Below are 71,464 nucleotides of genomic sequence, written 5' to 3'. Positions count from 1 at the left end.
TACCCTGGTTACCATTGTAAAACATCGCTGGCATCGTTGCTTTTGCTGTCAAACACGACGATACACGCCGATCTGACGACCAAATAAAGTTCTGAACTTTCAGCAACGACCAGCGATATCACAGCAGGATCCAGATCGCTGCTGCGTGTCAAACACAACGATATCGCTAGCCAGGACACTGCAACGTCACGGATCGTTATCGTTGTAAAGTCGCTTAGGCTAGTTTCACACTAGCGTTAACTGCAATACGTCGCAAATGCGTCGTTTTGCCGAAAATACGCATCCAGCAAAAGTTCTTGCTGGATACGTTTTTTCGTCATAGACTAACATTAGCGACGCATTGCAAAACGTCGCGTCCGTTTTGCGACGCTTGGGCGTGTGTTAGCGGACCGTCGGGAGAAAAAAACGTTACATGTAAAGTTTTTTGCTCCCGATGGTCCGCTTTTTCCGACCGCGCATGCGCGGCCGGAACTCCGCCCCCACCTCCCCGCACCTCACAATGGGGCAGCGGATGCGTGGGAAAAATGCATCCGCTGCCCCCGTTGTGCGGCGGAGACCACGCTAGCGTCGGGAACCTCGTCCCGACGCACAGCGACGGGTTGTTCCCGATGCTAGTGTGAAAGTAGCCTTAGTGTGAAGGTACCTTTACACTAAAGATGTATCAACTGCAGAGCGGGACAGTGGTGGGATATACATGTGGTATGGGGGGGGTGTAGTGAGGGGGCCGAGAATGTAGGGGCTGAAGCTGATGAAGCCCCCAATATCTGCCAGTCACCCAGCATCTGTCTTACCCGGTGCGGGCGAAGTTGGCCCAGTATCTCATAACCACTTTGCTCAGAACCTTTTCTTCTTCTGTGGCAGCTCCTGGAAGAAAAATAAAAGTAGAATTAGATCACAACACGGAGTAAATGTTTCTGCACAGGCCAGAAAAAAATAATTTATTACCAGAACATCTTACATGTAGGAAAAAGAAACCAAGTTTGATAATAAAAAAAAACAAATTCTGTGCCACAAAGTACAAAGATGGAGGCAGGATGTGGTCCTGCATTATGTTACTAAAATATACAAAGTCTTCCCTGACACAGGACAAACATCTGCTCCATGCAGCCGTCTAACACCTCTATATAATACTGGGTCCTGCACGTGTGCACTGCTCCAGCCACAGACACTAATGCCCCCCATACATCAGAGAGGTGACCAGGGCGCTGATAACAAAGCTGCACCATCTTTCTCCTCCATAACAAGCTGGACAGTCCCTCTCCCTGATGACAAGGTGGATGGTTCCTCTCCTCCATAACAAGCTGGAAGGTCCATCTCCTCTATAACAAGCTGGATGGTCCCCTATCCTCAATGACAAGCTGGATGGTCCCCTATTATCAATAATAAGCTGGATGGTTCCTGTCCCCTTGAATGTGCAGGACACGATGTCCAGATCTCTGAAGAAAATTTCACATTCTGATTCCACTGATCACAGAACAGTTTTCCTTCTTGCCTCCATCCATTATAAATGATCTGAGGCCCCAAGAAGATGGCAGCGCTTCTAAATTGTGCAACTTCTCTCCATAATGGAGCTGACACTTGCATTTGTGGATGGCACGGCGACCTAAGATCATAGCCGATGATTTCTGGATGTTTTCCTGAGCCCATGCAGTGATTTGCATGATCGGATCCTGTCTGTATTTAATGCAGTGCGGCCTGAGGGCCTGGAGACAGGAGCCCCCAATACTGATCGTCCACTTTCTCCCTTGTGCAGATGAATTTCTCCACAATCTCTGAATCTTGATATGTATTGTAGGTGGTGGATAGTCAAGTCTGTAACTTCACATACGATAACATTTTTCTGAACTTGTTCCACCATCTTAAGACGCAGTTCACACATCAGTTACCTCCGATCGTCTTTACTTCTGAGAGACTCTGTCTCTCTGACATGTTCTTTTTATATAGTCATGGGACAGTTTTCCAGCCTTTTGTTTCCCTTGTCCCAACTTTGAGATTTGTCGCTGTTCATTTTGAAATTAAAAAAAAAAAAAAAAAAACCTAATTAAATGGAAAAGTAATGAAAATTCCACTTCTGATCTGTTCTGTGTGAGACAATATGGCAAGAAGAGAATTCCAGATCAGCACATTCTTGTTTTCTATACTTTTAACAACTTCTTGGCTACGTTGTGTGACTGACCTATAAATGCCTTGATCATCCACCCACTAACAACCATCCATCAACCAACCAACCATCCATAATCCACCCACATGTATTACTGAAGACTAAGGTGGTCACCTGTAAACAGAACATCGCCCTTCAAGAATGGACCTCCTATCACAAAGAACAGCTCGTCCCCGTGATCGGCTTTCACAAAGTCCGGCTTGAAGTCCTCAAAGAACGATGGACGGTGCTGGAACTCGTAGAAGTAGGTGGGATGGCCAGAATCTGGAATAAGATTGTGTGGGGTTCAGAACAAGAATCTACGTTCTGCAGAGACCCCCAACACCATAAAGAGGAGGTGACAGTGGTCCCCGTCCTTTCACCCTATGTGTGGAGGTTATTCTCCATCTCGTGCATCGTACCTCGGTGGTACTTTGCCGCTCGTAGTGCTGGGATGACAAAGACAAGGTCTCCAACGAGATCTATGAGGCGGTTCCGGACTTCGGCAGGATCAGTCTCATCTCCAATGTATTCGTCTAGCAGGAAGCTGATGGCGCTGCTGAATGGACCCTGAAATATATCAATATCACCAGAATGACACCACAAGCGGAGATTTCACAGAAGATCTAAAGCAGGTGGTAGAAGATGATGGCTGCCGATCTCTGCTCCTTGTGGGGGGTCACAGACAAATGAGCAGAATCTCGTATACTCTACTCTGCAGGATGTAGACGTTAGGACATGTTGAGCAAGTAAGGACCTGCAGAATCAGGTGGGCACAGAAAAACTGGTGGATGGTTCGTCATCTCGGGTGGGCACCATTGTCATGGCTTTCTGTGGCTACCACCCTGTTTACGAGGCCTGTGGCTTATAATCATGCATGTTGCCATCTAAGTGCCCCATAATCCACCCTCAGCCATTGGCATCTCCTGGCAGCAGTGCTCATACCAGAATGGGGAAGTTCTTCAGCATTTCTTCTGCCTGCTCTCTCTCCATTCCTTCTCGAAACCCTGAGATATTCATCGCCTGAGGATAGAATGAGAAAGATCAGTGATGTAAAGATCATAAGATGATGATCTCAGCATTTCCTCCTCTATTAATCTTACCGAAGGGAGGATCCATCCAAATTCCTGGTTGTTGACTCCGGTAATAAAAGGAACGCTGTTCACCTCTTTATCGGCCATAATCTGCTCGGCGGCTTTAGGGAAGAATGCCCCATCGACGCTTGCAGGCAGAGCTATCATTTTCTGTGGGCAAAGGAGAAAAATAAAGGGTGAAACCCAACCGTGCCCCCTCAAGACCCCCAAACTATTACAGAAAAATTATTAAATGCTACTGCATTCAAAATCAAAAGCAGTTGTTAAGAGAGCGGTGATTTAAAGGTTCAAGGACAGGAGGTGGAGAGTGGTGATCACTGGAACAAAAAGGACAGAATGTGTGGTGGTGGGGACCACTGAGCCAGAGGACATGAGGGTGTGGTGATAGAGGCCATGGGAATGAAGATGCTGCAGAATTTGTAATATGCTTTCCTTCTCTATAACATCATACATTTCATTCACATCCAGAGCTGCATTCACAATTCTGCACAGCTTTCTGCCAGTAGGAAATCAGTGTGATGTAGACAGTACTGGTGAATATTCCCTGGATTACTGGGGGGGGGGTCAGGGGTTGGGAGGAATCAGGGTGATTAACCCTATCACTGCACTGACCGTACCATAGAGACAACTAGAGACAGGATCTCTTCTTCAGATTTCGCCGTCAGACAGTCCACCAGCGCGTCCAAACCACAGCCCGAAATATTGGCCACAATCTGCAGAAAAGAGAAAATTCGACACAAGCAAAGCGTCAGTGTTTGCCCCATTCCTGCACCTTCGCTCATCTCTCACGTCACACACCCGACAGGCTCTTACATGGCCTCCGCTGCCACAGCAATGTAGGTTCCCCAGACACCTGATGTGGCCTCAGCCACATGGCCCACAATTCCCCGCTACTCCCTTATTAGTATGGACTCACGGCCCCATCAAGTGGCCAGCAGCAATATTAAAGCACTCGGCTGCATAAGATCACACTGGGCCAGTGAAGAACAGTGGAGGGAGGATTTGTGAGGAGAAGATGAAAAGATTATCAAGAATATAGCAAAGTTCTGGTAACACTGATGGACCCCGATAACAACTGCACCTGATGGGCAATCACTCAATGGTTAGCTCAGCAGCAAAAACAAATTTTGCAATCATCGCTATCCACAGCAAATCGCCTGACTACACTGGATGATGTACGAGCGATCCAGTCACCCATCAGACTAGCGCTGGGGTCATTGGTCGGATGATTGACGGCACTTTTACTCGCGGCGCTAGGTCCTTAAACACAGTGCAGCATTTTATGGCCTTAGTCATACTTACATTACTGTAAAACACACTTTCCTCTTTAGTCTTGACCACTAAACCCGGCATTATGGCTACACCACTCTCAGCAATAGCTCTGTGGAATAAGCCTTTGGCCAGTGGAGACACCACCTGAATATAAGAAATACACAGAAGGCGGCAGGATCATTAAGGGTTAAACGACAGGCCTTTACCTTCACCTATAGAACAACCGCCCAGTCAGAGCCTCAATAATGAGCAACATATCAGCATCACAACTGCTCACCAGTGCAGAGACACTGATTCCCCCCGCAGACTCCCCAAATATAGTCACAGAGTCGGGGTCCCCTCCAAAATCTGCAATGTTCTTCTGAACCCACTGGAGAGCTTCAACCTGATCCAAGAAGCCGTAGTTCCCAGGAGCGCGGTCATCTCCAGTGCTGTGACAAGAAAAGATAGCTGAGAATAAAATGAAGTGACCTCAACCCAGTGGCTCCCTGCAGAGTAATGTGCACAAAGACTGACAATAGTCCCGTCCACATAACACAGGTATAGCCGGCTGACAGCACACAGCATTGTCATTTCATGTCTTACCTCTATGCAGTAAAGTCACTGACAGCATAGACATTACCTAAGGAAGCCGAGGAGCCCCAGCCGGTACTGGATGGAAACAACAACAACGTTTTCATGGGCACCCAGTGCAGAACCTTCAAACATCATGGCTCCCCCCATCGTCAGGCCTCCACCATGTATGAATACCATGACCTAGGCAATGAGTAAAAGCTGTTCATTAATAGGGAATGCAGGTAAATGTGAATGAGATTTTCTCTCCGTGTCTCCAATTAGAAACATAAGGGACTGCCATGGGCACTGCCTCAGTGCACACAAAAGTGGAAGCAGTAAAATCTGCACCTGCACAGCAGCAATTATATAGAAATGTTAGTCACACAATACACGCTTGACTCCTACCGGCAGCTTCTCATCCTTCTCTCGATCAGCAGGTGTGAATACGTTTAGGTACAAACAGTCCTCTGACACTGGAGGTAAAGTAAATTTCGCTTTCACTGCCTCCATTATTTGCTCCATCACGCGGGGATTCTGCAGACATCTAATGAAAAAAATAAATAAATAAATAATACACATACACACATACACACATACACACATACACACATACACACATACACACATACACACATACACACATACACACATACACACATACACACATACACACATACACACATACTATATTTTTTTCTAATTATTATTATTTTTTTAAAAAAAACAATAAAGGGAACACTAAAATCTGACATCCCAGATGTCACAGAATGAAATATTCCAGTTGCAAGTTATTCGTTTCATGGTGGAGTATGTTTAGAACAATAAAGCAAAAATAATCAATGTAAGTCACAATTAAAATCCCATGTAGGTTTGGATTTCGAATGATACTCAAAATCAAAGTGGGAAATCAAATTACAGGCTGATCCAACTTCAGTGAAATTGCCTCAAAACAAGGAAATGATGCGCAGTAGTGTGTGTGGCCGCCACGTGCCTGTATGACCTTCCTACAACGGTTGGGCATGCTCCTGATGAGGTGGGAGATGTTCTCCTGAGGGATCTCCTCTAGGCCTGGATTAAAGCATCAGTCAACTCCTAGACAGTCTGTGGTACAATGTAGCGTTGGTAGATGGAAGGAGACAGGATGTCCCAGATGTGCTTGTTTTGATTCTGTTCTGGGGAACGGGCGGGCCAGCCCATAGCAGCAATGCCTTCATCATGCAGGAACTGCTGACACTCCAGCCACATGAGGTCTGGCATTGTCATGCATCAGAAGGAACCCAGGCCATATGGTCTCACAAGGGGTCTGAGGATCTCATCACAGTACCTAATGGCAGTCAGGGTACCTCTGGCTATCACATGATGGGCTGTGCAGCCCTCTAAAAAAAATGCCACGTTTGTCACATATGCGCAGTGTGAACCTGCTCTCATCCGTGAAGAGCACAGGGTGCCAATGTCGAATCTGCCAGTTTTGGTGTTCTCTGGCACATGCTAGTTGCCCTGCATGGTGTTGGACTGTAAGCACAACACCCACTTGGACATCGCGCCCTCATACCACCCTCATGGGGTCTGATTATGACAGTTTGAGCAGACACATGGATGTTAGTGCCCTGCTGGAGATCATTTTGCAGGGCTCTGGCACTGCTCCTACTTGCTGGGGAGGTAGCAGTTCTGCTGGGTTTCTGCCCTCCTACGGCCCTCTCCACGTCTGCTGGAGTACTGGCCTGTCTCCGGTCCCTGCTCTGGACACTGTGCTAACAGACACAGCTACCCTTATTGCCACAGCTCGCATTGATGTGCCATCCTGGATGAACTGCACTACCTGAGCAACTTCTGTGGGTTGTAGACACCGCCTCATGCCAATGTACCTCTAGGGGTGAAAGCAATGACAAAACTCAAAAATGACCAAAACAACAGCCAAAAAGGGTGAGAACAGAGAAATGGTCTGTGGTCACCCCTTTGCAGAACCACTCCTTTATAGGGGTTGTCTTGCTAGTTGCCGATCATTTCTACCTGTTTTCTGTTCCACTTGTACAACAGCAGGAGACATTGATTTACAATCAGTGTTGCTTCATAACTGGACAGGTTGATGTCACAGAAGTGATGGATTTGGAGTTACATTGTGGTGGCTAAGTGTTCCCTTTATTTTCTTGCGCAGTATATATATTTATATTTATTACAGTATGAATTTGTTCTCCGTTCTTTCACACCAACCTCTGAGAGCACTTACATTGGGGCATAGTCTGAGGCCTCCTTCACGGAGCTCCAGGACTCGGGGGGTTCTGGGGATGCAAATCTCAATGGACCAACTGGAGGTTTAGCGAAGGGGACTCCATAGAAGGCGTGAACGGTTCTGTCTGTTCCCTTCGCAGACAGCGTCTTCCCCTGCAGTTTACCATATTGCGTCTCCACCTGAGGGGGATCGTCCTCTCCTAAAGAAACAAAAAAAAATCAGATTATTGAATGCAGAAAACTGCAGAGACATCATGCCTGTACTCGTGTCACAGCCAGAGCTGCACTCACATCATCCCTGTACTCACATCATCCCTGTACTCCGATCACAGCCAGAGCTGCACTCACAGGTGTGCAGGACCCTCAGACCTTCATAAGACAGGCTCGGATTTCTGTGGACTGTTATTGTGGCCTGTACATGAAGATGATGGGATGGGTCATATTCACACCTGGATCTGTGCAATCATGTGATGAAGGAATAACCAACTGTCCCTGAGCTTTATAAGGGTATGTGCACACGTTGCGGATTTTGCTGTGGATCCGTAGCTGCGGGTTCCACAGGAGATTTCCATGAGGTTACAGTACCATGTAAACCTATGGAAAACAGAAACCGCTGTGCCCATGCTGCAGAAAAAAACGCGCGGAAATGCAGCGGTTTACATTCCGCAGCATGTCAATTCTTTGTGCGGATTCCACAGCAGTTTATACCTGCTCCATAATAGGAATCCGCGGGTGAAAAACCGGAGGTGGAATCCGCATAAAATAGCTACGGATTTCTCAAATCCGCAAACCTCAAAAATACGTGTGCACATAGCCTAAGGGCTCAGACTAGCAGTAAGGTGCGGTCCAGGCTGCAAGGTCTGAACACTTCCCAGCGCTCCTCACTTATCACTTCCAGCAGGTGCAGGGTTATTATGTGCGGGGACAGATGACTCACAGGTCGCCGCTCCTTCACCCAGTGCCCGCAGTCACATGATCGTCAGCAGCACAATACAGGCGATCATGTTACCGCCGCACCTGTAACACTACAGATCTCAGGGCAGAGAATCTCACCTGGACATTAAGGGGAAGGGGCCATAACTGCTCCTTCTCCACCCTGGACACAATGTATCCGAGCTGTTAATAAGCCGAACACCTGTGTAATCTGCAGCATATGTATATGAAGACCCCCAGGTATCACATAGGAGGGGATCATCACTGCTCTGAAGGGAGCAAAAAAGGGCGAATGTAGCAAGAGCTATCATCAGACGAGACCACCAACATCACAAGGGACCGGCAGACAAGAGCAGACAATCTGCTGATTACTGAGAAAATCAACAACCTGTGTAACAATCCCATGAGATACCACAATGTCAGCAGCCTGTTATCTGTGGCCCCAGGGACACTGCCACACCTTAAGGTACCTTCACACGAAGCGACGCTGCAGCGATAGCGACAACGATGTCGATCGCTGCAGCGTCGCTGTTTGGTCGCTGGAGAGCTGTCACACAGACCGCTCTCCAGCGATCAACTATGCCGAGGTCCCCTGGTAACCAGGGTAAACATCGGGTAACTAAGCGCAGGGCCGCGCTTAGTAACCCGATGTTTACCCTGGTTACCAGCGTAAAATCTAAAAAAAACAAACAGCACATACTTACATTCACGTCCCCCTGCGTCCACTTCCTGACTGACTGAGCGCCGTACAGTGAGAGCAGAGCGGTGACGTCACCGCTGTGCTGCTTTCACTTTCACTTTGCGGCGCTGAGTCAGAGGAGGAAGCAGACTGCAGGGGACGCAATGTGAGTATGTGCTGTTTGTTTTTTTTACATTTTACGCTAGTAACCAGGGTAAACATCGGGTAACTAAGCGCGGCCCTGCGCTTAGTAACCCGATGTTTACCCTGGTTACCAGTGTAAAATATCGCTGGTATCGTTGCTTTTGCTTTCAAACACAACGATACACAGCGATCGGACGACCAAATAAAGTTCTGGACTTTATTCAGCGACCAGCGACATCACAGCAGGATCCTGATCGCTGCTGCGTGTCAAACGAAACGATATCGCTAGCGAGGACGCTGCAACGTCACGGATCGCTAGCGATATCGTTATAATGTCGTTTCGTGTGAAGGTACCTTTACTCTATAGCACCAACATAGACCTGAGAGCTGTACAACCAAGAAGCCAATAATCCATGACAATACTGAACACCCCACTGATCATAAGAGCTTCCACTCTACAGGAGAGAGAAGACCCCACTGACCATAAGAGCTTACACTCTACAGGAGAGAGAAGACCCCACTGACCATAAGAGCTTACACTCTACAGGAGAGAGAGGACCCCACTGACCATAAGAGCTTACACTCTACAGGAGAGAGAGGACCCCACTGACCATAAGAGCTTACACTCTACAGGAGAGAGAGGACCCCACTGACCATAACAGCTTACACTCTACAGGAGAGAGAGGACCCCACTGACCATAAGAGCTTACACTCTACAGGAGAGAGGACCCCGCTGACCATAAGAGCTTACACTCTACAGGAGAGAGAGGACCCCGCTGACCATAAGAGCTTACGCTCTACAGGAGAGAGAGGACCCCACTGACCATAAGAGCTTACACTCTACAGGAGAGAGAGGACCCCACTGACCATAAGAGCTTACACTCTACAGGAGAGAGAGAGGACCCCACTGACCATAAGAGCTTACACTCTACAGGAGAGAGAGGACCCCACTGACCATAAGAGCTTACACTCTACAGGAGAGAGAGGACCCCACTGACCATAAGAGCTTACAATCTACAGGAGGGAGAGGACCCCACTGACCATAAGAGCTTACACTCTACAGGAGAGAGAGGACCCCACTGACCATAAGAGCTTACACTCTACAGGAGAGAGGACCCCGCTGACCATAAGAGCTTACACTCTACAGGAGAGAGAGGACCCCGCTGACCATAAGAGCTTACGCTCTACAGGAGAGACTGGATCCAACTGAGCAGCGGCTTCCATGGTTTCTCAGCTCTCTTCTGCTCTCCGTGTGACTCTGTCACTGTCAGTCTGCACTGGACCCCCTCATAACAATGTTTCCTCACCTGATGTCAGGACCCCCAGAGCCACGGTACACAGCACAACTACCCTCATCAGAGCTCCCATCATTGTGGAGTGTCACAAACAATCCACAGGACTTCTAATGAAGCAGCAGTTGTTGGCTGAGGCTTTATGTGGAGGCGGAGCTAGAGCTGGACTTGTGATTGGCTGATGGGAGTGTCAATCATGCACGGTCACCAGTCTTCTATCAGGAGAACATGACACCGGCTTCACGTGAGCTGGTGAACATGAGACGCACCTGCTGCTGTGTAAGGCTATGTGCACACGTAAGAAAAGAGGTGCAGAATTTTCTGCACAAAATCTGCATCTCCTGGCAGAATCCGCAGATGCATTTTTAATGCGTTTTTAGTGCGTTTTTTGTTTAGATTTTATTTCTATAATGGAGGGGTGCAGAAACGCTGCAGAACTGCACAAAAGAAGTGACATGCACTTCTTTGAAATCTGCAGCGTTTCTGCGCAGATTTTTCTGCACCATGTGCGCAGCTTTTTTTTTTCACATTGATTTACATTGTACTGTAAATCACAGTGCAGATCTGCAGCGTTTCTGCTGCTGAAAAATCTGCAGATCTGCACCAATTCTGCACTAAATCTGCATCGTGTGCACATACCCTTAGGACCCTGAGCCCCAATGACCGTCCTTACTGGGCCTTCCTGTGGAGTTCAGCTACAACCTGCACTAACTGCTAATGGTGAAAGAGAAATTGGGAATATATAATCCGTGGTCAAAAGTTCTAAGACTTATGGTTTTCACGTTTTTGCTCTTCATTGTTTTTGCTCTTTTGTCACTGTTTCTATGGTTACTGACAAGCAATAATAAACCTTCTGCATGTTGTTACATTTTATTGACAAACACATGATGTTTCTGTGATGCCTCAATATTCCCAGCACTGCCCCTTAGTCTCCACACTCCCGCCCCTTATTCTCCACACTCCCGCCCCTTATTCTCCTCACTCCCGCCCATTATTCTGCACACTCCCGCCCCTTATTCTCCACACTCCTGCCCCTTATTCTCCGCACTCCCGTCCCTTATTCTCCACACTCCCGCCCCTTATTCTCCACACTCCCGCCCCTTATTCTCCACACTCCTGCCCCTTATTCTCTGCACTCCTGCCCCTTATTCTCCACACTCCTGCCCCTTATTCTCCACACTCCTGCCCCTTATTCTCCACACTCCTGCCCCTTATTCTCCGCACTCCTGCCCCTTATTCTCCCCACTCCTGCCCCTTATTCTCCACACTCCTGCCCCTTAGTCTCCGCACTCCCGCCTCTTATTCTCCAGACTCCTGCCCCTTATTCTCCACACTCCTGCCCCTTATTCTCCGCACTCCTGCCCCTTATTCTCCCCACTCCTGCCCCTTATTCTCCACACTCCTGCCCCTTAGTCTCCGCACTCCCGCCTCTTATTCTCCACACTCCTGCCCCTTATTCTCCACACTCCCGCCCCTTATTCTCCGCACTCCTGCCCCTTAGTCTCCGCACTCCCGCCTCTTATTCTCCAGACTCCTGCCCCTTATTCTCCACACTCCTGCCCCTTATTCTCCACACTCCCGCCCCTTATTCTCAGCACTCCTTAGGCTTCTTTCACACTTCAGTTGTTTGGCGTCAGTCTAAATCCGCCATTTTCCTAAAAAAACGGATCCGTTTTTTTTTTCGACGGATCCGTTTTTTTCCCCATAGACTTGCATTAGCGACGGATTGTGACGGATGGTTATCCGTTCCATCCGTCATGCGACGGATCCGTCAAAATTTGGCGGACGTCATCTAGACATTGACGGTCATTGCAACGTTTTTTGTCTGCGTTGAAATGGCGGATCGCGACGGATCCGTCGCGTCCGTCATTTCATAGAATGGCCACCTATGGGCGACGGATCTGTCGCGACCGTCATTTCGGCGGATCCGTCGCCCCAATCCGTTTTTTCAATTTTTTTCAATTGCGCATGCTCCAAAAAGTATATACAACCCCCCGAGTAATGGATCCGTCAAAAAAACGGATCCGTTACATCCGTTTTTTCAACTATTGTGACGGATCCGTCGATCCGTCATTATGTCGGAAGTGACTGACGCCAAAAAACTGAAGTGTGAAAGAAGCCTTACCCTTATTCTCCAGACTCCTGCCCCTTATTCTCCACACTCCTGCCCCTTATTCTCAGCACTCCTGCCCCTTATTCTCCACACTCCTGCCCCTTAGTCTCTGCACTCCCGCCCCTTATTCTCAGCACTCCTGCCCCTTCTTCCCCACACCCCTGCCCCTTATTCTCCACACCTCTGCCCCTTATTCTCCACACTCCAGCCCCTTATTCTCCACACTCCTGCCCCTTATTCTCCACACTCCTGCCCCTTAGTCTCCACACTCCTGCCCCTTATTCTCCACACTCCTGTGTAGCACTTTCCCAGTGACTTTGTCACATATTCCCCCCCCCCTCTGCCCAAAGCCAGGGGTTTTGGCACCTTCACTGGCTAAGCAGGGGACTCTGGACAAGGCATCTGCGTTCCCATGCAATGTCCCTAGCCTGTGCTCCACATTAAAAGTAAAGTCCTGGAGTGACAGAAACCTCCTACCGGGCATTCTTCCCTTTCTTTTCCCTCATTCATCTCAGGGGCATATGATCCGACTCTAGCCTCAATTTTCTGCCTAAGGGTACTGTCACACAGTGCAATTTTGATCGCTACGACGGTACGATTCGTGACGTTCTAGCGATATCGTTACGATATCGCAGTGTATGACACGCAGCAGCGATCAGGGACCCTGCTGAGAATCGTACGTCGTAGCAGATCGTTTGGAACTTTCTTTCGTCGCTTGATCACCCGCTGACATCGCTGGATCGTTGTGTGTGACACCGATCCAGCGATGTGTTCGCTTGTAACCAGGGTAAACATCGGGTAACTAAGCGCAGGGCCGCGCTTAGTAACCCGATGTTTACCCTGGTTACCAGCGTAAACGTAAAAAAAACAAACCGTACATACTCACATTCCGGTGTCTGTCCTCCGGCGTCTCAGCTTCTCTGCACTGTGAGCGCCTGCCGGCCGGAAAGCGAGCACAGCGGTGACGCGGTGACGTCACCGCTCTGCTTTCCGGCTATGGTGCTTACACAGTGGAGAGAAGCAGAACGCCGGGGGACAGACACCGGAATGTAAGTATGTACTGTTTGGTTTTTTTACGTTTACGCTGGTAACCAGGGTAAACATCGGGTTACTAAGCGCGGCCCTGCGCTTAGTAACCCGATGTTTACCCTGGTTACCCGGGGACTTCGGCATCGCTCCAGCGCCGTGATTGCAACGTGTGACCGCAGTCTACGACGCTGGAGTGATAATCATACGACGCTGCGACGTCACGGATCGTGCCGTCGTAGCGATCAAAATTGCACTGTGTGACAGTACCCTAACAGGTAGCATCTCAGGGTGTTGATTACACACTTGAAGTCCAAACACTTTTTCTCCACGATAGCATAGTTCTTCTCACAGGAGGAAGAATTTCCCACTCAGGTATAGGACTGGGTGTTCATCGCCATCTATTACCTGGGACAGTACAGCTCCCAAACCGACCTCGGAGGTGTCTGTCTGGAGCACAAGCTCCTTAGTGAAGTCTGGTATGACCAAGACCGGCTGTCTGCACAGGCGAGCTTCACCTCCTGTAATGCCATCTCAGCTTCAGAGGACCATTTGACCATCGATGATTTTGTGCCCTTGAGAAGATCCGTCAGGGAGTGGCTATCATGGCGAAATTCGGGATAAATAATATCCCATAATTCCCAGAAACGCCATAACCTGCTTTTTGGAGACTGGCTGTGGCCACTTTTAGATTGCCTCCACTTTGTCTATTTGCAGCTTTATCTCGCCTCTTCCAACGACATAACCCAAGTGCTTTGCCACTTCTTTCCCGAGAGCGCATGTCACAGGTTCCTTCTCCGGTATCACACAATCAACAGAGCAAGAGAATAGTGAACAATTCCAAGACCTTTATTTAGGCAAAACACGAAAGGTCCATATATACGATCCATCACACAAAGGATTAAATATTCCAGAACACGAATGCAGTTCAGTTACAGAATAAAAGTCCAACAATCCAGCACAGATGATAACAGTCCATATTCCCTTCTTTCTCTCTGATATGCTCTTCACATCAAGGTTCCACACCAGACTGATCTCTGTGTCTCACCTCCCTGATATTTACAAGTCTCCCCCCTCATTCACAGGCCAGGAGGGAGAAGGTCTCAGTGGCTCATTGTTTCAACAAGCTAGGTCAACATGTCATTAGCATATCAGCAAACAACATTATTCACTGACCCTGTGAAGAGATAACAATACAGAACTGTGGGGAGAATATCAGATGGCAAATAACTCATCCTACAAGATACAGTAACACCATGATAATCAGTAAAATAGAAATATACACAAAAATGATACCCACATAGCATATCACACCATCACAACCTCTCCCCCCTCATAATAAGTGAGCATGCCATTAGGTCTACACAGACCTCTGGCCTGCTCACTTTAGTCCACTTTGCTCCACTGTTTATAGTCCCTTGTACAGTGGCAGGGGTTGCAATAATCATGAGCACTTGTCCATAAATTCCCGGGTCCTGGCTTTATGGTCATACCAGGCTTTTTGACTGGACTGGGCCGTTCGCTGATGTTCATTAGCCAAGGTAGCTAGCTGGGCGAGACAGTCTCTGAACTCTAGAACGTAGGGAATGATGGGCGTTACGGTATCTGCGATATCTCCCTCCAATTGTTCTTTCAGAAAAAGGAGAGGCACACGTACCTTCTGCTCCCACAAAATGACTTTGCAACTCCCCAATGTAATTTCCAAGGAGGATATCTGCAGGAAGTCCTCCCATAATGCCAATCCAACACAGTTTTTCTCCAAAACCGAAATCCAAATGTACCAAAGCTCTCTGTATATATTTGCAGACACTCCCCGCCAGGACAATAGGAATTCCCGGGCCCTGGTGAATTGCCTTGGGTCGAACCACACGGGGGTCAGCGATAGTCAGGAATGCCCCCATGTCTCTAAATCCCGACACTTTGTATCCATCAATTAAGACATCCTGCAGGTGGCAAAGCCGTTGCTGTGTATTTCTGATGGACAAAGGCCGGAGTCCGTATACTCCAGGAGGGGTATCTGTGGTCAGTGGTCCACTCTGGTGGGGGTGGTGGTAGCTCTTCCTCAGGTGGGATGGAGTGCACAAGATGCACTGGACGAGGTGGGGCTCCCTCCGAATCCTTGAGGGACAGCCAGACTGCAAATGTCCAGGTTGCCCACACCCGTAACATCTCCTCTCTGTGATACCCCCAGGTCGTGGTCGGAACTGTTGGGGCCCAGGATTGTGAGCTGTGATTGTCATCGGCCTGCGGCTGGGTGGAGGGGCAGGTATAATCGGAGGGGGATGGGGCGCGGTCGAAGACCGTGGTTCATTGTCCAGAAGCCTCCTCCATTGCGGTCAGATGGTAAGGGCTTCATCGGCCAGGGCTGCAGCTCTATCCACAGTGCACGGCGTGCGCTCCAGGACCCATTCCCGTACCTCTGCGGGGCACTTGGCAAGAAATTGTTCTATAAGGAACGCCTGTATAACATCTTCCACAGTAAAGGCATTTTCTGCTTCTAGCCATCTCCGACATGCCTGGGACATCTTATGTGCATACATCCTAAACAATCCCCCCGTAGTGCATGGGAGGTCTCGGAACTTGGCCCTTTATGAGTCTGGGGTGATAGCATGGTAATCCAGGATAGTCTGCTTTACAATGTTATAATCCCGATTCCGCTGTGAGTCAATGGCTCGGTAAGCCTCCGCCAGGCTAACGTTCAGCAGTCCCACTAAGAAACGCATCCAGCCAGAGTGGGGCACCTCCATCACAGCACACTGCTGCTCAAAGTCCTTGAAGAACCCCTCCACATCTCCGGAAGCCTCATCAAATGGCTTAAACTCTGTCTGGGTGATCCGTACAGGCTCCCGGATCGTTGGGTTTACATTCCACATTGCGTTACTCCCTCTTTCAAGCTCCATTGCTTCTTGTCTCCACTGTGCCCGGCGGGAAGCCTCCTCCTTGTACTCCTGAGAGACGCCTGGGCCCAGAACCGCCATCTCTTCTTCGTACCACACCACCCACTGGCTTTTTGGGGTGGGGGTCCTCGTCTCCAGTGCTCGTCCTTCAGACATATGGGAGTAGGTTGTCTGGCTAGCACCCACCAGTAGATCGATTAAGGCCACTAGTCAGTCCCTGGTAGTTCAGGCCCAGGTCTCTGGCTCTCTCCTGTAAACTGGATACAGTTGTCACTGGGAGACTAGGTGAGCGACAGCTAATAACCCAGGCCCCTGCAATTTCCCTCAGACTAGGGAAATCCTGACTGACCCTCTACCTGGAGTTTACACTGATGGTGTGCATGTCCAGGCCTCGAATCTCACCCTGACTCCTGTTTCAACCCTAGGCTGAAACCTCTGCCCACCACCCAGTGTTGGTAAATACCCACAGTTAGCACAGACAAGGATAAAGGAAAATATACACCACGCCGCAGTCACTCAGGAATACACTATAAATGTGCAGGGCAAAATAAATACAAATATAGGAAGGAGTAAATAAGACAAAGGAAAATACACCACCAGCAACTAATCTCCAACAACCAGCTCTCCACTCCAGACCGAGATAACAACGCACAAGACAGAAGCTATAATCGGCGACGCCCAATGATCAGGAGAACTATTTAAAGTCAATGGGCATGGCCCAGCTTCCAATCCGAGGATCAGGTAAATTAACCCCGGAACAGCTAGATAGAATCTAGCCGACGCCAATGAGCAAATAGTGGTCAAAAGCGAAATTACCGCTGTCTGTCGAACGACCTGGTCTGAACAGCGTCCGACATGACAGTACCCCGCCTTCTACGAGGGACCCCAGGGCCCTCACGGCTTATAGGACCCGGCTTGTCTGGATGGCGACGATGAAAAAACCTGACCAGCCGATCCGCATGAATATCCGAGGCTGGTACCCAGGACCTCTCCTCAGGCCCATAACCACGCCAGTGTACCAAGTACTGTAAAGTGCGACGCACTACACGAGAGTCAACCACCTTGGAGACTTCAAACTCCAAATTACCATCCACCAAGACTGGAGGTGGCATAGGCGCCGCGTCCACAGAACCCACCACCTTCTTTAGAAGAGACCTGTGTATCTTATACACCGTAGGGAGCTCCAATCGGTACGCTACTGGGTTAATGACGGCGGTGACCCTAAATGGACCAATAAACCGCGGACCCAATTTAAGGGACGGTATTTTGAGTCTTATGTTTTTTGTGGATAACCACACCCAGTCATCCACACTCAGGTCCGGACCTGGCACACACCTACTGTCAGCCACACGTTTGTACCTAGCACCCACACTCAACAGGCGCTGTTTAACTCTCCTCCAGACTGATGACAATTGTGCTCCTAACTGATCCTCCTCCGGAACGCCGGAAGAGCCCCTCTGACTCAGGGTACAAAATTGAGGATGTAGCCCGTAAATACAAAAAAATGGAGACTCCCCAGACGACTCCTGGCGGTGATTATTGATGGCAAACTCAGCCAAAGGAAGAAAGGTAGACCACTCCTCCTGGTTATCAGAGACAAAGCAGCGTAAGTACTGTTCCAAATTTTGGTTCATTCGCTCAGTCTGACCATTTGACTGAGGATGGCACGCCGAAGAATGAGACAACTTGATCCCCAGCCGTGAGCAAAATGCTTTCCAAAATTTTGCCACAAACTGAGATCCCCTATCAGACACGATGTCAGACGGAACCTCATGAAGTCTGACCACCTCCTGCACAAATACCTGAGCCAGAGTCTTAGCGTTAGGCAATGAAGGCAAAGACACAAAGTGTGACATTTTAGAAAACCGATCAACAATCACCAACATGACCGTGTTCCCAGCTGATGAGGGCAAATCAGTGATGAAATCCATGGAGATTTTCATCCATGGCTTACTAGGTACTTCAAGAGGTAGTAATGTGCCAACAGGACGGGAGCGGGGCGTCTTAGCCCTAGCGCACGTGGTACAAGCTGACACGTATGAGACCACGTCCTGTCAGATCTTGGGCCACCAAAACCAACGTGACACCAACTCCAAGGTACCTCTAACCCCTGGGTGGCCAGCCAGGACAGCATCATGATGCTCCGCCAAAACCTTTAAGCGGAGATGAAGCGGTACAAACGTTTTGTTGATGGGAAGTTCAGATGGTACCTCCTCCTGGGCCTCGGCAATCTCAGCCTCAACCTCGGTAGTGAGAGCCGAAACCACAACACCCTTTTGGAGGATGGGTACTGGATCTTCCCGAGGTTCACTCCCAGGAAAACACCTGGACAGAGCATCCGCCTTAGTGTTTTTAGACCCCGGTCTGTAAGTGACAACAAAATTGAACCGCGTGAAAAACAATGCCCAGCGAGCCTGCCTGGGGGACAGACGCTTGGCTGACTCCAAATACAGCAGATTCTTATGATCGGTAATAACAGTAACCTGATGTACCGACCCCTCCAAGAAGTGTCGCCATTCCTCAAAGGCCAACTTGATTGCCAACAACTCCCTGTTGCCGATATCGTAGTTACGTTCGGCGGACAACAGTTTCTTGGAGAAATAGGCGCACGGACGCAAACCACTCAGATGAGCCTTGAGATAGTACCGCCCCCACACCAACCTCAGACGCATCGACTTCCACAACAAAGGGTTTTGATACGTCTGGCTGCACAAGAATGGGGGCTGAAACAAAACTGTTCTTAAGAAATTCGAATGCGCGCACAGCAGCCTCAGGCCAAACGGAGAAATTGGTACCCTTTTTAGTCATGTCAGTTATCGGTTTAGCGATGATGGAAAAATCCTTGATAAATTTCCTATAGTAGTTAGAAAACCCAAGGAACCGCTGAAGTGCTTTCAGGTTATCAGGACGTTCCCAATGCAGCACCGCTTGCACCTTAGCGGCGTCCATTTTAAAACCAGAAGCAGACACAATATAACCCAAGAAAGGCAACTCTTGAACAGAAAATACACATTTCTCAAGTTTAGCATACAGCTTATTCTCTCTGAGAACCTGTAACACCTGCCTGACATGATTTAAATGAGCATCACGGTCGCAAGAATATATGAGAATGTCATCTAGGTACACGATAACGAATTTCCCCAAAACATGCGAGAACACATCATTGATGAAATGTTGGAACACTGCAGGTGCGTTAGTCAACCCAAAAGGCATCACCAAATTTTCCAAATGACCCTCAAGGGTATTAAAAGCCGTCTTCCACTCATCACCTTGACGGACTCTAATGAGGTTGTACGCCCCCCTGAGGTCAAGCTTGGTAAACCACTTAGCACCTGCCACCTGGTTGAACAAATCTGGTATCAGTGGCATAGGGTATGGATCACGAACCGTAATCTGGTTCAACTCCCTGAAATCCAAACATGGGCGTAATCCGCCATCTTTCTTCTTCACGAAGAAGAACCCTGCTGCCACCGGCGAGGATGACGGCCTGATGTGCCCTTTGCTCAAGCTTTCAGCAATGTAATCTTTTAACGCTTGTCTCTCCGGACCAGAGATGTTAAACATCCTTGCTTTAGGCAATTTGGCCCCTGGTTTAAACCTGATAGAACAGTCATAGGGACGATGTGGCGGCAACTCTTAGCAACCCTTCTCAGAGAACACATCCACAAAATCCAGAAGTGACTCCGGAACGCTTGAAGTCACCGCAGCCACACATGTGGCCAGGCAATTCTCCTGGCAGAACTTGCTCCACTGAATTATGTCCTGAGTTTTCCAGTCAATTACCGGGTTTTGCATAGACAACCAAGGAAAACCCAAAACCACCTGAGCAGGAAGATTCCTGAGCACCTTACATGTAACCCGCTCGGAATGAAGAACTCCAATGTGGAGTTTCACCTCAGCCACAAATTCAGTAATCTCCCCCTGAGAGAGAGGAGCAGCATTGATGGTGACCACGCGGATAGGATGCAACAGTTTTTCAATCCTAAAACCTGCTGTGCGCGCAAACTTTTCATCAATGAGATTTGTGGCTGAACCACTATCCACAAAAACAGTAATTGGCCGCTCACTGCCAGCGATAATAACCTTAGCAGGGAGCATGCATTGAGAAACCACCATGGAGGATATACATAAGCTCAGATTGGTCTCCTCCACACCCTCTGAGCTTAGAAGTTTTCCGCCGTTGCGTTTTTCTTAGACAGCTGAGGACAGATGTTAATAAAATGACCAGTTTTACCACAGTAAAAACAGGCTCCCTCCCTTCCTGAGCTCAGGGGCTCGACGCTTCACATGTGACACCCCTGCGATTTGTATAGACTCCGTGGGCTCACCTGCAGCAACCACACGTGAACCTACACCTCCCATAGGCGGTGTCTCATGCTCCCCCTGACGCAAACGGCGATCAATGCGGACAACCAGACTCATAGCGGAATCTAGAGAAGTAGGAGTCTCGTACATCAGAAGGGCTTTTTTAACCCTTCCAGAAATCCCATGTATAAACTGACTCCGCAATGCTAGATCATTCCATTGTGTATCGATCGCCCAGCGACGAAATTCAGAACAGTAATCCTCTGCAACTCGCTCCCCCTGGCGAATAGTGCGTATCTTAGATTCTGCTAGAGCCATTCTGTCAGGTTCATCGTAGATTTTTCCAAGAGAGGAAAAAAAACTCTCCACAGAGTCAAATGCAGCAGAATCAGATGGCAAAGAAAACGCCCATGCTTGGGGATCCCCGCTTAACAGTGACAACACCAGGCCCACACGCTGAGCCTCATTACCCGAGGAGATCGGGCGCATGCAGAAATATAGTTTGCAAGCTTCTCGAAAAGAAACAAATTTACTGCGTTCCCTGTCATGATCCCAATGGCAGGGAATTTGTCAACATAACACGGGCAAAAACAGGACGAGCTCTAGGGTGATGGAACCTGAGCTGACCGCGATCCTGAACCTCAACACTCAACTAACAGTAGCCGGGGAAAGTTCCTGGGGGGCCCCTAGACGTCTCGCGCCAGCCGGAGATCTAGCTTCCCCTATCAGAAGAATCACAGACCTATCTTGCCTCCAGAGAAATATTCCCACAGAAATAGCAGCCCCCCACATATAATGACGGTGAAATGAGAGGAAGGCACAAACGTAGTTATGAAAACAGATTCAGCAAAATGAGGCCCGCTTAAGCTAGATAGCAGAGGATACAAAAGGTGAACTGCGCGGTCAGCTTAAAAACCCTTCAAAATACCATCCTGAAATTACTTGAACTCATGTGCCAACTCATGGTACATGAGTGGTAATTTCAGACCACTAGAGCAACCAGCAGCAGAGAAATACATATCTGCAAGCTGGACTAAAAACATGAAAGCAAACATGAAACAGGGAAATCCAGACTTAGCTTGTCTTGAAAGCTTTAGGAGCAGGTAGCAAAGGTAACAGAGACACACTGATACATTGATAGCCGGCAAGGGAATGACAGGAAAGCCAGGTTAAATAGGAAACACCCAGCCTCTGATGGACAGGTGGAAACCAGAGACCGCAACCCACCAAAGTCACCCAGTACCAGTTGTAACCACCAGAGGGAGCCCAAAAACAGAATCCACAACAGTACCCCCCCCCTTGAGGAGGGGTCACCGAACCCTCACGAGAACCCCCAGGGCGATCAGGATGAGCTCTATGGAAGGCGCGGACCAAATCAGTCGCATGAACATCAGAGGCGACCACCCAGGAATTATCCTCCTGACCATAACCCTTCCACTTAACCAAATACTGGAGTTTACGTCTGGAAACACGAGAATCCAAGATCTTCTCAACAACATACTCCAATTCTCCCTCCACCAGCACCGGAGCAGGAGGCTCAACCGAAGGAACAACGGGCACCTCATACCTCCGCAATAACGACCGAAGGAACACATTATGAATAGCAAACGATGCTGGGAGATCCAAACGAAAAGATACAGGGTTAAGAATCTCCAAGATCTTATAAGGACCGATGAACCGAGGCTTGAACTTGGGAGAGGAGACCTTCATAGGGACAAAACGAGAAGACAACCACACCAAGTCCCCAACACGAAGTCGGGGACCCACGCGGCGACGGCGATTAGCAAACTGCTGAGCCTTCTCCTGAGACAACTTCAAATTGTCCACCACCTGATTCCAAATCTGATGTAGCCTGTCCACCACCACGTCCACTCCAGGACAATCCGAAGGCTCCACCTGACCAGAGGAAAAACGAGGATGAAACCCCGAAATTACAAAGGAAAGGAGAAACCAAAGTAGCAGAACTAGCCCGATTATTAAGGGCAAACTCGGCCAGTGGCAAAAAGGCAACCCAGTCATCTTGATCAGCAGAAACAAAACACCTTACATAAGTTTCCAAGGTCTGATTAGTTCGCTCCGTCTGGCCATTCGTCTGAGGATGGAATGCAGACGAGAAAGACAAATTAATGCCCATCTTAGCACAAAACGTCCGCCAAAATCTAGACACAAACTGGGATCCCCTGTCAGAAACGATATTCTCCGGAATCCCATGCAAACGAACCACGTTCTGAAAAAACAAAGGGACCAACTCAGAGGAGGAAGGCAACTTAGGCATGGGTACCAAATGAACCATCTTAGAAAAGCGGTCACACACAACCCAGATAACGGACATTTTCTGTGAGACAGGGAGATCTGAAATAAAATCCATGGAAATGTGCGTCCAAGGCCTCTACGGGATAGGCAAGGATAACAACAACCCACTGGCCCGAGAACAGCAAGGCTTAGCCCGAGCACACACTTCACAAGACTGCACAAAGGTGCGCACATCCCTTGACAAGGAAGGCCACCAAAAAGACCTGGCCACCAAGTCTCTAGTACCAAATATTCCAGGATGACCAGCCAACACAGAAGAATGGACCTCGGAGATGACTCTACTGGTCCAATCATCCGGAACAAACAGTCTTTCTGGTGGACAACGATCAGGTTTATCCGCCTGAAACTCCTGCAATGCACGTCGCAAGTCTGGGGAGACGGCGGACAATATTACCCCATCCCTAAGGATACCAGTAGGCCCAGAATCTCCAGGAGAGTCAGGCACAAAACTCCTGGAAAGAGCATCTGCCTTCACATTCTTTGAACCTGGCAGGTATGAAACCACAAAATTGAAACGAGAAAAAAACAACGACCAACGGGCCTGTCTAGGATTCAGACGCCTGGCAGACTCAAGGTAAATCAGATTTTTGTGATCAGTCAAGACCACCACACGATGTCTAGCACCCTCAAGCCAATGACGCCACTCCTCAAATGCCCACTTCATGGCCAAAAGCTCCCGATTACCCACATCATAATTGCGCTCGGCGGGCGAGAATTTTCTAGAAAAGAACGCACATGGCTTCATCACCGAGCCATCGGAACTTCTCTGTGACAAAACCGCCCCCGCTCCAATCTCGGAAGCATCAACCTCAACCTGAAAAGGAAGTGAAACATCTGGTTGACATAACACAGGAGCAGAAGAAAACCGGCGCTTAAGTTCCTGAAAGGCCTCCACAGCCGCAGGAGACCAATCAGCAACATCAGCACCCTTTTTAGTCAAATCAGTCAAAGGTTTAACAACACTGGAAAAATTAGTAATGAACCGACGATAAAAATTAGCAAAACCCAAGAACTTCTGAAGACTCTTAACAGATGTAGGTTGTGTCCAGTCACAAATCGCCTGAACCTTGACGGGATCCATCTCAATAGTAGAAGGAGAAAAAATGTACCCCAAAAAAGAAATCTTCTGGACTCCGAAGAGACATTTTGAGCCCTTCACAAACAGAGAATTGGCCCGCAGGACTTGAAACACCTTCCTGACCTGTAGAACATGAGACTCCCAGTCATCAGAAAATACCAAAATATCATCCAAATACACAATCATAAACTTATCCAGATATTCACGGAAAATATTGTGCATAAAGGACTGAAAGACTGAAGGAGCATTAGAAAGTCCAAAAGGCATTACCAAATACTCAAAATGGCCCTCAGGCGTATTAAATGCGGTTTTCCACTCATCACCCTGCTTTATCCGCACAAGATTATACGCACCGCGAAGATCTATCTTAGTGAACCACCTAGCCCCCTTAATGCGAGCAAACAAATCAGTCAATAATGGCAATGGATACTGATATTTGACTGTAATCTTATTCAGAAGGCGATAATCTATACAAGGCCTCAGGGAACCATCTTTTTTAGCCACGAAAAAAAAACCTGCTCCCAGAGGGGACGAAGATGGACGAATATGTCCCTTTTCCAAGGACTCCCTAACATAATTCCGCATAGCAGTATGCTCTGGCACTGACAGATTAAATAAACGACCCTTAGGGAATTTACTGCCAGGAATTAATTCTATAGCACAGTCACAATCCCTATGAGGAGGGAGCGAATTGAGCTTGGGCTCCTCAAAAACATCCCGATAGTCAGACAAAAACGCAGGGACCTCAGAAGGAGTAGATGAAGCGATTGAAATCAGAGGTGCATCATCATGAACCCCCTGACATCCCCAGCTTAACACAGACATTGTTTTCCAATCCAGGACTGGATTATGAGTTTGTAACCATGGCAGACCAAGCACTAGTACATCATGTAAATTATACAGTACAAGGAAGCGAATCACCTCCTGATGAACGGGAGTCATGCGCATGGTCACTTGTGTCCAGTACTGCGGTTTATTCATAGCCAATGGTGTAGAGTCAATTCCCTTCAAAGGAATAGGAACTTCCAGAGGCTCCAGACTAAAACCGCAGCGTTTGGCAAATGACCAATCCATAAGACTCAGGGCAGCGCCCGAATCCACATAGGCATCAATGGAAATGGATGACAGTGAACAAATCAGAGTTACAGACAAAATGAACTTAGACTGCAGAGTACTAATGGCAAAAGATTTATCAACCTTTTTTGTGCGTTTAGAGCATGCTGATATAACATGAGCTGAATCACCACAATACAAACACAATCCATTTTTCCGCCTATAATTTTGCCGTTCACTTCTGGACTGAATTCTATCACATTGCATAGTCTCAGGTGCCTGTTCAGAAGACACCGCCAACTGGTGCACAGGTTTGCGCTCCCGTAAACGCCGATCAATCTGAATGGCCATAGTCATAGACTCATTCAGACCTGTAGGCGCAGGGAACCCCACCATAATATCCTTAATGGCCTCAGAAAGACCATCTCTGAAGTTTGCAGCCAGGGCGCACTCATTCCACTGAGTAAGCACCGACCATTTCCGAAATTTTTGACAATATACTTCCGCTTCATCATGCCCCTGAGAGAGGGCTAATAAAGCCTTTTCAGCCTGAATCTCCAGGTTAGGTTCCTCATAGAGCAATCCCAGTGCCAGAAAAAACGCATCCACACTGAGCAATGCAGGATCCCCTGGTGCCAATGCAAATGCCCAATTCTGAGGGTCGCCCCGCAGGAAAGATATTACAATCTTGACCTGCTGAGCAGGGTCTCCAGAGGAGCGAGATTTCAAAGAAAGAAACAATTTGCAATTGTTCCTGAAATTCAGGAAGGTAGATCTATCTCCAGAAAAAAACTCTGGAATAGGAATTCTAGGTTCAGACATAGGAGTGTGAACAACAAAATCCTGTATGTTTTGAACTCTTGCAGCAAGATTATTCAGGCTGGAAGCCAAACTCTGGACATCCATGTTAAACAGCTAAGGTCAGAGCCATTCAAGGGTTAAGAGGAGGTAAGAAGCAGCTAGACAGCAATTAAGGGCTAGGCAGCAAAACTCTGAGGGAAGAAAAAAAAAAAAATTTCCCTTCAACACTTCTTTTTCTCCTGCTTCAGCCCAAACAATTAACACTTTGTGGGCCGGCTATACGGTCATGATCCCAATGGCAGGGAATTTGTCAACATAACACGGGCAAAAACAGGACGAGCTCTAGGGTGATGGAACCTGAGCTGACCGCGATCCTTAACCTCAACACTCAACTAACAGTAGCCAGGGAACGTTCCTGGGGGGCCCCTAGACGTCTCGCGCCAGCCGGAGATCTAGCTTCCCCTATCAGAAGAATCACAGACCTATCTTGCCTCCTGAGAAATATTCCCACAGAAATAGCAGCCCCCCACATATAATGACGGTGAAATGAGAGGAAGGCACAAACGTAGTTATGAAAACAGATTCAGCAAAATGAGGCCCGCTTAAGCTAGATAGCAGAGGATACAAAAGGTGAACTGCGCGGTCAGCTTAAAAACCCTTCAAAATACCATCCTGAAATTACTTGAACTCATGTGCCAACTCATGGTACATGAGTGGTAATTTCAGACCACTAGAGCAACCAGCAGCAGAGAAATACATATCTGCAAGCTGGACTAAAAACATGAAAGCAAACATGAAACAGGGAAATCCAGACTTAGCTTGTCTTGAAAGCTTTAGGAGCAGGTAGCAAAGGTAACAGAGACACACTGATACATTGATAGCCGGCAAGGGAATGACAGGAAAGCCAGGTTAAATAGGAAACACCCAGCCTCTGATGGACAGGTGGAAACCAGAGACCGCAACCCACCAAAGTCACCCAGTACCAGTTGTAACCACCAGAGGGAGCCCAAAAACAGAATCCACAACAGTTCCCCAGCAAATTTTTCAGGCAAAGGAAATTTAGGCTCAGCAACTCTTCCTGTCACTCCAGCTTGCACATTAGATACTTCTAGTCCCTGTTGCTGCACTGCCCCCCTCAACTCAGTGACCTGTAGGAACAGCGCCCTCAACTGGCGGGTTATGGAAGTCATGGGATCCATGACAAAACAAAAAAAAAAGAAACCCCTTTTATTTTTTTTGTTGGGCCGATTATAATGTCACGGGGAGACTAGGTGAGCGAGAGCTAATAACCAGGGCCCCTGCAATTTCCCACAGACTAGGGAAATCCTGACTGACCCTCTACCTGGAGTTTACACTGATGGTGTGCATGTCCAGGCCTCGAACCTCACCCTGTCTCCTGTTTCAACCCTAGGCTGAAACCTCTGCCCACCACCCAGTGTTGGTAAATACCCACAGTTAGCACAGACAAGGATAAAGGAAAATATACACCACGCCGCAGTCACTCAGGAATACACTATAAATGTGCAGGGCAAAATAAATACAAATATAGGAAGGAGTAAATAAGACAAAGGAAAATACACCACCAGCAACTAATCTCCAACAACCAGCTCTCCACTCCAGACCGAGATAACAACGCACAAGACAGAAGCTATAATCGGCGACGCCCAATGATCAGGAGAACTATTTAAAGTCAATGGGCATGGCCCAGCTTCCAATCTGAGGATCAGGTAAATTAACCCCGGAACAACTAGATAGAATCTAGCCGACGCCAATGAGCAAATAGTGGTCAAAAGCGGAATTACCGCTGTCTGTCGAACGACCTGGTCTGAACAGCGTCCGACATGACAACAGTCCAATTTCTGTACTCACTCTGTGTGTGGTTCTCCATTAGGTTACGCTCTGTTGATCCCGCTGCTTGCCACCAGTTGTCACAGGTTCCTTCTCCGGTATCACACAATCAACAGAGAAAGAGAATAGTGAACAATTCCAAGACCTTTATTTAGGCAAAACACGAAAGGTCCATATATACGATCCATCACACAAAGGATTAAATATTCCAGAACACGAATGCAGTTCAGTTACAGAATAAAAGTCCAACAATCCAGCACAGAGGATAACAGTCCATACTCCCTTCTTTTTCTCTGATATGCTCTTCACATCAAGGTTCCACACCAGACTGATCTCTGTGTCTCACCTCTGTTATGATGACCTGGTGGTTAGGAGCACTAGGAATGACCTGATGAGCAAACTAGTAATACAGGACAAGCTCTGGGAAGTGGGAGCTTTGCTGACCGCAACCCCTAAACCTATCACAACAACTAGAAATAGCCGTGGAGCGTACCTAACTCTGCCTAGACGCCTCTTCACAGCCTAAGAGCTAACTACCCCTAAAGATAGAAAATAAGGCCTAACTTGCCTCAGAGAAATTTCCCAAAGAAATAGGCAGCCCCCCACACGTATTGACTGTGAGTTAAGATGGAAGTCACAAACACAGGAATGAAATAGGTTTCAGCAAAGGAGGCCAGACTTAACTAAACAGACTTGAGGATAGAAAAGGTATCTTTGCGGTCAGCATAAAAAACTACGAAAAAAACACGCAGAGTGTGCAAAAAAGACCCCACACCGACTCACGGCGTGGAGGTGCCACTCTGCATCCCAGAGCTTCCAGCTAGCCAGGCAGAATCATGATCGCAAGCTGGACAGAAAACAGTGGTAAACAAAATAAGCTAGCAGGGACTTAGCTTTTGCTGGAGTAGACAGGTCATCTGAAAGATCCAAGAGCAAACTGAACCAGTACTAGGACATTGACAGCTGGCATCAAGTAACGATCTAAGTGGAGTTAAATAGAGCAGCCAGCCTAGGACTAAACGAGGTCAGCTGAGGAAAGAACCTCAGAACCAGCAGCTCCACTCACAGCCACCAGAGGGAGTCCATGGACAGAACTCGCCGAAGTACCATTCATAACCACCGGAGGGAGTTCGAGAACAGAATTCACAACAGTACCCCCCCCCCCTTGAGGAGGGGTCACCGAACCCTCACCAGAGCCCCCAGGCCGATCAGGACGAGCCAAATGAAAGGCACGAACAAGATCGGCAGCATGAACATCAGAGGCCACCACCCAGGAATTATCCTCCTGACCATAACCTTTCCACTTGACTAGGTACTGAAGTTTCCATCTCGAAATACGAGAATCTAAAATCTTCTCCACCACATACTCCAACTCCCCCTCAACCAACACCGGGGCAGGAGGGTCGACGGAGGGAACCATAGGAGCCACATATCTCCGCAGTAACGACCTATGGAACACATTATGGATGGCGAAAGAAGCTGGAAGGTCCAAACAAAATGACACAGGATTAAGAATTTCAGAAATCTTATAAGGACTAATGAAACGAGGCTTAAACTTAGGAGACGAAACCTTCATAGGAACATAACGAGACGATAACCAAACCAAATCCCCAACACGAAGTCGGGGACCAACACAGCGACGGCGGTTAGCGAAACGCTGAGCCTTCTCCTGGGACAATGTCAAATTGTCCACCACGTGAGTCCACATCTGCTGCAACCTGTCCACCACAGAATCCACACCAGGACAGTCCGAAGGCTCAACCTGTCCTGAAGAAAAACGAGGGTGGAAACCAGAATTACAGAAAAAAGGCGAAACCAAAGTGGCCGAGCTGGCCCGATTATTAAGGGCGGACTCAGCCAAAGGCAAGAAGGACACCCAATCATCCTGATCAGCAGAAACAAAGCATCTCAGATATGTCTCCAAAGTCTGATTGGTTCGTTCGGTTTGGCCATTTGTCTGAGGATGGAAAGCTGAAGAAAAAGACAAATCAATGCCCATCTTAGCACAAAAGGACCGCCAAAACCTCGAAACAAACTGGGAACCTCTGTCCGACACGATGTTCTCCGGAATGCCATGTAAACGAACCACGTGCTGGAAAAACAATGGAACCAAATCAGAGGAGGAAGGCAATTTAGGCAAAGGTACCAAATGGACCATCTTAGAGAAGCGATTACAAACCACCCAGATAACCGACATCCTTTGAGAGACAGGGAGATCTGAAATAAAATCCATGGAAATATGCGTCCAGGGCCTTTTCGGGACCGGCAAGGGCAAAAGCAACCCACTCGCACAAGAACAGCAGGGTTTAGCCCGAGCACAAGTCCCACAGGACTGCACAAAAGAACGCACATCCCGTGACAAGGAAGGCCACCAAAAGGATCTAGCCACCAAATCCCTGGTACCAAAGATTCCAGGATGACCAGCCAACACCGAACAATGAACCTCAGAGATAACTCTACTAGTCCATCTATCAGGGACAAACAGTTTCTCCGCTGGGCAACGGTCAGGTCTATCAGCCTGAAACTCCTGCAGCACCCGCCGCAAATCAGGGGAGATGGCAGACAAAATTACCCCCTCTTTGAGAATACCAGCCGGCTCAGAAACTCCCGGAGAATCAGGCTCAAAACTCCTTGAAAGGGCATCAGCCTTCACATTCTTAGAACTCGGAAGGTACGAAACCACAAAATCGAAGCGGGAGAAAAACAGCGACCATCGAGCCTGTCTAGGATTCAACCGCTTGGCAGACTCGAGATAAGTCAAATTCTTGTGATCCGTCAAGACCACCACGTGATGCTTGGCTCCTTCAAGCCAATGTCGCCACTCCTCGAACGCCCACTTCATGGCCAACAACTCTCGATTGCCCACATCATAATTGCGCTCAGCAGGCGAAAACTTTCTAGAAAAGAAAGCACATGGCTTCATCACCGAGCCATCAGAACTTCTTTGAGACAGAACAGCCCCTGCTCCAATCTCAGAAGCATCCACCTCGACCTGAAACGGGAGCGAAACATCTGGCTGACACAACACAGGGGCAGAAGAAAAACGACGCTTCAACTCCTGAAAAGCCTCAACGGCCGAAGAGGACCAATTGACCACATCCGCACCTTTCTTGGTTAAATCAGTCAATGGCTTAACAACACTAGAAAAATTAGCGATGAAGCGACGGTAAAAATTAGCAAAGCCCAGGAATTTTTGCAGGCTCTTCACAGAAGTAGGCTGAGTCCAATCATAAATGGCCTGAACTTTAACAGGATCCATCTCGATAGTAGAAGGGGAAAAAATGAAGCCCAAAAATGAAACCTTCTGAACTCCAAAGAGACACTTAGACCCCTTCCCAAACAATTAATTAGCACGAAGGACCTGGAACACCATTCTGACCTGCTTCACATGAGACTCCCAATCGTCCGAAAAGACCAAAATATCATCCAAATATACAATCATGAATCGATCCAGGTACTTTCGGAAGATGTCATGCATAAAGGACTGAAACACAGATGGAGCATTAGAAAGCCCGAATGGCATCACCAGGTACTCAAAATGGCCCTCGGGCATATTAAATGCTGTTTTCCATTCGTCGCCCTGTTTAATACGCACAAGATTATACGCCCCACGAAGATCTATCTTAGTGAACCAGCTAGCCCCCTTAATCCGAGCAAACAAATCAGACAGTAGCGGCAAAGGGTACTGAAATTTGACGGTAATTTTATTGAGAAGGCGGTAATCTATACAAGGTCTCAGAGAACCATCCTTCTTGGCCACAAAAAAGAACCCTGCTCCCAACGGTGATGACGACGGGCGAATATGCCCTTTCTCCAAGGACTCTTTTACATAACTCCGCATAGCGGCGTGTTCTGGCACAGATAAATTGAACAGTCGGCCCTTCGGAAACTTACTACCAGGAATCAAATTAATAGCACAATCACAATCCCTATGAGGAGGTAGGGCACTGGATTTGGGCTCATCAAATACATCCCGGTAATCTGACAAGAACTCAGGGACTTCAGAAGGATGGGAAGACGAAATTGACAACAATGGGACATCCCCATGTACCCCTTGACAACCCCAACTGGACACAGACATTGATTTCCAATCCAATACTGGATTATGGACCTGTAGCCATGGCAAACCCAAAACGACCACATCATGCAGATTATGCAACACCAAAAAGCGAACATCCTCCTGATGTGCAGGAGCCATGCACATGGTCAATTGAGTCCAGTACTGAGGCTTATTCTTGGCCAAAGGCGTAGCATCAATTCCTCTCAATGGAATAGGATACTGTAAAGGCTCCAAGAAAAAACCACAGTGCCTGGAAAACTCCAAGTCCATCAAATTCAGGGCAGCGCCTGAATCCACAAATGCCATAACAGAATAGGATGACAAAGAGCAAATCAGAGTAACGGACAAAATAAATTTTGGCTGTACCGTACCAATGGTGGCAGACCTAGCGAACCGCTTAGTGCATTTAGGACAATCAGAGATAGCATGAGTGGAGTAACCACAGTAAAAACACAGCCCATTCTGACGTCTGTATTCTTGCCGTTCAGCTCTGGTCAAGGTCCTATCACACTGCATAGGCTCAGGCCTCTGCTCAGAAGATACCGCCAAATGGTGCACAGTTTTGCGCTCACGTAAGCGTCAATCGATCTGAATGGCCAAGGACATAGACTCATTCAGACCAGCAGGCGTGGGGAATCCCACCATAACATCCTTAAGGGCTTCAGAAAGACCCTTTCTGAAAATTGCCGCCGGGGCACACTCATTCCACTGAGTAAGCACAGACCACTTTCTAAACTTCTGACAATATACCTCCGCTTCATCCTGACCCTGACACAAAGCCAGCAAGATTTTCTCTGCCTGATCCACTGAATCTGGTTCATCATAAAGCAGCCCAAGCGCCAGAAAAAATGCATCTACATTACGCAATGCAGGATCTCCTGGCGCAAGGGAAAATGCCCAGTCTTGAGGGTCGCCACGTAGCAAAGAAATAATGATTTTTACTTGCTGAATGGGGTCACCAGAGGAGCGGGGTTTCAAAGCAAAAAACAGTCTACAATTATTTTTGAAATTCAGGAACTTAGATCTATCCCCAGAAAACAAATCAGCAATTGGAATTCTGGGTTCCAACATCGGGTTCTGAACTACATAATCTTGAATGCCTTGTACCCTTGCAGTGAGTTGATCCACACAAGAGGACAGACCTTGAATGTCCATATCTACACCTGTGTCCTGAACCACCCAGAGATTTAGGGGAAAAGAAAAACAAAACACGCTGCAGAGGAAAAAAAAAATAGTCTCAGAACTTCCTTTATCCCTCTATTGAGATGCATTAACACTTTACGGCCAGCTGTACTGTTATGATGACCTGGTGGTTAGGAGCACTAGGAATGACCTGATGAGCAAACTAATAATACAGGACAAGCTCTGGGAAGTGGGAGCTTTGCTGACCGCAACCCCTAAACCTATCACAACAACTAGAAATAGCCGTGGAGCGTACCTAACTCTGCCTAGATGCCTCTTCACAGCCTAAGAGCTAACTTACCCCTAAAGATAGAAAATAAGGCCTAACTTGCCTCAGAGAAATTTCCCAAAGAAATAGGCAGCCCCCCACACGTATTGACTGTGAGTTAAGATGGAAGTCACAAACACAGGAATGAAATAGGTTTCAGCAAAGGAGGCCAGACTTAACTAAACAGACTTGAGGATAGAAAAGGTATCTTTGCGGTCAGCATAAAAAACTACCAAAAAAACACGCAGAGTGTGCAAAAAAGACCCCACACCGACTCACGGCGTGGAGGTGCCACTCTGCATCCCAGAGCTTCCAGCTAGCCAGGCAGAATCATGATAGCAAGCTGGACAGAAAACAGTGGTAAACAAAATAAGCTAGCAGGGACTTAGCTTTTGCTGGAGTAGACAGGTCATCTGAAAGATCCAAGAGCAAACTGAACCAGTACTAGGACATTGACAGCTGGCATCAAGTAACAATCTAAGTGGAGTTAAATAGAGCAGCCAGCCTAGGACTAAATGAGGTCAGCTGAGGAAAGAACCTCAGAACCAGCAGCTCCACTCACAGCCACCAGAGGGAGTCCATGGACAGAACTCGCCGAAGTACCATTCATAACCACCGGAGGGCGTTCGAGAACAGAATTCACAACACACCTCCCTGATATTTACAAGTCTCCCCCCTCATTCACAGGCCAGGAGGGGGAAGGTCTCAGTGGCTCATTGTTTCAACAAGCTAGGTCAACATGTCATTAGCATATCAGCAAACAACATTATTCACTGACCCTGTGAAGAGATAACAATACAGAACAGTGGGTAGAATATCAGATGGCAAATAACTCAACCTACAAGATACAGTAACACCATGATAATCAGTAAAATAGAAATATACACAAAAATGATACCCACATAGCATATCACACCTTCACAGCGCACTTCTCTGGGTTTATGGTAAACCCTGCCTTCCTCAGTGCATCCAGTACAGCCTGGACCTTCTGTAGGTGACTTCCCCAATCTGGGCCGAAAATCACGCTGTCGTCAAGTAAGCGGCTGTATACTTCTTGTGAGGGGCTAGGATCTGGTCCATAACCCTCTGGAAGGTGGCTGGGGCTCCTTGCAGACCGAACGGCATCCAGGTATACTGGAAGCACCCGTCAAGTCTAAAGATAGCCGTCTTCTCCTTGGCACTTGGAAACATGAGAATTTGCCAGTGCTCTTTTGTTAGGTCCAGGGTGGTGATGTATCTGGCTGATCCTAGCCTCTCAATAAGCTCATCAACCCGCTGCATCATCGAACTTGGACACCTCATTGAGCTTCTTGTAATCGTTACAGAAGTGCCACTCTCCATCTGGCTTCGGCACAAGGACAATAGGGCTGGACCAGCCGCTCTTTGACTCCTCGATGACGCCCAGGCTCAACATTCTCTTCTTGGCCATCACCTTGCAGTGAGCTTCAGGAAGCCGATACGGCCTTTGGTTTACTGTCACATGTGGTTCAGTCAGGATCTCGTGCGCCTCCACCTGCATACATACTGGTAACTCCTTAAACAGGTCTCGGTTTTGCTGAAGCAGCTCACGGCACTGTTGTTTCTGGGCCGTCGACAATGTCTCTGCCACTGTGACATCCTCGACCTTGGCCTCACGATGGGTCTCTAGGCACATTGCTTCTACCAGATCCCTCTCTCGCCACGGTTTCAGCAGGTTAATGTGGTATACCAGGTATGGTTTTCTTCTTCCTGGTTGATGGACCTTGTAGTTGACATCACTCCACCTTTTGACCACCCCGTATGGCCCTTGCCACTTGGCTAGGAATTAACTTTGAACGGTGGGGATCAACACCAACACCTGGACTCCAGGGCTAAACTGTCTCAGTCTTGCCGACCGATCGTAGACTCTTGCCTGGACCTCTTGTGCTCGGAGTAGACTCTCCTTCACAATCGGCATCACATTCGTGATCCTGTCCTGCATCTGGGCCACATGTTCAATAATGCTTCGATGGAGTGTTACCACTGCTTCCCAGGTCTCCTTTGCAATGTCCAGAAGACCCCGAGGGTGCCATCAGTATAAGTGCTTGAATGGCAAGAACCCCGAAGAGGCCTGCGGGACATATCTAATGGAGAACAGTAAGTATGGCAAGAATTAATCCCAATCTCTGCCATCCTTCTCCACGAACGTCTTCAACATAGATTTCAAGGTTTTATTGAACCTCTCCAACAGGCCATCTGTCTGCGGATGGTACACTGACAACCTAAGTTGGGTAATCTGTAGGGTCTTGCACAACTCACTCATTACCTTGGACATGAACAGTGTCCCTTGATCTGGCAGGATCTCCTTCAGAAGGCCCGTCCGGGAGAAAATATGGACTAGCTCCCGTGCTATACTTCGGTTGGATTAGTTTCTCAGTGGTACCGCCTCAGGGTACTGCGTAGCGTAGTCCATCACCACCAGGATGTATTGATGACATCTGGCTAAGGGCCCGATCAGGTCCAAGGCAGTCTGGTCAAATGGGACTTTGATTATGGGTAACGGAACTAAGGTACTGTAGTGGGATACGGGGCAGTTACCTGAGAGGTAGGGCAGGACTGGCAGAAATTAACAATATCTCTGTGACACCCAGACCAGTAGAAACTCTGAAGGACTGGCTCTTAGGTTTCATTTATGTCTAGTTCCCTCAAGACATGAGCATGGGCCATACGTCTATAGGGTCCCGGGACTAACAGCTGCTCTAATACTTCCCCTCGCTGTTTAGTGACGCGATATAGCAACTCCTCATTGACTGCAAATTACGGGAAGCTGGTGTCGGCCCCCGACTCTTGGACCACCCCATTTATCACAGTCACATTTTCAAGTGCATGTCTTAAAGTTAAATCCTGCATTTGGGCAGTCCCAAAACTCCCGCCAGAAACCTCCAGCTCAGGAATTTCGGCCTCACTGGTCACCATCTCTCCTTGCCACCAGCCAGGACACCCAAGAGGAACTCAACCACCTCCGATTGCGATGGGGTTTCATCAGGGTTGAGCTGGCTCCTGTCTGTATCCCTTGATTTCTCCACCTGTCCCTCCCGATTATCACGGGGTGTAGAAAACCTACGACCACCCCAACCTCATGGGACTCCGTACCCCGGCATGTTTTAATCAACACTCTGGCGATGGGGTTGTCCTTAGTGTCCCGGTGGATACAGCGGATGAGGCCATGTTACCCTGGAACTAACTGGTGGGTGAGCGTGGCCCTTATCAGGGTTACCAAACTCCCTGAGTGTAAGAGTCCTGATACCAGCACCCCATTTATTGATACGGGACATGACTGTGGCCCCTCACCGGGCTGGTAGTCCACACTGCAGGTGGGATATGCATAGTATGAGCAGCACCTACCTAGGCTGCAGTCCATCTCATCGGAGGACAAGGGACAACAGGGGCGGCTATCCAGGACTGTCCAGCAAAGCAAGTCTCTCCCCGTGGCCTTGGACAAACCCTCAGTGACTCCTTGGGGTGTAGGACTGGATGTCCACATAAAAACCAGCCCGTTACGGAACTTATCTTAAACCTCATATCACGTAGTGTGCTGGAGGAAAATATTCTGGGTTTATGTCACTGATGCTATTAAGCACAGTGACACATATCTCCCCTCCAGCACTTTCCCAGTGACTCACACTGTGTCAGCAGCTCCAGTCCTTCTTGTTGGTTTCCCACGCTCTGTCATTTGTATGGACACATTTTAGTTTGTAGTCGGTTTCTCTTGCTCCTCTATTTTCATTCAGAGTTTGTTGTTTTTGTTCTTCCTTTCCACTTCTAATATCAGGTTCTCACAAGGATTCATAGCTGCCAACTTTTTCCTGTATATTTCCCATCCCGAGGCATCTCCCAAATATGTGTTTTCCTGATTTCGTAAGATGTAACCCATCCTGATAGAACTGGTGATTACACATGATTGACACTCCCATCAACTAATCACAAGTCCAGCTCCGCCTCCATATAAAGCCTCAGCCCAGAACTGCTTCCTCATTAGTTGTCCTGGAGATCATCTGTGACACTCCACAATGATGGGAGCTCTGATGAGGGTAGTTGTGCTGTGTACCGTGGCTCTGGGGGTCCTGACATCAGGTGAGGAAACATTGTTATGAGGGGGTCCTGTGCAAACTGACAGTGACAGAGTCATACGAAGAGCAGAAGAGAGCTGAGAAACCATGGAAGCCGCTGCTCAGCTAGATCCAGTCTCTCCTGTAGAGTGTAAGCTCTTATGGTCAGTGGGGTCCTCTCTCTCCTGTAGAGTGTAAGCTCTTCTGGTCAGTGGGGTCTTCTCTCTCTCCTGTAGAGTGTAAGCTCTTATGGTCAGTGGGGTCCTCTCCTGTAGAGTGTAAGCTCTTATGGTCAGTGGGGTCCTCTCTCTCCTGTAGAGTGTAAGCTCTTATGGTCAGTGGGGTTCTCTCTCTCCTGTAGAGTGTAAGCTCTTATGGTCAGTGGGGTCCTCTCTTCTGTAGAGTGTAAGCTCTTATGATCAGTGGGGTCCTCTCTCTCCTGTAGAGTGTAAGCTCTCATGATCAGTGGGGTCCTCTCTCCTGTAGAGTGTAAGCTCTTATGGTCAGTGGGGTCCTCTCTCCTGTAGAGTATAATCTCTTACGGTCAGTGGGGTCCTCTCTCTCTCCTGTAGAGTGTAAGCTCTTATGGTCAGTGGGGTCCTCTCTCTCCTGTAGAGTGTAAGCTCTTATGGTCAGTGGGGTCCTCTCTCTCCTGTAGAGTGTAAGCTCTTTTGATCAGTGGGGTCCTCTCTCCTGTAGAGTGTAAGCTCTTATGGTCAGTGGGGTCCTCTCTCTCCTGTAGAGTGTAAGCTCTTATGATAATAATAATTTTATTTCTATAGCGCCAGCATACTCAGCAGCACTTTACATTTTAGAGGGGACTTGTACAGACAATAAAAGACATTATAGCATAACAATAATCACATAAATCAACAGATACCAAGAGAAATGAGGGCCCTGCCCTCAAGCTTACAATCTATGAGGAAATAAGGGAGACACGAATGGTGGATGGTATCAATTGCTTTCATTGTTCGGACCAGCCATAATGTAAGAAATCGCGTGTTCATATAATGCTGCATTAACGGGTTATCAGCCAGTATGTAAGAGTGTAAGCTCTTATTGTCAGTGGGGTCCTCTCTCTCCTGTAGAGTGTAAGCTCTTATTGTCAGTGGGGTCCTCTCTCTCCTGTAGAGTGTAAGCTCTTATGATCAGTGGGGTTCTCTCTCTCCTGTAGAGTGTAAGCTCTTATGGTCAGTGGGGTCCTCTCTTCTGTAGAGTGTAAGCTCTTATGGTCAGTGGGGTCCTCTCTCTCCTGTAGAGTGTAAGCTCTTATGATCAGTGGGGTCCTCTCTCCTGTAGAGTGTAAGCTCTTATGGTCAGTGGGGTCCTCTCTCTCCTGTAGAGTGTAAGCTCTTATGGTCAGTGGGGTCCTCTCTCTCCTGTAGAGTGTAAGCTCTTATGATCAGTGGGGTCCTCTCTCTCCTGTAGAGTGTAAGCTCTTATGGTCAGTGGGGTCCTCTCTCTCCTGTAGAGTGTAAGCTCTCATGATCAGTGGGGTCCTCTCTCCTGTAGAGTGTAAGCTCTTATGGTCAGTGGGGTCCTCTCTCCTGTAGAGTATAAGCTCTTACGGTCAGTGGGGTCCTCTCTCTCCTGTAGAGTGTAAGCTCTTATGATCAGTGGGGTCCTCTCTCCTGTAGAGTGTAAGCTCTTATGGTCAGTGGGGTCCTCTCTCTCCTGTAGAGTGTAAGCTCTTATGGTCAGTGGGGTCCTCTCTCTCCTGTAGAGTGTAAGCTCTTATGATCAGTGGGGTCCTCTCTCCTGTAGAGTGTAAGCTCTTATGGTCAGTGGGGTCCTCTCTCTCCTGTAGAGTGTAAGCTCTCATGATCAGTGGGGTCCTCTCTCCTGTAGAGTGTAAGCTTTTATGGTCAGTGGGGTCCTCTCTCCTGTAGAGTATAAGCTCTTACGGTCAGTGGGATCCTCTCTCTCCTGTAGAGTATAAGCTCTTATGGTCAGTGGGGTCCTCTCTCTCCTGTAGAGTGTAAGCTCTTATGATCAGTGGGGTCCTCTCTCTCCTGTAGAGTGTAAGCTCTTTTGATCAGTGGGGTCCTCTCATTGTTCGGACCAGCCATAATGTAAGAAATCGCGTGTTCATATAATGCTGCATTAACCGGTTATCAGCCAGTATGTGTAAAAGTACAGACACTGAGGGCTATTAAATGCATAAAGCATGTGAGAACATGATGCGAGGAACCTTGTTATGAAGAAAATTTAGATTGGGAAACACAGGGATAGTTGGAAAAATGTGTTGAGGCGATAGACCAGTCTGAAGAAATACGTTTTTAGGGCATGCTTAAAACTGTGGGTATTGGGGATTAATCAAATTATCCTGGGTAATGCATTCCAGAGACTTGGCCGCAGCATTTGAGAAGTCTTGGAGACAGGAGTGGGAGGTTCTAATGATTGAAATTGTTAAGGTACCGTTACACTAAACGATTTACCAACGATCACGACCAGCGATACGACCTGGCCGTGATCGTTGGTAAGTCGTTGTGTGGTCACTGGAGAGCTGTCACACAGACAGCTCTCCAGCGACCAACGATGCCGAAGTCCCCGGGTAACCAGGGTAAACATCGGGTTACTAAGCGCAGGGCCGCGCTTAGTAACCCAATGTTTGCCCTCGTTACCATTGTAAATGTAAAAAAAAGAACAGTACATACTTACATTCCGGTGTCAGTCACGTCCCTCGCCGTCAGCTTCCCGCACTGACTGTGAGCACCGGCCGTAAAGTAAAAGCAGAGCACAGCGGTGACGTCACCGCTGTGCTCTGCTTTAAGGCAGCTTCAAGGAAGCTGACGGCGAGGGACGTGACTGACACCGGAATGTAAGTATGTACTGTTTGTTTTTTTTACATTTACAATGGTAACTAGGGTAAACATCGGGTTACTAAGCGCGGCCCTGCGCTTAGTAACCCGATGTTTACCCTGGTTACAAGCGAACACATCGCTGGATCGGTGTCACACACACCGATCCAGCGATGACAGCGGGTGATCCAGCGACGAAATAAAGTTCTGGACTTCTAGCTCCGACCAGCGATATCACAGCAGGATCCTGATCGCTGCTGCGTGTCAAACACAACGAGATCGCTATCCAGGACGCTGCAACGTCACGGATCGCTGTCGTTCTCGTTGGAAAGTTGCTCAGTGTGACGGTAACTTTAATGTTATGTCATTAAGCCGAGCGGAAGGCACTAGTGGGGTGGTAGACTGAGACGAGGGAGGGGATGTAGGGTCATGCTGAACCGTGGCGCGCTCTGTGGGTAAGAATGAGAAGTTTAGATTTATTTCTGGAGTGGATGGGTAACCAGTGTAATGATTGGCACAAGGTAGAGGCATCGGTGTAATGGTTGGTGAGGAATATGATCCTGGCTGCAGCATTCAAGACAGATTGAAGAGGGGAGAGTTTGGTAAGAGGGAGGCCGATTAGTAGAGAGTTACAATAGTCCAGACTAGAATGAATAAGAGCAACAGTAAGAGTTTTTGCAGAGTTGAAAGTAAGGTTGAATTCTAGAATTGTTTTTGAGGTGCAGATAATAAGAGCGAGCCAGTGATCGGATGTGGGGGTGAATGAAAGAAAAGATCTGAATCAAGTATGACCCCAAGACAGCGGGCATTTTGCTCTGGAGTAATGGTAGAACCACACATGGAAATGGCAATGTCGAGGGAGGACATGATGTTGGAGACATAGTAAATATAGGAAAACTGACTGAATAGCAATCTAGTCTGAACTGGTGCATAACCAAAAAAGAACTTACATAGCAAATAGATCAATGGCTGCACTCAATTTTACTGTACTAAAGCAAGGAAATGTGCGATACATGAAATGTGAATAGCATAATGGCTTGTGAAATCTATGAAAAAAGACATGAGATGCTTAGCACAAGATTTGGCCAAAAATTGTGAGCCCATCCACCAAACGTCAAGGAAATCTCAAATCGGATGGGTACCTGACCTGACTGCCTAGTGTGAACACTTACCTATGGCTAATAACATGGTAAAGCCTGCATTTATAGGAAGGTCAGAACCAATTGTGTTTGGATGTAATTAAAATCACAGCTTGGTGAAGGGCGGGGCGTTCAAGTCAGAAAAAATAGTACATAGTAAATATAGGAAAACTGACTGAACAGCAATCTAGTCTGAACTGGTGCATAACCAAAAAAGGACTTACATAGCAAATAGATCAATGGCTGCATTCACTTTTACTGTACTAAAGCAAGGAAATGTGCGATACATGAAATGTGAATAGCATAATGGCTTGTGAAATCTATGAAAAAAACACGAGATGCTTAGCACAAGCCAAAAATTGTGAGCCCATCCACCAAACGTCAAGGTAATCTCAAATCGGATGGGTACCTGACCTGACTGTAGTCACTGTAGTCACTACAGTACAGTTAAATTGAGTGCAGCCATTGATCTATTTGCTATGTAAGTCCTTTTTTGGTTATGCACCAGTTCAGACTAGATTGCTGTTCAGTCAGTTTTCCTATATTTACTATGTACTATTTTTTCTGACTTGAACGCCCCGCCCTTCACTATGCTGTGATTTTAATTACATCAAAACACAGTTGGTTCTGACCTTCCTATAAATGCAGGCTTTACCATGTTATTAGCCATAGGTAAGTGTTCACACTAGGCAGTCAGGTCAGGTACCCATCCGATTTGAGATTACCTTGATGTTTGGTGGATGGGCTCACAATTTTTGGCCACATCTTGTGCTAAGCATCTCATGTGTTTTTTCATAGATTTCACAAGCCATTATGCTATTCACATTTCATGTATCGCACATTTCCCTGCTTTAGTACAGTAAAATTGAGTGCAGCCATTGATCTATTTGCTATGTAAGTCCTTTTTTGGTTATGCACCAGTTCAGACTAGATTGCTGTTCAGTCAGTTTTCCTGTATTTACTATGTACTATTTTTTCTGACTTGAACGCCCCGCCCTTCACCATGCTGTGATTTTAATTACATCCAAATACAGTTGGTTCTGACCTTCCTATAAATGCAGGCTTTGCCATGTTATTAGCCATAGGTAAGTGTTCACACTAGGCAGTCAGGTCAGGTACCAATCCGATTTGAGATTACCTTGACGTCTGGTGGATGGGCTCACAATTTTTGGCCAAATCTTGTGCTAAGCATCTCATGTGTTTTTTCATAGATTTCACAAGCCATTATGCTATTCACTTTTCATGTATCGCACATTTCCTTGCATTAGTACAGTAAAATTGAGTGCAGCCATTGATCTATTTGCTATGATGTTGGAGACAGCGGTAAGACAATCACTGGTGTTTTCTAATAATGCAGGAGTGATGTCAGGAGTAGAGGTGTATAATTGGGGTCATCAGCATAGAGAAGATACTGGAAACCAAATCTACTGATGGTTTGTCCAATAGGGGCAGTATACAAAGAGAAGAGGAGGGGGCCTAGGACTGATCCTTGAGGAACCCCTACACTAAAGGTACCGACACACTCAGCGACGCTGCAGCGATATAGACAACGAGCCGATCGCTGCAGCGTCGCTGTTTAGGTCGCTGTAGAGATGTCAAACACAGCAGCTCCAGAACGATGCAGGAGCGATCCAGTGACGTAATGGCGACTCACTTATCGTTCTCGCTGGTTGTTAGCTCCATGTAAAACATTGCTGACATCGTTGCTTTTGATGTCAAACATGACGATACACGCCGACCTGACAACGAAATAAAGTTCTGGACATCTAGCTCCGACCAGCGATATCACAGCGGGATCCAGATCGCTGCTGCGTGTCAAACACGAGATTGCTATCCAGGACGCTGCAACGTCACGGATCGTTGTCGTTCTCGTTGCAAAGTTGCTGAGTGTGAAGGTACCTTTAGGGGAAGGTGAGAGGAGGAGGAACCAGCAAAAGATACAGTTAAAGAGCGGTCAGAGAGCTAGGAGGAGAACCAGGAGAGAACGGTGTCCTTGAGGCCGATGGAGCGGAGCATAGTGAGGAGCTGATGATCCACAGTGTCGAATGCTGCAGAGAGATCCAGGAGAATTAGCATGGAGTAGTGACCATTAGATTTAGCTGTTATTAGATTATTAGAGACTTTAGTGAGGGTAGTTTCAGTAGAGTGTAAAGAGCGGAAACCAGAGTGAAGAGGGTCAAGAAGAGAGTTATCTGAGAGATAGCGGATTAGACAGGAGTGGATCAAGTGTTCCAGGAGTTTAGAGATGAAGGGAAGATTAGAGACCGGTCTATAAGTTAGCAGCACAGTTTTGATCGAGGGATGTTTTTTTTAAGTAATGGATGTATGACGGCATGTTTAAATGAGGCGGGAGTGATACCAGAAGAGAGAGAGGTTGAATATTCTTGTTAGGTAAGAGGTGACAGCAGGGGAAAGGGACTGGAGAAGATGTGAGGGAATAGGGTCAGTGGTGCAAGTAGTAGGGCGAAAAGATACATGGAGCCATATCATTTTCTTCTTCTGTGACTGGTTCAAAGACAGAGAATGAGCTTGATGCAGTGGGAGAGGGAGGACAGTGCATGGCAAGAGGTGATTGGGAGAAAATTTCCTGTTGGATATGGTCAATTTTTTCTTTTAAATAATTGACCAGATCGTCAGCGCGGAGGTCCGTGGTTGGGGCCTGCACTCTTGGGTTGAGTAGAGAATGGAAAAAGTGTCAAAGAGATGTTTAGGATTACTGGATAGTGAGGTGATGAGGGTGTTGAAATAGGTTTGTTTGGAGAGGTGAAGGGCAGAGTTGTATGGATGAAATCTTCAGGCAGATTTTCTCCAGATGTTCGGCTCACCTGGAACACCGCTGTAGGAAGCGTGTTTGCAGCATTTGCGAGGGTTGTTGCCGTCTGTGCAGAGTTGTTTTATGTGTAGGAGGTGCACCTTCATCCAGAGCACATTTCAGTGTTTCATTATAATCTTTCAGTGCAGAATCAGGACATGAGAGAGAGGAGATTGGGGCCAATGAGGACTGCAAATTCTTCATAAGTTTCTGGGTGTTAATGACACATATGTTTCTGTAAGTGTGGAAAGTGGGATGTCCTGAATGGGAATAAAATGTACATAAATGCCCCCTACATATGGTCAGTGGGGTGTTCAGTATTGTCATGGATTATTGGCTTCTTGGTTGTACAGCTCTCAGGTCTATGTTGGTGCTATAAAGTTGTGGCAGTGTCCCTGGGGCCACAGATAACAAGCTGCTGACATTGTGGTATCTCATGGGATTGTTACAAAGGTTATTGATTTTCTCAGTAATCAGCAGATGATTGCTTGTCTGCTGATCCCTTGTGCTGTTGGTGGAACCGTCTGATGATAGCTCTTGCTACATTCGCCCTTTTTGCTCCCTTCAGAGCAGTGATGATCCCCTCCTATGTGATACCTGGGGGTCTTCATATACATATGCTGCAGATTACACAGGTTTTTAGCTTATTAACAGCTCGGATACATTGTGTCCAGGGTGGAGAAGGTAATGTCCAGGTGAGATTCTCTGCCCTGAGATCTGTAGTGTTACAGGTGCGGCGGTAACATGATCGCCTGTATTGTGCTGCTGACGATCATGTGACTGGGGGGGCACTGGGTGAAGGAGCGGCGACCTGTGACCCCGCACATAATAACCCTGCACCTGCTGGAAGTGATAAGTGAGGAGCGCTGGGACGTGTTCAGACCTTGCAGCCTGGACCGCACCTTACTGCTAGTCTGAGCCCTTATAAAGCTCGGGGACAGTTGGTTATTCCTTCATCACATGATTGCACAGATCCAGGTGTGATTATGACCGATCACATCAGATCTTCATGTACAGGCCTCAATAACAGTCCACAGAAATCCACGCCTGTCTGATGAAGGGCTGAGGGTCCTGCTCACCTGTGAGTGCAGGTCTGGCTGTGATCGGAGTACAGGGATGATGTAAGTGCAGCTCTGGCTGTGACACGAGTACAGGCATGATGTCTCTGCAGTTTTCTGCATCCAATAATCTGATTTTTTTGAGGCTTTAGGAGAGGACGATCCCCCTCAGGTGGAGACGCAATATGGTAAACTGCAGGGGAAGACGCTGTCTGCGAAGGGAACAGACAGAACCGTTCATACCTTCTATGGAGTCCCCTTCGCTAAACCTCCAGTTGGTCCATTGAGATTTGCATCCCCAGAACCCCCCGAGTCCTGGAGCTCCGTGCGGGAGGCCTCAGACTATGCCCCAATGTAAGTGCTCTCAGAGGTTGGTGTGAAAGAACGGCGAACACATTCATACTGTAATAAATATATATATATATACTGCGCAAGAAAATAAAGGGAACACTTAGCCACCACAATGTAACTCCAAATCCATCACTTCTGTGACATCAACCTGTCCAGTTACGAAGCAACACTGATTGTGAATCAATTTCTTCTGCTGTTGTACAAATGGAACGGACAACAGGTAGAAATGATCGGCAACTAGCAAGACAACCCCTATAAAGGAGTGGTTCTGCAGGAGGTGACCACAGACCCTTTCTCTGTTCTCACACTTTTTGGCTGTTGTTTTGGTCACTTTTGTGTTTGGTCATTGATCTCGCCCATAGAGGTACAGTAGCCTGAGGCGGTGTCTAAAACCAACAGAAGTTGCTCAGGTAGTGCAGCTCATCCAGGATGGCACATCAATGCGAGCTGTGGCAATGAGGGTAGCTGTGTCTGTCAGCACAGTGTCCAGAGCATGGAGCAGATACACAAGGAGATGTGGAGGGGGCCGTAGGACGGCAACAACCCAGCAGTAGGGTTGCTACCTCTTCCTTTGTGCACAAAAGATCAGGAGGAGGAGTGCCAGAGCCCTACAAAATGGCATCCAGCAGGCCACTAACATTTATGTGTCTGCACAGACTGTCAGAAATACACTCCATGAGGATGGTATGAGGGCCCGAAGTCCACAAGTCGGTGTTGTGCTCACACTGAGCACATGTGATAGACATGACAGAGTTTGAAGACACCATGGAGAACATTCTTCTGCCTGCAACATCCTCCAGCATGACCGGTTTCAGTGGGTCAGTAATGGTGTGGGGTGGCATTTCTTTGGAGGACCACACAGCCCTCCATGTGCTCGCCAGAGGTACCCTTACTGCTATTAGGTACCAGGATGAGATCCTCAGACCGATTGTGAGACCATATGCTGGTGAGGTTGGCCCTGGATTCCTTCTGATGCATGACAATGCTAGACCTTATGTGGCTGGAGTGTGTCAGCCGTTCCTGCATGATGAAGGCATTGCTGCTATGGACTGACCTGACCAATCCCCAGACCTTAATCCAATCGAGCACATATACACAGGAGAACATCCGCCTCCTCATCAGTAGCATGCCCAGGCATTGTTGGGAGGTAGTTCAGGCACCTGGACACCACACACACTACTGAGCATCATTTCCTTGCTTGAGGCATCTCCACTGAAGTTGGATCAGCCTGTAATTTGATTTACCACATTGATTTTGAGCATCATTCCAACTCCAGACCTCCATGAGAAATTAGTTGTGATTCACATTTATCATTTTTATGTTTTATTGTTTTCAATGCATTCTACTATGCAATGAATAAAGATTTGCAACTGGAATATTTAATTCAGTGATATCTTGGATATGAGATTTTAGTTTTCCCTTTATTTTTGAGCAGTATATACTGAATATATATTTATTAGATGTCTGCAGGATCATCACGCGATGGAACTGTTACTGGAGTCAGTGAAAGCCAAATCTACTATACCTCCTGTGTCGGAGGACTGTCTGTACCTAAACGTCTTCACACCTGCTGATCGAGTGAAGAAGGAGAAGCTGCCGGTAAGTCAAGCCTGTATTGTGTGACTAACATTTCTATATAATTGCTGCGGTGTGTAGATGCAGAATTTACAGATCCCACTTTTGTGTGCACAGAGGTTGTGCCCATGGCGGTCCCTTATGATTCTAATTGGAGACACAAAGATAAAATCTCATTCACATTGACCTGCATTTCCTATTAATGAACAGCTTCTGCTCATTGCCTAGGTCATGGTGTTCATACATGGTGGAGGCCTGATGATGGGGGGAGCCATGTTGTTTGAAGGTTCTGCTCTGGGTGCCCATGAAAACGTTGTAGTTGTTTCCATCCAGTACCGGCTGGGGCTCCTCGGCTTCCTTAGGTAATGTCTATGCTGTCAGTGACTTTACTGCCCAGAGGTAAGACATGAAATGACAATGCTGTGTGCTGTCAGCCGGCTATACCTGGTGCTATGTGGATGGGACCATTGTCAGTCTTTGTGCACATTACTCTGCAGGGAGCCACTGGGTTGAGGTCACCTAATTTTATTAACAGCTATCTTTTCTTGTCACAGCACTGGAGATGACCGCGCTCCTGGGAACTACGGCTTCTTGGATCAGGTTGAAGCTCTCCAGTGGGTTCAGAAGAACATTGCAGATTTCGGAGGGGACCCCGACTCTGTGACTATATTTGGGGAGTCTGCGGGGGGAATCAGCGTCTCTGCACTGGTGAGCAGTTGTGATGCTGATATGTTGCTCATTATTGAGGCTCTGATTGGGCGGTTGTTCTATAGATGAAGGTAAAGGCCCATCATTTAACCCTTAATGATCTTGCCCCCTTCTGTGTATTTCTTATATTCAGGTGGCGTCACCACTGGCCAAAGGCTTATTCCACAGAGCTATTGCTGAGAGTGGTGTAGCCATAATGCCGGGTTTGGTGGCCCAGACTAAAGAGGAAAGTGCGTTTTATAGTAATGTAAGTATACATTAGGCCATAAAATGCTGCACTGTGTCTGAGGACCTAGCGCCTCGAGTAAAAGTGCCGTCAATCGTCCGACCAATGACCCCAGCACTAGTTTGATGGTTGACTGGATCACTCGTACACCATCCAGTGTAGTCAGGTGATTTGCTGTGGATAACGATGATTGCAAAATTTACTTCTGCCACTGAGATAACCATTGAGTGACTTCCCATCGGGTGCGGTTGTGTTATCGGGCCTTTACTCTTGAGGTCCATCACTGTTACTAGAACTTTGCTATATGATGATAATCTTTTCATCTCCTTCTCACAAATCCTCCCTCCACTGTTCTTCACTGGCCGAGTGTGATCTTATGCAGCCGAGTGCTTTAATATTGCTGCTGTCCACTTGATGGTGCCGTGGGTCCACACTAATAAGGGAATAGCGGGGAATTGTGGGCCATGTGGCTGAGGCCACATCAGGTGTCTGGGGAACCTACATTGCTGTGGCAGCCGAGGCCACTTACGAGCCTGTCGGGTGTGTGACGTGAGAGACGACCGACAGTCCTTCCTCATTCCTGCACTGACACTTTGCTTGTGTCGGATTTTCTCTCTTCTGCAGATCGTGGCCAATATTTCGGGCTGTGGTTTGGATGTGCTTGTGGACTGTCTGAAGGTGAAATCTGAAGAAGAGATCCTGTCTCTAGTTGTCTCTATGGTACGGTCAGTGAAGTCATAGGGTTCATCACCCTGATTCCTCACCACCCCTGACCCCCAGTGATCCAGGGAATATTCACCAGTTCTAGCTTCATCACACTGATTTCCTACTGGCAGAAAGCTGTGCAGAATTGTGAATGCAGCTCTGGATGTGAATGAAATGTATGAAGTTATACAGAAGGAAAGCATATTACAAATGCAAAATCTGCAGCATCTCCATTCCAGTGCCCTCTACCACCATACCTCCTGTCCTCTGCACCAGTGGCCCAAACCACCACCACACTGTCATGATAAGGACATGGTTAATGTCCTGTTCTCTCAGGGTTAATTTTGCTGGCCTCATTTTCGATCTGGGAGGGTTATTTATACTCACTCCAGACTAGGATTCACTGTCAGCTATACATTCCTCTTGTCTGTGTGCCTGACCCTTGGAGTGTGTGCGCGGCTTGCAATAGTTTTCCTTGCTCTCCATGCTTACTCTGCTTGTTTGTTCTTTTGGATTTCTGATCTCTAGCTTCCCTTCTGACAATCCCGTCTCTCCCGTTTGGTACCTCGTGATCTCTTGGTTCTGATCTTGGCTTGTTTGACCACTCTCCTGTGTATATCGTCTTCTCTGCACCCCGGTGTCTGGCCCCACCCCCGACTACCTCCCACTCTGTCACATGGGTTAGGGCTTGGTTGTTACCTGGTTAGTTACCCGGCGCTTTGCTCAGCTCCCTTGCTGCTGAGTACAGCTCTCCCCACGGCAGTAATACCCAGGAGTCATGACCCACACCTCCTGTCCTCTACCCCAGTGGCCCCCACCACTACACCTCCTGTCTTCTGCCCCAGTGGCCCCAACCACCACCATACCTCCTGTCTTCTGCCCCAGTGGCCTCCACCACCACACCTCCTGTCCTCTGCCCCAGTGGCCAACACCACCACACCTCCTGTCCTCTGCCCCAGTGGCCCCAACCACACCTACTTTTTTATGCCCCAGTGGCCTCCCACCACCACACCTCCTGTCCTCTGCCCCAGTGGCCCTAAACACCACACCTCTTCTTCTCTGTCCGTGGCCCCCACCACACCTCCTGTCCTCTGCCTCAGTGGCCTCCACCTCCACACCTCTTCTACTCTGCCCCAGTGGCCCCCACCACATTTCTTGTCTTCTGCCCCAGTGGCCCCAACCACAACTGCTGTCGTCTTCCCCAACCACCACCACACCTCCTGTCCTCTGCCCCAGTGGCCCTAACCACCACATCTCCTGTCATCTGCTCCAGTGGCCTCCACCACACCTCCTGTTCTCTGCCCCAGTGGTCGCCACTTCTACACCTCCTGTCCTCTGCCCCAGTGGCCTCCACCACCACACCTCTTCTCCTCTGCCCCAGTGGCCCCCACCACCACACCTCTTCTCTGCCCCAGTTGCCTCCACCACACCTCTTCTCCTCTGCCCTAGTGGCCCCTACCACCACACCTCTTCTCCTCTGTCCCAGTGGCCCCCACCACCATACCTCTTCTATTTTGCCCCAGTGGCCCCCACCACCAAACCTCCTGTCCTATGCCCCAGTGGACTACACCACCACAACTCCTGTCCTCTGCCACACTGTCCTCCACCACCACCCCTCTTTTTGTCTGCCCCAGTGGCCCACACCACACCTCTTCTCCTCTACCCCAGTTACCCCCACCACCACACCTCTGCCCCATTGGCCACCACCATGACACCTCCTTTCCTCTACCCCAGTGGCCAGCACCATCACTCCTCCTGTCCTGTGGCCCCCACCACCGCACCTCCTGTCCTCTGCCGCGATGGCTACCACCACTACACCTCCTGTCCTCTGCCCCAGTGGCCCCCACCACCACACCTTTGACACTGAAGTCTGTTCCTGCATGGTTACAGAGGCAGCACTTACAAAATGGACTTTAACCTCTTAAATGGGCAATACTCAATGCAAGTAATTACGGTACCCCTCTGTTCATGATTTCTAATAACTAAACGGCAAAGTTGATTACTTATTACTTTTACAATCTATTTGCAATATTACCCACTAATAAAGTTGATAATAAACCTTGAAATCACCACCCTGTTTTTAACAACTGGCTCTGATGGAGCATTTAATAATTTCTCTGTAATGGTTTGGGGGTCTTGGGGGATGTAGTTGGGTTTCACCCTTTACTTTTCTCCTCCGCTTGCAGAAAATGATATATCTGCCTGTAAGTGTCGATGGGGCATTCTTCCCTAAAGCCGCCGAGCAGATTATGGCCGATAAAGAGGTGAACAGCGTTCCTTTTATGACTGGAGTCACCAGCCAGGAATTTGGATGGATCATTCCGTTGGTAAGATTGATAGAGGAGGAAATGCTGTTAGGTTGAACAATTAATAAAATGTTCACTTAAGTTGCCTACTCCTGGCCTAATGGATATTGATCAGGTGCACACTAAAGAAATAACATATGACAACACACAGTCAGATGTAAACTCTCCTTGATCAATCTATGGCTCAGCTCCAAGGGCTTTATTTAGTCAGAACACAGGTTTATATAACCCCTCTAAGGGGGGCTCGGTTAGCTTTAAAATGGGAGTGATCGGATGTATTCCATTGGTTAGTGGGTTGGGCAATGAGCAAGTCCATGGGCGGATCCATGAGGTCATCAGGGTGGGTTGGTCCATGAGGTCATCAAGGTGGGCGTCACTGTGGGAGGATCCATGAGGTCATCAGGGTGGGCGTCATCTTGGATATCAGCACATGGTGTGCTGATACAGGTAATGGCAGCCATCTTTAGGGTCTCACTGATCTTCTTGGATATCAGCACTTGGTGTGCTGATACAGGAAATGGCAGCCATCTTTAGTGTCTCACTTTGATCTGAGAAAACTTATGTAAGGTTAAACAATACATGTTATGGGTTGGTTCTCTCAATCTCTTATGTCTTGAGGTTAATTAAGTATTTGATCTTATGGCTCTCCCCAACAATACTGAGATCATCTGATGATCTTTACATCATTGATCTTTCTCATTCTATCCTCAGGCGATGAATATCTCAGGGTTTCGAGAAGGAATGGAGAGAGAGCAGGCAGAAGAAATGCTGAAGAACTTCCCCATTCTGGTATGAGCACTGCTGGCAGGAGATGGCAATGGCTGAGGGTGGATTATGGGGCACTTAGATGGTAACCTGCATGATTATACGCCACAGGCCTTGTAAAAGAGGGAGGTAGCCACCCCAAGATGATGAACCATCCACCAGTTTTTCTATGCCAACCTGATCCTGCAGGTCCTTACTTGCCCAACAGGTCCTGATGTCTACATCCTGCAGAGTATACGAGATTCTGCTCATTTGTCTGTGACCGCCCCAGGAGCCGAGGCCGGCAGCCGTCATCTTCTACCACCGGCTTTGGATCTTCTGTGATCTTTCCGCTTGGTGTCATTCTGGTGATATTGATATATTTCAGGGTCCATTCAGCAGCGCCACCAGCTTCCTGCTAGATGAATACATTGGAGATGTGAGTGATCCTGCCGAAGTCCGGAACCGCCTCATAGATCTGATTGGAGACCTTATGTTTGTCGTCCCAGCATTACGAGCGGCCAAGTACCACCGAGGTACGATGCACGAGATGAAGGATAACCTCCACACATATGTTGTGTTCCACATATATAGGGTGAAAGGACGGAGACCACGGTCACCTCCTCTTTATGATGTTGGGTTCTCTGCAGAACGTAGATTTTTGTTCTGAAACCCACACAATCTGTTATTCCAGATTCTGGCCATCCCACCTACTTCTACGAGTTCCAGCACCGTCCATCGCTCTTCGAGGACTCCAAGCCAGACTTTGTGAAAGCCGATCACGGGGACGAGCTGTTCTTTGTGATAGGAGGTCCTTTCTTGAATGGCAACGTTATGTTTATAGCAGGTGACCACCTTAGTCTACATGTGGGGGGATGATTGATGATATATGGGGCATTTATAGATCAGTTGATACTTTCTCTTCTGAAATGACTCTTCCACGGTTGTTGGGGTCATTCTTCCATTTCTCTTGTTTTGCTCCATTTTTGGGACACCAATAACTTTCTGTTCTGCAGAAGACACTTCTGTGATTTGGTGCCGGAGCGCAGAGTAATTTATAGTTGAGACACTGGGTAAAATGTATCGAAAGCAAGAATGTGCTGATCTGGAAATCTCTTCTCGCCATATTTTATCACACATAGCAGATCAGAAGTGGAATTTTCAATATTTTTCAATTTAATTTGGTTCATTTTTTTATTTCAAAATTGTTGGCAGCGACAAATCTCAAAAAAGTTGGGACAAGGGAAACAAAAGTCTGGAAAAGTAAGTACCATGTATGCATAAAAAGAGCATGTGAGAGAGGCAGAGTCTCTCAGAAGTAAAGACGATTGGAGGTGACTGATGTGTGAACTGCATCTTAAGATGGTGGAACAAGTTCAGAAAAATGTTACTGTACGTGAAGTTACAGACTTTGACTATCCACCACCTCCATCACTTATCAAGATTCAGGGATTGTGGAGAAATCCATCTGCACAAGGGAGAAAGTGGACGATCAGTATTGAGGGCTCGTGGCCTCTTGGTCTTCATGCTGCATTAAATGCTTACAGGATCCGGTCATGCAAATCTCTGAATGGGCTCAGGAAAACTTCCAGAAATCATCGTCTATGATCACAGGTCACCATGCCATCCACAAATGCAAGTGACACTGCTGTCTTCTTGGGGCCACAGATCATTTATAATGGACGGAGGTAAAAGGGCAAAATGCTCTGTGGTCGTAGGAATCAGTCCGTCAAATCCTCTATGGAGACCCTGGACGTCGTGTCCTGAAGATTCAGGAGGACAGGAACTATCCAGCTTATTATTAATGGTAAGGGACCACCCAGCTTGTCACCAGGGAGAGAGACTGTCCAGCTTGTTATGGAGGAGAAAGATCTTTCAGCTTGTTATCGTGGAGATGGGACCATCCAGCTTGTTATGGAGGAGATAGACCGTGCTGCATGTCATCGAGGAGAGGGACCGTCCAGCGTGTCATCGGGGAGAGTAACCGTCCAGCGTGTCATCGGGGAGAGGGACCATCCAGCGTGTCATCAGGGAGAGGGACTGTCCAGCTCTTCACAGAGAGCCGCCGTCCAGCTTGTCATCGGGGAGAGGGACCGTCCAGTGTGTCATCGGGGAGAGGGACCGTGCTGCATGTCATCAAGGAGAGGGAACGTCCTGCGTGTCTTCGGGGAGAGGGACCGTACAGCGTGTCATCGGGGAGAGGGACCGTCCATCTTGTTATGGAGGAGAAAGACTGTCCTGCTTGTTATCGGGGAGAGGGACTGTCCAGCTCTTCATAGAGGAGAGCGACTGTCCAGCGTTTCATCGGGGAGAGGGACCATTCAGCTTGTTATCAGCGCCCTGATCACCTCTGTGATGTATGGGGGGCATTAGTGTCTGTGGCTGGAGCAGTGCACACATGCAGGACCCCAGTGTTATATAGAGGTGTTAGACATCTGCATGGAGCAGATGTTTGTCCTGTGTCAGGGAAGACTTTGTATATTTCAGTAACATAATGCAGGACCACATCCTGCCTCCATCTTTGTACTTTGTAGCACAGAATTTGTTTTTTTTATTATCAAACTTGGTTTCTTTTTCCTACATGTAAGATGTTCTGGTAATAATTTTTTTTTTTTGGTCCCGTGCAGGAACATTTACTGCGTGTTGTGATCTAATTCTTCTTCTATTTTTCTTCCAGGAGCCGCCACAGAAGAAGAGAAGGTTCTGAGCAAAGCGGTTATGAGATACTGGGCCAACTTCGCCCGCACCGGGTAAGACATGCTGGGTGACTGGCAGATATTGGGGGCTTCCTCGGCTTCAGCTCCCACATTCTTGGCCCCCTCCCTACACCCCCCCATACCACATGTATATCCCACCACTATCCCGCTCTGCAGTTGATGCATCTTTAAGCTTTCCCCATTTTCTCTTCAGTGACCCCAATGGTTCGGGCTTGGAGCACTGGCCACAGTACGACGAGGAAGAAGATTACATGGAGATAAACCTGGAGCAGAAAGCGGCAAAACACCTGAAGGCTGGAAAGTATGAATTCTGGACCCGCGTGCTCCCTGAGAAGATGCAGGAGGCGCCGCAGCAGCAGCACAGTGAGCTGTAAACGCTGCCAGTCATTTACTGCAGAGCTTACAAGATGCACTGACCCCTGTTCACACAAACTCCTAACAATAATTAGGATGATGATCTGAGACCCCTGTCCCCGCTCCACACAGAGGTGACTGCACCCCCTGAGACCCATTATACAGGCTGTATGTACAATTAATCCACAAAACAGGCCGACCAAGGCCTGTCCATTGTCATTGGAAACAGTCAGCAGACTTACTGCCAAAACTCCCCAACAACCTGCTGCAGCTCCTGTAATAAGAGGGGAGTAACCGGTTGTACAGGTGTCTGTTCACACCCGGTGTAACCATCCAGCCTCCAAGAACACAAAAACAACAAACTGCAGCTAGAATAGCAGAGAATTTGAGGAGCAGAATAGTGAGCGCAGCTCCGGAGTGTAGATGGATAAAGCTTGTATAATGGGGGTCGACGGTGCCCGAGCAGTGACCACCCTCCTGATCTAATACAGCAATGTCCGGCTGCCAGCACCGCTCCACATCCTGGGCTCTTGCTGTGGTATGCCTCTGCAGGGCATGCTGGGAATACAATTGTATATATACATTATATAGGGGATACTGCAACTGCTGTAAATACAATATATGTGATACTGCTGTATATATGTTACATAGGTGATACTGCAACTATACACACCAGTTACAGTATCACCTATATAATGTATACACAACTGCCTATATAAAAAGAAAAACATCTTATAGCTCCATCACCATGACTTAGGCTGGTTTCACATTTGCGGTTGAGTCCGCAGCGTATCGTCCGCAACCGCATGCAAAAAAGCCTACAAACACATGATAACGCAGCGTTTTTTATCCGTATCAACTTACGCATGACGTCAAAAAAATGCAGCGTTTGCATGCGTTTTTACATGCCTTTGCGCTTTTTATGCGCATGCGTTTGATATTTCCAGGAGGGCGTGGCTCAATGGGCGTATCTAAATCAGTTCCTGGACATGCGCAGTCCGGCGTACGCAAGCGCCTCGAACGCATGCGTACACAAAGACATGCGTATGCATGCATTCCCATAGACAGTAATGCATTTTTTAACGCACTCATCCGCATGCGTATGCCTGCGCATATTTGACGGAAATTTGCAATTTGCCACCTCCAAAATTGCAACATATTGCATTAGCTGCGCCCAGCCGCACAAGCTAAAATGACGCATGCGTGGTCAAACGCAGGCGAACGCATGCAACTGCGTCTACAATGTTAAAGATAGGAAATCAAGATGTATGTGGCAGAAACGCTGCGGACACAACCGTAAATGTGAAACCAGTCATAGTGATATCAGCTGCCTTGTCCTTGTTAACAATTTCTCCTGAGCTAACGAGAAGATCACTGACATGATGTAAGGCCATGTTCATACATTCAGTATTTGGTCAGTATTTTACCTCAGTATTTAAATGCCAAAACCAGGGGGATGATAAATACAGAAGTGGTGACGTGTCTCCATTATACGTCTCATCTAATTGTTCCACTCCTGGTTTTGGTACAAATATTGAGGTAAAATACTGACCAAATACTGGGGTAAAATACTCACCAAATATTGAGGTAAAATACTGACCAAGAGTGAACGTGGCCTAACAGGTCATTTTGAGGCAGGAGTGAAAATCAGTGGAATTGGAGTTTTTCGGATAGAGATAGTTATCACGTATTATTCTGCAATCTTCCTGCGTTTCCTCTGCTCGCTCCTCACAACAATCTGCAGGAAATGTAAATTGTCGCTATAAAAACTGAAGCCGCAAAATGTGTGAGAACCAAAACTTGTTTCAGGCTCAATCTTTGCTGGCCTGTATGCGGTGTCAGTCTGCCTGTATGCGGTGTCATTCTGTCCATATGCGTTATCATTCTGTCTGTATGCGGTGTCATTCTGCCTGTGTGCGGTGTCATTCTGCCTGTATGCGGTGTCATTCTGTCTGTGTGCGGTGTCATTCTGTCTGTATGCGGTGTCAGTCTGCCTGTATACGGTGTCAGTCTGCCTGTATGCGGTGTCATTCTGTCCATATGCGTTATCATTCTGTCTGTATGCGGTGTCATTCTGTCTGTATGCGGTGTCATTCTGCCTGTATGCGGTGTCAGTCTGCCTGTGTGCGGTGTCATTCTGTCTGTATGCGGTGTCATTCTGTCTGTATGCGGTGTCATTCTGTCCGTATGCGGTGTCATTCTGCCTGTGTGCGGTGTCAGTCTGCCTGTGTGCGGTGTCAGTCTGCCTGTGTGCGGTGTCATTCTGTCTGTATGCGGTGTCATTCTGTCTGTATGCGGTGTCATTCTGCCTGTGTGCGGTGTCAGTCTGCCTGTGTGCGGTGTCAGTCTGCCTGTGTGCGGTGTCATTCTGCCGGTATGCGGTGTCATTCTGTCCGTATGCGGTGTCATTCTGCCTGTATGCGGTGTCATTCTGTCTGTATGCGGTGTCATTCTGCCTGTATACGGTGTCAGTCTGCCTGTATACGGTGTCAGTCTGCCTGTATGCGGTGTCATTCTGTCCATATGCGTTATCATTCTGTCTGTATGCGGTGTCATTCTGTCTGTATGCGGTGTCATTCTGCCTGTATGCGGTGTCAGTCTGCCTGTGTGCGGTGTCATTCTGTCTGTATGCGGTGTCATTCTGTCTGTATGCGGTGTCATTCTGTCCGTATGCGGTGTCATTCTGCCTGTGTGCGGTGTCAGTCTGCCTGTGTGCGGTGTCAGTCTGCCTGTGTGCGGTGTCATTCTGTCTGTATGCGGTGTCATTCTGTCTGTATGCGGTGTCATTCTGCCTGTGTGCGGTGTCAGTCTGCCTGTGTGCGGTGTCAGTCTGCCTGTGTGCGGTGTCATTCTGCCGGTATGCGGTGTCATTCTGTCCGTATGCGGTGTCATTCTGCCTGTATGCGGTGTCATTCTGCCTGTGTGCGGTGTCAGTCTGCCTGTGTGCGGTGTCAGTCTGCCTGTGTGCGGTGTCATTCTGTCTGTATGCGGTGTCATTCTGTCTGTATGCGGTGTCATTCTGCCTGTGTGCGGTGTCAGTCTGCCTGTGTGCGGTGTCAGTCTGCCTGTGTGCGGTGTCATTCTGCCGGTATGTGGTGTCATTCTGTCCGTATGCGGTGTCAGTCTGCCTGTGTGCGGTGTCAGTCTGCCTGTGTGCGGTGTCATTCTGCCTGTATGCGGTGTCATTCTGCCTGTATGCGGTGTCATTCTGCCTGTGTGCGGTGTCATTCTGTCTGTATGCGTTATCATTCTGTCTGTATGCGGTGTCATTCTGCCTGTATGCGGTGTCATTCTGCCTGTGTGCGGTGTCATTCTGCCTGTATGCGGTGTCATTCTGTCTGTGTGCGGTGTCATTCTGTCTGTATGCGGTGTCATTCTGCCTGTATGCGGTGTCAGTCTGCCTGTATGCGGTGTCAGTCTGCCTGTATGCAGTGTCATTCTGTCCATATGCGTTATCATTCTGTCTGTATGCGGTGTCATTCTGCCTGTATGCGGTGTCAGTCTGCCTGTGTGCGGTGTCATTCTGTCTGTATGCGGTGTCATTCTGTCTGTATGCGGTGTCATTCTGTCCGTATGCGGTGTCATTCTGCCTGTATGCGGTGTCATTCTGCCTGTGTGCGGTGTCAGTCTGCCTGTGTGCGGTGTCAGTCTGCCTGTGTGCGGTGTCATTCTGTCTGTATGCGGTGTCATTCTGTCTGTATGCGGTGTCATTCTGCCTGTATGCGGTGTCATTCTGTCCGTATGCGGTGCCAGTCTGCCTGTATGCGGTGTCATTCTGCCTGTATGCGGTGTCATTCTGCCTGTATGCGGTGTCATTCTGCCTGTATGCGGTGTCATTCTGTCTGTATGCGGTGTCATTCTGCCTGTATGCGGTGTCAGTCTGCCTGTGTGCGGTGTCAGTCTGCCTGTGTGCGGTGTCATTCTACCTGTATGCGGTGTCAGTGTGCCTGTATGCGGTGTCAGCCTGCCTGTATGCGGTGCCAGTGTTCCTGTATGCGGTGTCAGTCTGCCTGTATGCGGTGTCAGTCTGCCTGTATGCGGTCAGTCTACCTGTATGTGGTGTCAGTCTACCTGTATGCGGTGTCAGTGTGTCTGTATGCGGTGTCAGTGTGCCTGTATGCGGTGTCAGTGTGCCTGTATGCGGTGTCAGTGTGTCTGTATGCGGTGTCAGTGTGTCTGTATGCGGTGTCAGTCTGCCTGTATGCGGTGTCAGTGTGCCTGTATGCGGTGTCTGTTGTGAATTTGCTTTTTGCTCCCTCTAGTGGTTACTAGTTTTTTGACTCTGGTTTTTCTGTCATTCCTTTTATCCGCACCTGGGTCGTTAGTTAGGGGTGTTGCTATATAAGCTCCCTGGACCTTCAGTTCAATGCCTGGCAACGTAGTTATCAGAGCTAGTCTGCTGTGCTCTTGTCTACTGATCCTGGTTCCAGTTATATCAGCTAAGTCTGCCTTTTGCTTTTTGCTATTTGTTTTGGTTTTGTATTTTTGTCCAGCTTGTTCCAAATCTATATCCTGACCTTTGCTGGAAGCTCTAGGGGGCTGGTGTTCTCCCCCCGGACCGTTAGACGGTTCGGGGGTTCTTGAATTTCCAGTGTGGATTTTGATAGGGTTTTTGTTGACCATATAAGTTACCTTTCTTTATTCTGCTATCAGTAAGCGGGCCTCTCTGTGCTAAACCTGATTCATTTCTGTGTTTGTCATTTCCTCTTACCTCACCGTCATTATTTGTGGGGGGCTTCTATCCAGCTTTGGGGTCCCCTTCTCTGGAGGCAAGAAAGGTCTTTGTTTTCCTCTACTAGGGGTAGCTAGATTCTCCGGCTGGCGCGTGTCATCTAGAATCAACGTAGGAATGATTCCCGGCTACTTCTAGTGTTGGCGTTAGGAGTAGATATATGGTCAACCCAGTTACCACTGCCCTATGAGCTGGATTTTGTATTCTGCAGACTTCCACGTTCCTCTGAGACCCTCGCCATTGGGGTCATAACAGTTTGCCAGGCCAGTATTTAATGTTTAATGCATTGCAGAAGAGGGATTATAAGAAAGAAGATTCTGAGTTTTTGTTTTTTTTTTTTTTCTTCTTCCCCTTTACCTCAGAGTGGCTATGCTTGCTGCAGACATGAATGTCCAGACCTTGATTACAAGTGTGGACCAGCTGGCTACTCGTGTGCAGGGCATACAAGACTATGTTATCAGAAATCCTAGGTCAGAACCTAAAATACCGATTCCTGAACTGTTTTCCGGAGACAGGTTTAAGTTTAGGAATTTCGTGAATAATTGTAAATTGTTTTTCTCCCTGAGACCCTGTTCATCTGGAGATTCTGCTCAGCAAGTAAAAATTGTTATTTCGTTCTTACGGGGCGACCCTCAGGATTGGGCTTTTTCACTGGCGCCAGGAGATCCGGCATTGGCTGATCTTGATGCGTTTTTTCTGGCGCTCGGTTTACTTTATGAGGAACCCAATCTTGAGATTCAGGCAGAAAAGACCTTGCTGGCTATGTCTCAGGGGCAGGACGAGGCTGAAGTGTATTGCCAAAAATTTCGGAAATGGTCCGTGCTGACACATTGGAACGAGTGTGCACTGGCCGCTAATTTTAGAAATGGCCTTTCTGAAGCCATTAAGAATGTTATGGTGGGTTTTCCCATTCCCACAGGTCTGAATGATACTATGGCACTGGCTATTCAAATTGACCGGCGGTTGCGGGAGCGCAAAACCGCAAATTCCCTCATGGTGTTGTCTGAACAGACACCTAATTCGGTGCAATGTGATAGAAAAACCGCAAATTCCCTCATGGTGTTGTCTGAACAGACACCTGATTTAATGCAATGTGATAGAATCCTGACTAGAAATGAGCGGAAAATTTATAGACGCCGGAATGGCTTGTGCTACTACTGTGGTGATTCTACACATGTTATCTCAGCATGCTCTAAACGTATAGCTAAGGTTGTTAGTCCTGTCACCGTTGGTAATTTGCAACCTAAATTTATTCTGTCTGTAACTTTGATTTGCTCACTGTCATCTTATCCTGTCATGGCGTTTGTAGATTCAGGTGCTGCCCTGAGTCTCATGGATCTCTCATTTGCTAAGCGCTGTGGTTTTACTCTTGAACCATTAGAAAATCCTATTCCTCTTAGGGGTATTGATGCTACACCATTGGCAGCAAATAAACCGCAGTATTGGACACAGGTTACCATGTGCATGACTCCTGAACACCGCGAGGTGATACGTTTCCTGGTTTTACATAAAATGCATGATTTGGTTGTTTTAGGGCTGCCATGGTTACAGACCCATAATCCAGTCCTGGACTGGAAGGCTATGTCAGTCTCAAGTTGGGGCTGTCTTGGTATTCATGGGGATTCCCTGCCTGTGTCTATTGCTTCTTCTACGCCTTCGGAAGTTCCGGAGTATTTGTCTGATTATCAGGATGTCTTCAGTGAGTCTGAGTCCAGTGCACTGCCTCCTCATAGGGACTGTGACTGTGCTATAGATTTGATCCCAGGCAGTAAGTTTCCTAAGGGAAGACTGTTTAATCTGTCGGTACCTGAACATACCGCTATGCGTTCATATATCAAGGAGTCTCTGGAGAAAGGACATATTCGTCCGTCTTCTTCCCCTCTTGGTGCGGGATTCTTTTTTGTGGCAAAAAAGGACGGATCTTTGAGACCTTGCATTGATTATCGGCTTTTAAATAAGATCACTGTCAAATTTCAGTATCCTTTACCGCTGTTGTCTGACTTGTTTGCCCGGATTAAGGGTGCCAAGTGGTTCACCAAGATAGACCTTCGTGGTGCGTACAACCTTGTGCGCATTAAGCAAGGTGATGAATGGAAAACCGCATTCAATACGCCCGAAGGTCATTTTGAGTACTTGGTGATGCCTTTTGGGCTCTCCAATGCGCCTTCAGTTTTTCAGTCCTTTATGCATGACATTTTCCGGAAGTATCTGGATAAATTTTTGATTGTTTATCTGGATGATATTTTGGTTTTTTCTGATAATTGGGATTCGCATGTGGAGCAGGTCAGGTTGGTCTTTAAAATTTTGCGTGAAAATTCTTTGTTTGTCAAGGGCTCAAAGTGTCTCTTTGGTGTACAGAAGGTTCCCTTTTTGGGGTTCATTTTTTCCCCTTCTGCTGTGGAGATGGACCCAGTCAAGGTCCGAGCTATTCTTGATTGGACTCAGCCCTCGTCAGTTAAGAGTCTTCAGAAGTTCTTGGGCTTCGCTAACTTCTACCGTCGTTTTATTGCTAATTTTTCTAGCATTGTGAAACCTTTGACGGATATGACCAAGAAGGGCTCCGATGTAGCTAACTGGGCTCCTGCTGCCGTGGAGGCTTTCCAGGAGTTGAAACGCCGGTTTACTTCGGCGCCTGTTTTGTGCCAGCCTGACGTCTCACTTCCCTTTCAGGTTGAGGTGGATGCTTCGGAGATTGGGGCAGGGGCCGTTTTGTCGCAGAGAGGCCCTGGTTGCTCTGTTATGAAGCCTTGTGCCTTTTTCTCTAGGAAGTTTTCGCCTGCCGAGCGAAATTATGATGTGGGCAATCGGGAGTTGTTGGCCATGAAATGGGCATTTGAGGAGTGGCGTCATTGGCTCGAGGGTGCTAAGCATCGTGTGGTGGTCTTGACTGATCACAAAAATCTGATGTATCTCGAGTCTGCTAAACGCCTTAATCCGAGACAGGCCCGCTGGTCATTGTTTTTCTCCCGCTTTGATTTTGTTGTCTCGTATTTACCAGGTTCAAAGAATGTGAAGGCCGATGCTCTTTCTAGGAGCTTTGTGCCTGATGCTCCTGGAGTCGCTGATCCTGTTGGTATTCTTAAAGATGGAGTTATCTTGTCAGCTATTTCTCCGGATCTGCGACGTGTGTTGCAGAGATTTCAGACTGATAGGCCTGAGTCTTGTCCACCTGACAGACTGTTTGTCCCGGATAAGTGGACCAGCAGAGTCATTTCCGAGGTTCATTCCTCGGTGTTGGCAGGTCACCCGGGAATTTTTGGCACCAGAGATCTGGTGGCCAGGTCCTTTTGGTGGCCTTCCTTGTCAAGGGATGTGCGGTCATTTGTGCAGTCCTGTGGGACTTGTGCTCGAGCTAAGCCTTGCTGTTCTCGTGCCAGCGGTTTGCTCTTGCCCTTGCCTGTCCCGAAGAGACCTTGGACACATATCTCCATGGATTTCATTTCTGATCTTCCGCTATCTCAGGGCATGTCCGTTATCTGGGTGATATGTGATCGCTTCTCCAAGATGGTCCATTTGGTTCCCTTGCATAAGCTGCCTTCCTCTTCCGATCTGGTTCCTGTGTTTTTCCAGAACGTGGTTCGTTTGCACGGCATCCCTGAGAATATTGTGTCAGACAGAGGATCCCAGTTCGTTTCCAGGTTCTAGCGATCCTTTTGTAGTAGGATGGGCATTGATTTGTCGTTTTCGTCTGCTTTCCATCCTCAGACTAATGGACAGACGGAGCGAACCAATCAGACTTTGGAGGCTTATTTGAGGTGTTTTGTCTCTGCTGATCAGGACGATTGGGTGACATTCTTGCCGTTGGCTGAGTTTGCCCTTAATAATCGGGCTAGTTCCGCCACCTTGGTTTCGCCTTTTTTCTGCAACTCTGGTTTCCATCCTCGCTTTTCTTCGGGTCATGTGGAGCCTTCTGACTGTCCTGGGGTGGATTCTGTGGTGGATAGGTTGCAGCAGATCTGGAATCATGTGGTGGACAACTTGAAGTTGTCACAGGAGAAGGCTCAGCGCTTTGCCAACCGCCGCCGCGGTGTGGGTCCCCGACTACGCGTTGGGGATTTGGTATGGCTTTCTTCCCGCTTTGTTCCTATGAAGGTCTCCTCTCCCAAATTTAAACCTCGTTTTATTGGGCCTTACAAGATATTGGAAATCCTTAATCCTGTATCTTTTCGTCTGGATCTTCCTGTGTCATTTGCTATTCACAATGTATTTCATAGGTCCTTGTTGCGGCGGTACATTGTGCCTGTAGTTCCTTCTGCTGAGCCTCCTGCTCCGGTGTTGGTTGAGGGCGAGTTGGAGTACGTGGTGGAGAAGATCTTGGATTCTCGCCTCTCCAGGCGGAGGCTTCAGTACCTGGTCAAGTGGAAGGGCTATGGTCAGGAGGATAATTCCTGGGTGGTCGCCTCTGATGTTCATGCGGCCGATTTAGTTCGTGCCTTTCATGCCGCTCATCCTGATCGCCCTGGTGGTCGTGGTGAGGGTTCGGTGACCCCTCACTAAGGGGGGGGTACTGTTGTGAATTTGCTTTTTGCTCCCTCTAGTGGTTACTAGTTTTTTGACTCTGGTTTTTCTGTCATTCCTTTTATCCGCACCTGGGTCGTTAGTTAGGGGTGTTGCTATATAAGCTCCCTGGACCTTCAGTTCAATGCCTGGCAACGTAGTTATCAGAGCTAGTCTGCTGTGCTCTTGTCTACTGATCCTGGTTCCAGTTATATCAGCTAAGTCTGCCTTTTGCTTTTTGCTATTTGTTTTGGTTTTGTATTTTTGTCCAGCTTGTTCCAAATCTATATCCTGACCTTTGCTGGAAGCTCTAGGGGGCTGGTGTTCTCCCCCCGGACCGTTAGACGGTTCGGGGGTTCTTGAATTTGCAGTGTGGATTTTGATAGGGTTTTTGTTGACCATATAAGTTACCTTTCTTTATTCTGCTATCAGTAAGCGGGCCTCTCTGTGCTAAACCTGGTTCATTTCTGTGTTTGTCATTTCCTCTTACCTCACCGTCATTATTTGTGGGGGGCTTCTATCCAGCTTTGGGGTCCCCTTCTCTGGAGGCAAGAAAGGTCTTTGTTTTCCTCTACTAGGGGTAGCTAGATTCTCCGGCTGGCGCGTGTCATCTAGAATCAACGTAGGAATGATTCCCGGCTACTTCTAGTGTTGGCGTTAGGAGTAGATATATGGTCAACCCAGTTACCACTGCCCTATGAGCTGGATTTTGTATTCTGCAGACTTCCACGTTCCTCTGAGACCCTCGCCATTGGGGTCATAACAGGTGTCATTCTGTCTGCGGTGTCATTCTGTCCATATGCGTTATCATTCTGTCTGTATGCGGTGTCATTCTGCCTGTATGCGGTGTCAGTCTGCCTGTGTGCGGTGTCAGTCTGCCTGTGTGCGGTGTCAGTCTGCCTCTGTGCGGTGTCATTCTGTCTGTATGCGGTGTCATTCTGCCTGTATGCGGTGTCATTCTGTCCGTTTGCGGTGCCAGTCTGCCTGTATGCGGTGTCATTCTGCCTGTATGCGGTCATTCTGTCTGTATGCGGTGTCAGTCTGCCTGCATGCGGTGTCATTCTGCCTGTATGCGGTGTCAGTCTGCCTGTATGCGGTGTCAGTCTGCCTGTGTGCGGTGTCATTCTACCTGTATGCGGTGTCAGTGTGCCTGTATGCGGTGTCAGTCTGCCTGTATGCGGTGTCATTCTGTCTGTATGCTGTGTCATTCTGTCTGTATGCGGAGTCAGTCTGCCTGTATGCGGTGTCAGTCTGCCTGTATGTGGTGTCAGTCTACCTGTATGCGGTGTCAGTCTGCCTGTGTGCGGTGTCAGTCTGTCCGTATGCGGTGTCATTCTGTCCGTATGCGATGTCAGTCTGTCCGTATGTGGTGTCATTCTGCCTGCATGCGGTGTCAGTCTGCCTGTTTGGGGTGTCAGTCTGTGTGTGGTGACATTATGCCTGTGTGTGGTATCAGTCTGTCTCTATGCGATGTCAGTCTGCCTGTATGCGGTGTCAGTCTGTCTCTATGTGGTGTCAGTCTGCCTGTATACGGTGTCAGTCTGCCTGTATGCGGTGTCAGTCTGTCTGTATGTGGTGTCATTCTGTCTATATGCGGTGTCAGTCTACCTGTATGCGGTGTCAGTCTGCCTGTATGCGGTGTCAGACTGTCTGTGTGCGGTGTCATTCTGCCGGTATGCGGTGTCATTCTGTCCGTATGCGGTGTCATTCTGCCTGTATGCGGTGTCATTCTGCCTGTGTGCGGTGTCAGTCTGCCTGTGTGCGGTGTCAGTCTGCCTGTGTGCGGTGTCATTCTGTCTGTATGCGGTGTCATTCTGTCTGTATGCGGTGTCATTCTGCCTGTGTGCGGTGTCAGTCTGCCTGTGTGCGGTGTCAGTCTGCCTGTGTGCGGTGTCATTCTGCCGGTATGCGGTGTCATTCTGTCCGTATGCGGTGTCAGTCTGCCTGTGTGCGGTGTCAGTCTGCCTGTGTGCGGTGTCATTCTGCCTGTATGCGGTGTCATTCTGCCTGTATGCGGTGTCATTCTGCCTGTGTGCGGTGTCATTCTGTCTGTATGCGTTATCATTCTGTCTGTATGCGGTGTCATTCTGCCTGTATGCGGTGTCATTCTGCCTGTGTGCGGTGTCATTCTGCCTGTATGCGGTGTCATTCTGTCTGTGTGCGGTGTCATTCTGTCTGTATGCGGTGTCATTCTGCCTGTATGCGGTGTCAGTCTGCCTGTATGCGGTGTCAGTCTGCCTGTATGCAGTGTCATTCTGTCCATATGCGTTATCATTCTGTCTGTATGCGGTGTCATTCTGCCTGTATGCGGTGTCAGTCTGCCTGTGTGCGGTGTCATTCTGTCTGTATGCGGTGTCATTCTGTCTGTATGCGGTGTCATTCTGTCCGTATGCGGTGTCATTCTGCCTGTGTGCGGTGTCAGTCTGCCTGTGTGCGGTGTCAGTCTGCCTGTGTGCGGTGTCATTCTGTCTGTATGCGGTGTCATTCTGTCTGTATGCGGTGTCATTCTGCCTGTATGCGGTGTCATTCTGTCCGTATGCGGTGCCAGTCTGCCTGTATGCGGTGTCATTCTGCCTGTATGCGGTGTCATTCTGCCTGTATGCGGTGTCATTCTGTCTGTATGCGGTGTCATTCTGCCTGTATGCGGTGTCAGTCTGCCTGTGTGCGGTGTCAGTCTGCCTGTGTGCGGTGTCATTCTACCTGTATGCGGTGTCAGTGTGCCTGTATGCGGTGCCAGTGTTCCTGTATGCGGTGTCAGTCTGCCTGTATGCGGTGTCAGTCTGCCTGTATGCGGTCAGTCTACCTGTATGTGGTGTCAGTCTACCTGTATGCGGTGTCAGTGTGTCTGTATGCGGTGTCAGTGTGCCTGTATGCGGTGTCAGTGTGCCTGTATGCGGTGTCAGTGTGTCTGTATGCGGTGTCAGTGTGTCTGTATGCGGTGTCAGTCTGCCTGTATGCGGTGTCAGTGTGCCTGTATGCGGTGTCATTCTGTCTGCGGTGTCATTCTGTCCATATGCGTTATCATTCTGTCTGTATGCGGTGTCATTCTGCCTGTATGCGGTGTCAGTCTGCCTGTGTGCGGTGTCAGTCTGCCTGTGTGCGGTGTCATTCTGTCTGTATGCGGTGTCATTCTGCCTGTATGCGGTGTCATTCTGTCCGTTTGCGGTGCCAGTCTGCCTGTATGCGGTGTCATTCTGCCTGTATGCGGTCATTCTGTCTGTATGCGGTGTCAGTCTGCCTGCATGCGGTGTCATTCTGCCTGTATGCGGTGTCAGTCTGCCTGTATGCGGTGTCAGTCTGCCTGTGTGCGGTGTCATTCTACCTGTATGCGGTGTCAGTGTGCCTGTATGCGGTGTCAGTCTGCCTGTATGCGGTGTCATTCTGTCTGTATGCTGTGTCATTCTGTCTGTATGCGGAGTCAGTCTGCCTGTATGCGGTGTCAGTCTGCCTGTATGTGGTGTCAGTCTACCTGTATGCGGTGTCAGTCTGCCTGTGTGCGGTGTCAGTCTGTCCGTATGCGGTGTCATTCTGTCCGTATGCGATGTCAGTCTGTCCGTATGTGGTGTCATTCTGCCTGCATGCGGTGTCAGTCTGCCTGTTTGGGGTGTCAGTCTGTGTGTGGTGACATTATGCCTGTGTGCGGTATCAGTCTGTCTCTATGCGATGTCAGTCTGTCTCTATGTGGTGTCAGTCTGCCTGTATACGGTGTCAGTCTGCCTGTATGCGGTGTCAGTCTGTCTGTATGTGGTGTCATTCTGTCTATATGCGGTGTCAGTCTACCTGTATGCGGTGTCAGTCTGCCTGTATGCGGTGTCAGACTGTCTGTGTGCGGTGTCATTCTGCCGGTATTCGGTGTCATTCTGTCCGTATGCGGTGCCAGTCTGCCTGTATGCGGTGTCAGTCTACCTGTATGCGGTGTCAGTCTACCTGTATGCGGTGTCAGTGTGCCTGTATGCGTGGTGTCATTCTGTCTGTATACGGTGTCAGTCTGTCTGTATGCTGTGACAGTCTGCGATGTCAGTCTGCCTGTATGCGGTGTCAGCTGTGTGCGGTGTCTGTCTGCCTGTATGCGGTGTCATTCTGCCTGTATGGGGTGTCGTTCTGCCTGTGTACAGTGTCGGTCTGCCTGTATGTGGTGTCCGTCTGTAAGCGGTGTCAGTCTGCCTGTAATCAGTGTCCATCTGTCTGTATGCAGTGTCCGTCTTCCTGTATGTGGTGTCCTTCTGTCTATGCGGTGTCAGTCTGTCTGTAAGCGGTGTCAGTGCCAGTATGCAGTGTCAAGTCTGCCTGTATTCAGTGTCAGTCTGCCTGTATTCGGTGTCAGTCTGTATGCGGTGTCTGTCTGTCTGTATGCGGTGTCCGTTTTCCTGTATGTTTTGTCAGTCTGCCCGTATGCGGTGTCCGTCTGTCTATGTGGTGTCAGTCTGTCTGTATGCGGTGTCCATCTGTCTGTATGCGGTGTCCGTGTTCCTGTATGCGATCTGTCTGTCTATGCGGTGTCAGTCTGCCTGTATTCGGTGTCAGTCTGTCTGTATGCGGTGTCCACCTGTCTATGCGGTTTCAGTCTGTCTGTGGTGTCCATCTGTCTGTATGCGGTGTCCGTATTCCTGTATGTGTTGTCCGTCTGTCTATGCGGTGTCAGTCTGCCAGTATGCAGTGTCAGTCTGCCAGTATTCTGTGTCAGTCTGCCTGTATTCGGTGTCAGTCTGTGTATGCAGTGTCCGTCTTCCTGTATGTGGTGTCAGTCTGCCTGTATGAGGTGTCTGTCTGTCTATGCGGTGTCAGTCTGTCTGTATGTGGTGTTCATCTGTTTGTATGTGGTGTCCTTCTTCCTGTATGTGGTGTCAGTCTGTCTGTATACGGTGTCAATCTGTCAGTATGCGGTGTCAGTCTGCCTGTATGTGATGTCTGTACTGCCGCCATTATATCCACCATCCTGGAATATTGGGGGCTGTTACCTCCTCGGTGATTATAGGGGAGGCTTTTTGTTTGTAAAGTAAAAGTTAATATGAAGTTTTGTATGAATGTCTGGATGTGAGCTGTGACCTGTATCCCGACGCTGTGACCTGTATCTGGATGCTGTGACCTGTGTCCAGACGCTGTGACATTGTCCATATGACTGCGCCGCTAATCTTGTTCCTGGGGCCAAGCTGCCTAAGAGCAGACTGTATACTATCTCTGGTCCAGAAAGGCAGTCCATGAAGGACTATATCGCGGAAAGTTTGGCAAAAGATCATATCAGACCATCCTCATCTCCCATTGTTGCAGCGTTTTTCTTTGTTAAGAAGAAAGACGGGGGGTTATGCCCCTACCTAGATTTATGTAAACTCAATCCGATCACGGTCCGGGATCCATAACCACTCCCTCTCATCCTGGACCTCTTTAATCAGATTGTAGGAGCAAAATGGTTTTCTAAACTGGATCTCAGTGGGGGCGTATAATCTCATTTGTATTAAAGAGGGGGATGAGTGGAAAACAGCTTTCAAAACACCTGAGGGACACTATGAGAACCTTGTGATGCCATTTGGGTTGACTAATGCTCCTGTCGTCTTTCAGGAACTTTGAAAATTACATCTTTAGTCACTTGGTGGGTAGATTTGTGGTAATCTATCTTGGTGACACATTAATTTATTCACCTGACCTTGAGTCACATCAGGTACATGTCAGGCAGGTCTTACAGATACTCAGAGACAATAAATTATTTGTCAAACCAGAGAAATGTTCTCTTTTTTAGGCGATCCCTATCATCCACCAGTTTTCGCATGGATCTGGAGAACATCCAGGTGTTACTAGATTGGGATCGTCCTGAGTATTTAAAGATGTTTCAAAGGTTTTTGAGTTTCGCCAACTACCACTATACGTTAATCAAGAACTTTTCAATAGTGGCCAAACTTCTGACTAATATGGCCAGGAAAGGGACAGACTTTTCCAAGTAGTCCAGTCCAGCCAGGGAGGCAATCAATAGCTTGAAGGACTATTTTGCATCTGCGTCGATCCTCATACAGCTGTCATGGTTCCCAATGGCAAGGGAACGTAAGAAACATATAAGTAACGAACGAGCTCTCGGGTGATGGAAACTCGAGTTGACCGTGAGCTAAATCTACCACACAACTAACAGTAGCCAGGGAGCATACCTACGGCTTCCTATATGCCATGCGCCAGCCGGAGGGCTAACTACGCCTGGTAGAGGAAGAAACAGACCTGGCTTACCTCTAGGGAAATACCCCAAAAGATGATAGCAGCCCCCCACATGTAATAACGGTGAATTAAGAGGAAAAGACATACACAGTATGAAAGTAGATTTAGCAAAGAGAGGTCCACTTACTAGATAGCAGAAGGATACAAAAGAGGACTTCACGGTCAACTGAAAACCCTTTCAAAAACCATCCTGAAATTACTTTAAGACTCCTGTGTCAACTCATGACACAGGAGTGGCAATTTCAGCCCGCAAGAGCTTCCAGCTACAGAGAATTACAAAAACTGCAAACTGGACAAAAGGTACAAAACAAAAGGACAAAGTCCACTTAGCTGATCAGCAGACTAGTAGCAGGAACATGCAACCGAAGGCTCTGGTTACAATGATGACCGGCAAGGAAATGACTGGAGAGCAAGGCTAAATAGGAAACTCCCAAACACTGATGGAAGCAGGTGAACAGAAGCAGCAAAGTGCAAACAAGTCACCAGTACCACCAGCAACCACCAGGGGAGCCCAAAAAGCGGATACACAACAGTACCCTCCCCTTAAGGAGGGGGCACCGAACCCTCACAAGAACCGCCAGGGCGATCTGGATGAGCCCTATGAAAGGCACGAACCAAATCCGAGGCATGAACATCAGAGGCAGTTACCCAAGAATTATCTTCCTGACCATAGCCTTTCCATTTAACCAGATATTGAAGTCTCCGTCTGGAAATACGGGAGTCCAAGATCTTCTCTACGACGTACTCCAATTCACCCTCCACCAGCACAGGAGCAGGAGGTTCAGTAGAAGGAACCACCGGTACCTCATATCTCCGCAACAACGACCGATGGAACACATTATGGATAGCGAAAGATGCCGGGAGGTCCAAACGAAAGGAAACAGGGTTAAGAATCTCCAAAATCCTATAAGGACCGATGAACCGAGGCTTAAATTTGGGAGAAGAAACCCTCATAGGGACAAAACGGGAAGACAACCACACCAAGTCCCCAACGCGAAGGTGGGGACCAACACGACGACGACGGTTAGCAAACTGCTGAGTCCTCTCCTGGGACAATTCCAAATTATCCACCACTTGTCCCCAAATCCGATGCAACCGATCCACCACCGCATCCACTCCAGGACAATCCGAAGATTCAACCTGACCAGATGAAAAACGCGGATGAAACCCTGAATTGCAAAAGAAAGGAGAA

General features: G+C 48.2%; 2 protein-coding genes and 1 long non-coding RNA gene across 3 annotated transcripts in view; 2 read left to right on the top strand and 1 right to left on the bottom strand.

Moving 5' to 3' along the window:
- LOC143807407 (fatty acyl-CoA hydrolase precursor, medium chain-like) overlaps positions 1 to 10,480 on the bottom strand; it is a 12,060-nt gene extending 1,580 nt beyond the window's left edge. The window contains exons 1-12 of the mRNA XM_077288913.1: positions 10,354 to 10,480; positions 7,289 to 7,490; positions 5,467 to 5,605; positions 5,129 to 5,262; positions 4,784 to 4,937; positions 4,537 to 4,650; positions 3,852 to 3,947; positions 3,244 to 3,384; positions 3,086 to 3,163; positions 2,563 to 2,710; positions 2,276 to 2,425; positions 792 to 864 (exon numbers count right to left, since the gene is read on the bottom strand). Coding sequence (XP_077145028.1) covers positions 792 to 864; positions 2,276 to 2,425; positions 2,563 to 2,710; positions 3,086 to 3,163; positions 3,244 to 3,384; positions 3,852 to 3,947; positions 4,537 to 4,650; positions 4,784 to 4,937; positions 5,129 to 5,262; positions 5,467 to 5,605; positions 7,289 to 7,490; positions 10,354 to 10,417 — 1,493 coding nt within the window. The 5' untranslated portion in view covers positions 10,418 to 10,480. The remainder of the gene's footprint in view (positions 1 to 791; positions 865 to 2,275; positions 2,426 to 2,562; positions 2,711 to 3,085; positions 3,164 to 3,243; positions 3,385 to 3,851; positions 3,948 to 4,536; positions 4,651 to 4,783; positions 4,938 to 5,128; positions 5,263 to 5,466; positions 5,606 to 7,288; positions 7,491 to 10,353) is intronic.
- A 26,772-nt stretch (positions 10,481 to 37,252) lies between these two features.
- Positions 37,253 to 56,640, top strand: LOC143807405 (fatty acyl-CoA hydrolase precursor, medium chain-like). Its single transcript, XM_077288911.1, has 13 exons — positions 37,253 to 37,374; positions 45,312 to 45,513; positions 46,971 to 47,109; positions 47,314 to 47,447; positions 47,640 to 47,793; positions 47,927 to 48,040; positions 48,644 to 48,739; positions 50,911 to 51,051; positions 51,742 to 51,819; positions 52,163 to 52,310; positions 52,469 to 52,621; positions 54,452 to 54,524; positions 54,685 to 56,640. The coding sequence occupies exons 1-13, from the start codon at positions 37,311 to 37,313 to the stop codon at positions 54,863 to 54,865; spliced, it is 1,677 nt and encodes a 558-aa protein (XP_077145026.1). The 5' UTR covers positions 37,253 to 37,310; the 3' UTR covers positions 54,866 to 56,640.
- Positions 51,365 to 51,633, top strand: LOC143807406 (uncharacterized). The gene is made up of 3 exons (XR_013221717.1): positions 51,365 to 51,387; positions 51,426 to 51,477; positions 51,545 to 51,633. It is a non-coding gene; the product is annotated as an uncharacterized LOC143807406 (long non-coding RNA).
- Positions 56,641 to 71,464: the final 14,824 nt, after the last annotated feature.

The sequence above is a fragment of the Ranitomeya variabilis genome, chromosome 2 (genome assembly GCF_051348905.1).
Source record: "Ranitomeya variabilis isolate aRanVar5 chromosome 2, aRanVar5.hap1, whole genome shotgun sequence".
Classification (NCBI taxonomy): domain Eukaryota; kingdom Metazoa; phylum Chordata; class Amphibia; order Anura; family Dendrobatidae; genus Ranitomeya; species Ranitomeya variabilis.
Note: the sequence above shows the minus strand (reverse complement) of the source record. Positions and strands in the feature narration are given on the sequence as shown.

What these genes read in the sequence shown, in the direction of transcription:
- LOC143807405 (XM_077288911.1), top strand. Translation starts at nt 37,311, where the DNA reads ATGATGGGAGCTCTGATGAGGGTAGTTGTGCTGTGTACCGTGGCTCTG. An exon ending in TGAAGAAGGAGAAGCTGCCG is followed by an intron (nt 47,110 to 47,313) that starts GTAAGTCAAGCC and finishes CTCATTGCCTAG; the next exon opens with GTCATGGTGTTCATACATGG. An exon ending in GGGCTCCTCGGCTTCCTTAG is followed by an intron (nt 47,448 to 47,639) that starts GTAATGTCTATG and finishes TTCTTGTCACAG; the next exon opens with CACTGGAGATGACCGCGCTC.